Below are 65,020 nucleotides of genomic sequence, written 5' to 3'. Positions count from 1 at the left end.
TTCCTTGGAAAGGCAATGTAAGGCTAAGCAACCGATATCCGTGTAGTTACTATCCGCCAACTGAGGCATCCTCTGTACGCTAGACGAGATTGTTAGTGTCGTATAGGAAAACCAATGTGGCTATTTGGGTTAATTCTTCTTTTCGATATTTACTTTGGAATCCCGACCAATCTATATTTGTCCATTAAAGGGGAAAGTGCTCCTGCGATTTTTTTTTTTCCATATTTAAGATTTAAATCTGAAACTTCTGATTAAGGATAGAGAGAACTTACCCATTCAACCATAACCTTTCGTGATGATAAATGATAATTTTCTTCCCTCATTAATTAGTATATTTGACAAGAGTGGGTTGCTCTAGTGGTGAACACCCTCCACTTCCAATCAAGAGGTTGTGAGTTCGAATCACCCCAAAAACAAGGTGGGGAATTCTTGGAGGTAGGGAGCCGAGGATCTATTATTGTGTTGTTGGGTGATGATAGATTATATATGAAATTAATTCAGAATCTGCCCATTACTTAAATTACAGGACATATTCTTACTTAATAAAATTTAAGAACACATTATTTCTGCCTGATCCCACTTGTGAAATTAGTGTAAGGATCTATTATTGTGTTGTTGGGTGATGATAGATTATATATGAAATTAATTCGGAATCTGCCCATTACTTAAATTACAGGACATATTCTTACTTAATAAAATTTAAGAACACATTATTTCTGCCTGATCCCACTTGTGAAATTAGTGTATGTTGATGAATTGTTCCTCCGTAGCAACAATTAAAAAAAAAAAAGGAATAACTCATCTCATTGTTTCCCCTTATTATTCCTTTTCCTTATACCCAGACCTTTCCAACACTCAACAAAATTTAATAAACGAAAACAAAAGTACATTTTTCTCATTTGTTTCTTTTTTGTGTTTTCCTTTTTATTTGACCTCGTTTCTAACAATTATTTTGGAACTACCGAAACCTGCCCGTTGCACCAAGCAAATAAACATCCTCAACGTCTAGACTCTGGAGCATTTCTAGTTGTTAAATGACATATAAGCACTCGAATAGTGGGAGCAAAAGCAAGGGTTCTTGAAGTTGAAGTTGCTAAAACATTAAGGAGAGTTTGAAGTTAATCAGCTTCTTTTTTGCTTGAACATTTATATGGGTGGTCAGGGGCGGATGCACCATACAACTATCGGGTTCAATTGAATCAAATATTTTCGATACAAAACATGTATTTATGTATAAAAAATCTTTAAAATTATAATAAATAGTAAATATAAACTCATAAGTTTAAATGCTGAACCCAACGAACTAAAATTCTAGATCTGCCTTAACAGTTTGAAATTAGACCGCTGCACCTAGCAAAACAAACATCCTCAGCGTGTAACATTCTAATTGATAAATGACTAATAAGCACACGAATTATGGGAGTAAAAAAGTGAAGGGGTATAGACGATACATTTTGCGCAAGCAGAAATTATGGGAAAGGAAAGGGGTCCATCTGTTAATGAGAGAAAATGGGGAGAGTGGACAACAATAAAAATTTACACTCAATTGATATTTACTCCCTCAATTCACTTTTACTTGCACGATTTGACTTTTCACGCCCCTTAAGAAATAATAAATAAAGTGCATAATTTATCATGATACTCATATTAATTGATGCATATTTTATTGGATTTGAGAAAATGATTTGAAATAAATAATAAATATTGTGGGTATAACAAGAAAAAAAATTTGTCTTCTCTTAATATGCGTAAAGCGACAAGTAAAAATAAAAATTTATTTTTAATACACATGTCAAGTAAAAGTGAATGGAGGGAGTACATCATATCAATAAATACATAATATATATTTCCACATATATTTTATTATTAGTATCTTGATAACGTATATTCCATATCAATCAGTATAAAATAGTATATAGAATAATATTAAAATATGTTTTTAATGAGTATTAATACCAATTTTGAAGGAAAAAAATACAAGTTCAAATTGATTAACGATGATCCTATCCGATCGATTTGATGAACGCAAAAAGATTAGATATCTTCTAAACCTGCAATATTCAACAAATAAATTTACAACTTTTCTTGTCACCAATTTAATAAGGGAAGAAGACGACAACCTATGTATGGGAATAAGAAGATTAGGCAGCTGTTTATTTAAAGGTTTCACACCCATAATATAGTATGATGATGATTACCGGATTGTAGTTAATTATTACATAATCTCTCATTAATTTATAATTTAATTAACCAAGGCAAGTTTGTACTCCCTCCTGTCCATAATAAGCGACTTTTTAGCCTCTTTATCTTGGGCCAAAATAAGTATTCTTTTACATAATCAAGAAAGAATTAAATTTATTTTTTCAAAATTTGCCCTTATTTACATATCCCAATGTATCAAGTTAATAATATGTAAATTTTAATTAAGGGTTATTTAATCAAAATACTTCTTTTCTCTAGGAGTTAGTATTTTCTTAAGGGGTATGTCAACGGTCAAAAAATCACTTGTTATGGACCGGAGGAAATTTTTACCTTGGACAACTAGGGGTACCGCCATATGTGATTCTTGAAGAGCGGAAAAAAAATACTCCATCTGTTCAATTTTACTTATGAATTTTTCCCTTTGCATAATTCTTAAAAAAATATTAATTAAAAGAATAAATTCTTTTATTTTAAATTAATCTTATTCCTTGCTTTTACCACATTAACCTCTCTCGATATTTATTGGAGAAAGAGTAAAAAACGAAAGTTATTTCTCTCTTTTTTTTCATCTAAAACAACAAGTATTTTGAAACAATTACTTTTAATAAACGTGACAAGTAAAATGAAACGAACAGAGTATGGAAGTTGGTAAGACAGTTTATTTATTTATTTTCACTAAAACAATTCATATCTCACTTTTTAAATACCAGTCAACATCCTTAAAAATTTAAAATGATCCTATCATTTATTGGTTCTTCTTGTGCATCTCCGGTATATATGTGTCAACTCCTTTTCTTAGCTCAATTCCACTTCTCTTTTTTTTTTTTTTTTTTTAAAAAAGAAAAGAATCTCCATTCCTTTATGAGATTAAGTGGTTAAAACAAATTCAGGGAATAACTTTACCTGCATAATTATGGCGAAATCACAACAATCACATTTACGTGAAAACAATAACAAATAAATATCATGGAGTATTATAATATTTACCTGTTGTATTGTATCGTATTATTACTTCAAATATAATATTTATTTTGATTGTTATTTAAATTTTATTGTTTCGTATCGTTTAAATCTGTCGTTACGTAACGACGAAAAATGACACTTTATAGAACGACCGATTTGATGTGGTCACGTCGTTTTCTTCTTCTTTTTTTTCCTCTTATCTTGCCCTTTTTTATTATTAAATAATCTTATTTTATCATTTACATTACTTTTTTATATAATAATATTACATCGTACCTTACTTTTTCTTTATCATAATTCAAGTTTATTTTTCGTATTGTTGGTACATGATATCATAAAATGACAACAAACATTACAATCCATCCAAATATTGTATATATCAAAACGATAGAAGATAATACAGTACAATACTAATAGGATACATTATAAAAAGAAATATAACAACCATCCAAACAAGTTGTTACTGTGTAAAAAGAAAAACGCGCACAGAGAGAACACTGCAAAGAAATAATTGTGGTGATGAGAAAATATAAAAAAGAAACAAAAATGCAGACATAATTAAGAAGAGAACAGAAGTACCTTAACATGTGGCGCTTAAGAGACAAATAATCCTCAGCATTATTACAAGATTTTTGACCTGTTTTAGTGATTTGAAAACTCAGAGTCAGACAACCCGACAAACAACACTCCCCTCCATTTAATCTTCTAATCTGGCACCGCTATTTTTAATATCACCACCGACAGCACGAAGGGGTGCGGCGAGAGAATGGGTAAATAATCTTTTCCTCGTTAACAGCAGGTCAAAATTAGAGTTAAATTCAGAATTTAAAATTTATAAATTTTTAGAACGATCTCAAATAAATACTATAATAGTATAATTATAATTAAATTTAATGAAGAAATTAAAATTAATATGATCTATTTTAGTGTTTATTAATACTAAAAGATAAATTACTTAATATGTGTGAAAAAAATTATTTAACGGACAGGAAGGAGTAATTAAAGAGCTCGAAAGATGGGGTCAAAAAAGGGGGTCCAACACAGTTTGTTTTAATTTTATAATAATCTTTTTGTTCGACTCGTGCCAACCGCAATTAACGGCTTACTGCAGAAATGGCACAGCGACATCTTAATTTTTCTTTTAAACTCTTGTTTTGCATATTTTAAAAGCATGATGAAAGACACGTTATAAATAAGTCCAAAAGACAAGGCTCCGGGTTCACCGGATGACGCCGGTTTTGTGACGGTCACGGCGTTTATGCTACCTAATTTCGGTGGTCGCCTACCATAATTGTCGACCACCGTTACTGAAATAACCTTATTCTTGTGTTCCTTATTTTAGGTCGATATTTTTGGGTCGTTTTATTTATTTGGTTATTGTTCCTATTTCGTTTGCCTTAGTTTTTTGTCATAACTGTTGTGTATATTGTTTTGAGGTGAAAGTCTTTCTAGAACAGCCTTTTTACTTTCACAAAATAGAAATAATGGTACGTTGTTGTATCCCTTGCCAGCTTCCCCTATTTTTTCTTTTTCATTTTTCTTATTTTTTTCTAAAACTTTTAACAGTATTTCTCACTTTAAATTTAATATTGGCTTAATGCACCTTAAGGTAGGTGGGAAATTCATTCTACCAAATATTTCATATTTTAGAACACTGTATTTCAAGGGTTTTATAATGTCGGTCCGTAACTGTATGAATTTTTAACTAAATATCTCGAGTTAATCAAAAGTCAAAACACATGTTAAACATCTCTAACCTCGTTTATTCTTCAATTGCACTAATGTAAATGGACTTGCTATAATGAATACATGTTTTCGTCACAATATTTGGAGTAAATTTTATTGTTTGTTATTCAATTTTGTGTTTGTTACGTAAAAGTCATTTTTCTTCTTTTTGTTATGTAAAAATTATTCAACTTTGTGTTCATTACCCAAAAGTCACTTTTCTTTTTTTTATTACACAAAAATTATTTTACTTTTCTCTATTTATCACAAAAGTCTCCTTGGCCAAATTTTATAATACTTTTACTTAAAAAGTCTATTATGTCTTTGATATTATAAATCCTCTCATTTATGTAATACCTCCTATATTATATACTATATATTTGTACCTAGGTATTTTACTTATAATTAAAATAACTTTAAATTATTTTATTTATTATTTTTACAATATATCCATACATTTAATTTTTTTCATGGCACTCAATTTGTTTAACCATATTCAAACATGACATATTTTAAATATAAAAATTATAACAAAAATATTTTATTTTTAAATATTTATTTAAAATAATAAAAATATATTTGTTTAACAAATGATAGTTTTTTATAGTCAATAAAAATTTTAATAAAAGTTTATAAGATATTTTTATTTAATATTAAATTTTTTAAAGCTTTATCTATTAATATTATTTATTTAAAAGTATTAATCTGATGTATCATAATGCTAAATGTAGTATGTATTTTATTTATTAAATTAATGGGTATGGCTTGGCTGATAAATCAATGAGTTTTGATTTTTTAATTTTTATTAAACATATTTCATTAAGCATGATTAAGAATGTGGACTTGAGATTTGTTCACGGCAATGTTACTGACAAATTTAATAATGCTAATTATATATCTTGAAAATTAATATTAAGAAAAAAATTAAATGTACGAATATATTATAAAAATAATAAATAAATAAATATTAAGTTATTTTAATTATAAGCAAAATATCTGGATAAAATTATATTATATAGCATATAATATAAAAGGTATTACATAAATATGAGGATTTATAATGTAAAAGGCATAATAGACTTTTCAGGTAAAAAGTTTGTAAAATCTGGTCAAAGTGATTATTGTGATAACTAGAGCATAGTAAAATAATTTTTGTGTAACAAAAGAAAAAAAGTAATTTTTGGGTAATGAACACAAAATTGAATGACTTTTACGTAACAAAAGAAAAAAAAAAATAGCTTTTAGATAATGAACACAAAGTTAGATGACCGCTCATGAAATTTACTCCAATATTTAGAACTTTGCTCGGTAAGAAACTATCATTGTTTTCAACTTCTCATCGTCAATCTCAATATCATTATCATAATCGTTTTTCACCACTTCACATATTGAATTGAGGAAAAGAGGAATATAGATAACGAGAAACGAATTAATATAACGTACACAAAAATTCCCCATTACATTACGACTAAAGAAAGAAGAAAAAAAACTCAATATACACCACCATTTTGAGTTCATAATCTTTCATCTTGTCGTTTGTTTATATATATATATAGACCTTGTACAATATAACAAATGAACCCCTTCCGTCACTCTACCCTATAACATACATCAGCCAAATATCAAGCATTAAAATAGAGGGGGAAAAAGTACTTATGTCTATCAGCAATTGATATTTGCCTAGAAAGTACTCTCAAAGCAAAAAATAAATGACCATCTCTTCTATGTTTCTTTTGTACCAACTTTTTGATTGTTGAGCACTCACACTGAAATAATTAATGGTTTCATATTGGCATTGGGGAGGTACGTACTAGAAATTTTATATTCAAACGAAGGAGAAAATAATGGAAAACATAAGGCAGCGGAAACTTAGCGATTTGCCTTTGTTAAATTTGCAATTTTAATTTGCTAGTCATTAACCATGCGGGTGTCATGTTTTCCACACTTGACTAGGTGTCCCATTATTGAATTTCAATTCCTTCAGTCAATAATCCAACAATACTTAATAGAAAGCGGCATATCTTCCGGAAAGTTACTGAGAGTTTTTCTATTCCTTTTATTTCAGTAACGGAGAAGGGTCAAAATTGCTCCTATACTATCAAATATTGTGTAAAACGGAGGATACATTGAACAAAATTATAACGGTAGGGACGCAATTGATCAAATAGTATAACAAAAGATATTTTTAAACAATATTTGATAGTACATGCGGATTTTGATCCTTTTCCGTTTCATTAATTTACGTTAGTGCTGTGAGAAGTGAAAAGAATAGTTGCCTGAAAAGTCGTCCATAAAAGATCGAATTCATTTAACTTTATTGGAATATGCACGGGCATACCTTCATTTCCAATTTAAATTTCTTAGGAAAATACTCATATTTATGCTATGATTTACTTTGGAAATGTCATGATAATATAATAGGAGTATTGTTTATATTATATTTTTTCCTAGTTGATAGTCCCTCTTCCCCGGTATTCCATTTATTTTCCCCCATACTCTTGATTTATTGAATCCATAACATTGGTTCAACACATTTTTCTATTAGGTTAGAAATCTTAAGCTCTATTAATCTCGAACTTCTTCAAGAAATTGTACTTTGTCCAAACACTAAATATGAAACAAAAAAGAAATATTTCGTTTTATGTGATTTGAGGTGCTAGAATGTGAAAATAAATATTAAATGTAAACAAGAAAAGCAGCCTAATATTTCTCAAAATAATGTTTTCACAGAATATAATGACATAAACGCAGTAAGAGTGGCGGAGCCACCTTATCCAAAGGGGTGTCCCTTAGTCCGGAAAATTACACCGTGCAGTTCGGTAATTTTTATTTTATATGTATATATTACTATATGTTGACTTCCCTTGACTTCTTCGTGTGTTTACTTCTTTATATTTTGACACCCTTTAGTGAAAATTCTGGTTCCGCCACTGAGTAAGAGTGTCTGCCAATGGAACATTTTTATTTCCTATATAATTCCATAATTGAAGGAGGTGAAGTGGAAGTAGCACGTGAAGTTTGTTTAGTCTTACGCAGAATGGTCATAACGAGTTGTCTTGAAATTTAAATGGTAATGAAGAACCCCAGAGAGGCAACCACATGAGATTTTTATGAATGAATCCATTGCAAACGTTAATAATAATGTGGGAAATTTCGTAGTTGTAGTTGTACACTTGTAGTTTTTGTGTTTTTTTGCAAGGGCCCCTCGAGTCTCTGACGTACCACTAAGTTTGTAACATGGCCTTTATGATCAATGTTGTCGTACCCATTTTAAAATTTAGCCTCTATTTTCTCTATTTAATTATAATACAGGATGAAAGTTATTTGGTTGGATCATAACATGATAAAATCCTTGTCTGATTTAATTGGAGTTGGATCCAGGATTTATGTTCCATGACTTCAACTTTTAAGGTTCTTAACATTGAACTTAGGGCCAAGTGCAAATATAGTCATTCTCAAGGATGCTATTTAGATATTAGCCAGTATTTATTTTGTTCTGAAATTCTAAACCAAAAATCTTAACTTCAGAATATTTTTGTCCTAAAATTTTGATTTGAAAAACTAAAATTCAGGACGCACTAGCTAATTTTTGAATAACAACCTTTTAGAGTGGCTACCTGGTGTCATTTCTACTTGAACTTATTGTATTTTTACAATTATAGGTCAGACTTAGTAGTTGTTGCAATTTTAGTAAATTTATAAATATAAATTTATGTTCTACATCAAATATACTTAGTTAAGATGAACTCGGCATCGCAACGCTGCATCCGCCTCTGAATTTGATATGAGAACTTGATTACTATGTGAAGTTGGTTAAGTGCCATGTATCTGATTTCCTTGTATATCTGGTTGAGCCACCCAGATCCATTCATAACGGAGACCCAGTTTGACTGCTATGCATTTGGCCCATCACGCAAATGTGATTCTAAAGGTCCATACCCAATTTTAGAGTCTACACTTACGGCTTGTTTGGATGGTTGTTATATATTGTTTCATAATATATCGTATCGTATCGTATTGTATTGTATCGTATCATTTGATGTATATAATGTTTGGATATATTATATTGTTTGTCGTCGTTTTATGATGTCATGCATAGAATTATTATATAAAAAAGTATAATACAAAGTAAAATATGATTATTTAATAATATGAGAAGGCAAGATGAGGAAAAAAAAAGGTAACGATGCGACCACACCAAATCGGTCGTTACATAAAGTGACACTTTTCGTCGTTACGTAACGATGGATTTAACGATACGATACAATAAAATTTAAGTAACAATCAAAACAAATATTGTATTTAAAGTAACGATACGATATAATACAATAGGTAACAACCATCCAAACAAGCTGTAAATTAAAAAATATTACACCACTTACCCAAATCCTACAAACAAGAAAAATTTTGAGGATATATATATATATATATATATATATATATATATATATATATAAAACTGTGGCATAATTAATATATAATCTATATCTACTTGTTAGAAAAAGTAAACATTGAATCTAACCGACTAATTGTGTAATAATCCCTTGATAATTTAAGAGGCTAAAAGGTTGTACTACTCCTTTCGTCCTATTTTGTGTAACAATGTTACTATTTGGAGAACTAAACAATTCGTCCTTTGATACAACTTCCTCAAAGTCTTTTTAAAAATTTGGGGTATAAACTTTTGCAGTGACTGAAGAAGTAGATTGACTAAGAGCCAAGGCAACTTGGTTGTAAATAAAGAAGTGGCTTGGGATTATATAGTTTTTCCTGGTTGTAATTTTTAGATAGGGTAGGCGAATAGTGCTTGATTAAGATGGCAGAGGATTCATTGAACCTAGAGAGTGGCAGCTAAAAAATCTAGTGAAGATCAAGGGTTGATATTTTCTTCATTGTTGAATTCTTTAATTTGTTGGTATGGCAGTAAATTTTGTGAATTATGCTCTATAGTGACCTCTATTTTGAGTATTTCAAGTGCGACAATCCATTTTTAGCATCTATAGTAACCTCTATCTCTATACATACTTTCAATTAAGTGATTTTAGAAAATTAAGTGAAAGTTTAGTGATTTTGTGGTTAGAAAAATAAGTTTGATGATTTCATTGCAAATATACAATAAGTTGAGTGACCTGTGTAACTAACCTTGTTTACCTGAAAAGTCGGATATAGTTAAATTTATAAGTAGTTCTAAGGTTATGTGATATAACTTGACATAAGTCGTACGTAGAAGTGGAAATGTTTTAGATTCTTGGCTATAAAAACGGGATATAAATTATTTAACAAGAGGAGTGAGTATGCTGAGTAAAACAAGCTCAAGAGATTTATTCTTCAATAAGAGAAGTAGTCTTTTCTTACAATGTGTGAACCTGCCCCGTGCTTACAAGGATTCCCCCTTATAGTAGAGAGATCTTACTTTATTTATAATAAAAAATATATTGTGGAGAACCCGTGATGAATTGTCTCTTCTTCGATTCCCGCCAAGATTCTCTCCCCTAGTGCGGTTGCAACGGCTCTTGTCTGCGAGCTCGATACTGGCTCGAGCTCGGTATTGGGTCGAGCCCTCAGCCTTGGTTCGAGTTCGACATTCGGGGTGAGTGTCAATCGATCTGTGCATCTCCGACAACCTTCACGTTGCCTTGCGGTTCGATTTGGTCATGGGCTCGATAATGATACCGAACCGATTCCTCGATCGGTCTTGGAGCTCGAAGCTTGTTTGTACTATCTTCGGAACTCGTCTCGAAGTCTCACTTCGGTCGCTTACCATTTGAACTCGATCAAACGTACGAAAGCCGAAATCTATTTCGACCATATACAGATAGTCCCCTTGTTTCTCAAGAAGAATGTGGTGAGAAGCGATATGATTTTCAACGGCTCGATCGGATTATAAGTTGACATTTTCACTGGGCTCGATCATGACGTACGTGATAGCTGTCCCGTCGATTTAGTCTTTCAAGGTATTTAATGCATGTCAGACGGTGGTCGGCCACCGCTGATACTGAACCGCCACGGTATAAACCTATAAATAACCCTTCCATTTATTATTTACCACTTTTACATCTTCAATCTCCCAAATTTCTTACTCTTTCTGCCTCTATTTCGCCGCTTGTAGAGCCACTTTCATCAGCGTTTAGCACCATCAACCTTTCATCTTCCTTTGCTTTTCTTTTTCTAATATCAATGGCAAAAACTTCAAAAACCGTACCTCAGAAGGAGAAAGCTTCCTCTTCACAGCCGTCCGGCGACAAGGCGCCGGTAGAGGCGCCTCCCCACGAGTATGTTCCTGGCCCGTGTATTCTAAAGATCGATTTTAAGGTTGAAAATCCTTCGTCGGTTCTGGGTCGATGTGAGCATGTGTCGATGTACATATGCTCGATAACAGAGGGCCATCTCGAGGCTGTGAGGAAAGACTATAACTGGGGTTTCGAGGTTGTGTTGTAAATTCCCTCTCCCGAAGAGAGCATCATCACTCATGTGGAGGGGTTTTTAAGTGTTTATACTTACCCCTTCACGTTGGGTCCCGTCGACCCAATGATCATTGATTTTTGCAAAAGATATCAGGTCACCCTCGGTCAAATTCATCCTTCTCTATGGCGCATAGTAACCTTACTTCGCTTCTTCTCCAACAAGGCCGGGGGGCTGGATTTTACCCTAAATCACCTCATACGATTGTATCAGCCTCAAATCTTTTGAGGACTAATCATACTCCATCGCCGGGAAATGAAAGCTTTAATGTCGAGCATCGATGAAGACAAGGATCAGGGTTGGATGGGCCGTTATATTCGGGTGAGGACCCGTGACCTTATCTCGGAAGAGAAGATGTCGTTCCCCGAGGAAGGGAATTTCGACCGTAGGTGATTTTCATAAGGCATTGCTTTTCGTATCTTTCTCTGATTTTATTTGATATCTCCCTCTGATATACGTCTTCCCCTTGGATGCCACAAGCGGTACCCGACCTCGAGGACTGGGTTCGGAAGTTAGCCTCGACTTCCTCTTATGCCGAATGCGCTTGGCGTGATTTGGCGAAAGGTAGGTGGGAGGCCAAGAATCACGGTAAGGGTCATTTCTCAAGTTTTTCGAAACGTTTTTTATACTCCATTCGTTATTGACTTCCTTTCATGCAGGCGTAACCAAGGATGTCGTTTTGAGGCCTTCGAGTGGTGAGGAATGAACCAAGTCCCTGATCCTGAAACCGAAGAAAGATAAAAAGCAAAAAGTTGTCTCTTGGTTAGAGGACCTCAAGCCCAAAACTAGAAGGGTGAGGAGGAAGGCAATCGCTCTTCCGATGGACTCGGTCCAATGACTGAGAGAAGAAGAAGAAGAAGAAGAGGATGCTTTGACTTTGGTGGTCCGATCCGCGAAAGCTATCGAGGTCGCCAGACCTTCTGAGCCGATGACGGCTACACCGGTCGGGGCTGGTTTCGATACCCCGAGTCTCGATCAGAGCGTCCCTAGCGATTCGCCCGTGACCATGATAGTGGGTCATTTGCCTTCTCTTCCGACCTTTTCTGAGTAGGCGTTAAAGGAAGCTCGAGAATTAAAGACCCCCGATATGGGCGGAGGCTCTAGTGTAGGGGATCCTTTTCGGGATCGCTTTACTGGAGTCGGTGATGCCTCAGATATTAGTGACGCTTCTCTTCTCTTAGAAGAGGCCCAACATTTTATTTCTCGGGTAATGATTTTACTGTGCTTGGTTTCTTCGTTCTTTTCTAAACCTGGCTTGTGTTTTTTTCCTTCTGTGTAGGCCATTAGCAAGTTTCGAGCCGACCTCAGCTAATGTGAGGTCGAGCTTCAAAAGGTCTCGGGGGAGAGAGATGCTCTGCGGCTTCTTTGCGGCCAAAAGGACGAGGTTATAAGGGACCTCCAAGGAGATTTGGCTAAGGCTCGTGAAGAAGAGGCCGAACTAGATAAACAGGTGAGCCTCGTTCTGTTAGAGTATGGGTTTGACCCAACTGTGGAAGCTAACCCTTCGTTATCTCAGCTGTAGCAAAAGGTTGAAAAGATCGGGTTGCTTCGGGAAGAAGTCGATCACATCAAGGCCGAATGTGATCAGTGGAAGGAGACTATCGACCGCCTGGCTGCAGAAAAAGAAACTATCTTGGCCAAATTATCATCGGCCGATGTTCAGCTTCGAAGCGTCAAGAAAAAAGGTTCGGCTCAGGCTAAGAGGATCGAGGAGCTTGAAACAAGGCTTGCTGAGGCCAAGGCGGAGATGGAGCAACTGGTGGTACTATAGGTGCAGGTCCAACTATGGTACGAGCTACACCTCGACCTCTACCTCGACCTCTACCTTGACCCCGGCCTCTACCATTGCCCCGGCCTCTCGCGGCCCTAACTGGTGGCACTGGTAGCTGACCGTGTGATCCGGTAGTACGTGTCCTCACTATCTGTGAGAGAATAGATTAACAGAATTTAAGTTTTCGGAATCAACAAATTCGCACGACAGAATACAAGAAAGTAAAATTTTCCTAAGGGTTCTGCAGCCTCTCGAAGATAAGTACAGGCGTCTCCGTACCGATCCGCAAGACTCTACTAAACCTGCTCATGACTCGTGAGACCTATGTAACCTAGGCTCTGATACCAACTTGTCACGAATACTGATACGAACACTCCTCAAAACCTAGTGTCACTGAGTACATGAGCATTTATTATGAATACAAGTCTGAAAAATACAGTCTGTAATAGTCTAAGACCAAATACAGTAAACAAGGAGATAGGGAAGGAGAGGCAAGGTCTGCGAAACACGGCAGCTACCTCTGAATCTCCAAAAAATAAACTGTGCGAAAGAATCAACATCCACTATGTCCGTGAATACCTGGATATGTACACGAAATGCAGGGTGTAGTTTGAGTACAACCAACTCAGCAAGTAACAATAATAAATAAGGAACTGAAAATAGTGACGAGCTATACATTTATAATTCATTTTCAGTAATTCCAGCAAAGAATAGACATGCTTTCAAATCCAACAGTTTAAGTAAAATCAATTTTATACAATTCAAGTTCATGTAATCCGGATGTAGAATCCTTCAAAAATTTCACCACAACAACAGATATCAACTAAGGGCATCAACCAATGAAAAACAAGTACAACCTCTCAGGACAACAATCACTCACTGGGCTCCCAGCCCTCAGCACTCACCCTCAATGGGTACCCGCGCTCACTGGGGGTGTACAGACTAAGGAGGGGCTCCTACCTACAACCCAAGCGCTATAATCTGCATGGACAACTCACGTGCTGCACGGACAACTCGCGTGCCATAATATAAATATCTGGATCCGCACAGCCAACTCATGTGTTGCACGGCCAACTCACATGCTATAGTATAATATAAGGATCTGCACGGCCAACTCACGTGCTGCACGGCCATCTCACGTGCTATAGTATAATATAAGAATCCGCACGGACAACTCACGTGTTGCACGGCCAACTCACGTGCTATAGTATAATAACTCACAATCAGGCCCTCGGCCTCACTCAGTCATAAAGCTCTCCAGTCTCCCGGGCTCCCCACAATCATAAGATCAGCCCAAATAACAATGCTATGATACATCAATAATGAACAATAGAGACTGAGATAAAATAATCAAGTAAGCTGTGACGGAGTACAAAATAACAATTTAAGCAGATAATTCACATGTACACGACCTCTATGGGTCCCAACAATACCAACATATAGCCTAAACATGGTTTCTAGCATGACTTATAATCAAGTTTCCACAACATATATAGAGCACATAACTATCAACAAGTTATTCAGCTTTACAGTTTCCACGGGACGGACCAAGTCACAATCCCCTCGGTGCACGCCCACACGCCCGTCACCTAGCATGTGCGTAACCTCCAATATAATCACATGACACAAAATTCCTGGGTTTCATACCCCCAAGACAAAATTTAATACTGTTACTTACCTCAAGCCGTGAAATTCTTTACTCTGCTATGACTTTTCCTCATGAATTGGCCTCCAAACGCCTCGAATCTAGCCATAAATAATTCGTTTTAGTCAATAAAATTTATTGGAATTAATTCCATAAGAAAATGCTAATTTTTCATTAAAATCCAAAATTTAGCTCAAAACTCGCCTGTGGGGCCCGCATCTCGGAACCCGACAAAAGTTATAAAATCCAAAAGCTCATTCAACCACGAGTCTACCCATACCAATTTTACCAAAATCCGACCTCAACTTGACCCTCAAATCTACAAATCTTATTTCCAACTTTCTAAGTTCAAATATCCGATTTATACCTCAAAATCATGTAATCTAGTCGGATTATTCGATGATAATTCAATATTATGGAGTAGAAATGCTCACAAGGGACTTACCTCAAGTTTTCCTTGAAAAATCTATCAAAAATCGCCTCTCCTCAAGCTCCAATTTGTCAAAAATGGCGAATGGAACGAAGTCCCTGCTTTATAATTCTGCCCAGACAGCCTCGGTCCTGCCTCGATCTTGGCCTTCGATCGGGGTCCTCGATCCTCGGTCTCGATCCTAGTCTTCGATTCTGGCCCTCGATCATGGCCCTCGACCTTGGCCTTTGATCATGGCCCTCGACCCTGGGCTCGATCGTGGCTTGATTCTGGTCCTCGACCATGCCTTCGATCGTGGCCCTCGACCCTAGGCTCAATCGTGGCTTCGATCCTGGTCCTCGACCCTGCCTTCGATCGTGGCTTGATTCTGGGCTCGATTTTTGGGCTTGATTCTGGGCTCAAGTCTGGGCTAGATTTTTGGCAGAAAGAAATTTCCAGCAGAAGGAAATTGCAGCAGTTGTTGTAGTTCAATTTTTGATTCGTTAACCATCCAAAACTCACCCGAGGCCCTCAGAACCTCAACTAAATATACCAACAAGTCCTAAAAGATCATACGAACTTAGTCAAATCCTCAAATCACCTCAAACAACGCTAAAACCATGAATTACACCCCAATTCAAGCCTAATGAACCTTGAAATTTCTAATTTCTACAAATGAATCCGGGACCTAACAAATCACGTCCGATTGACCTCAAATTTTGCACACAAGTCATAAATAACATAACGGAGGTATTTCAATTTTTAGAATCAGATTTCGACCCCGATATCAAAAATTTAACCGCCTAGTCAAACTTCCCAAAAATTCAACTTTCGGATTCAAGCCTAATTCTACCACGGACCTCCAAAGGATTTCCGGACATGATCCTAAGTCCAAAATTACCATATGGAGCTATTGAAATCATCAAAATTCAAATTCAAGGTCGTTTACACATATGCCCATATTTGGTTCACTTTTCTAACTTAAATTATCAATTATGAGACCAAGTGTCTCATTTCACTCCGAATTCCTTCCGGACCCAAACCAAATAACCTGGTAAGTCATAAAACAACTATAATGCATAAATTGAGCAGTAAATGAGGGGAACGGGGTTATAATACTCAAAACGACCGGCCGGATCGTTACAGTTATAATTTATGATAACATGGAGCTTAAACTCATTACCAAGAGTTGACAGATTCTATCTTGATCAATCACTAATTCTACAAGTATTTAATCATACCCAATATCCTTTCAACTATCGCCCTAGGGCCATAGGTGTCTAGTATCAAAGCACAATAAATAATTTGTCAATTACTATGATGATATCACGTCAAAGAAAACTCTTACATCACATTCTTCAAGAGAATATCCTATTGACAGTTTATGGTAATTCTAACCATTAGGAATTATCCAATAAATAGGTTCAGTGATCATATCTCTATATGCATCATCTATTTATGTTATTTAGTCAATGAGATCAACTAATCTTTATCCCATAAAGACGATTACATAAATATTGATCTAACTGGATTACTAATGTCTAAATTAATAATCCTATGATCAAGAACAAAATTTAGATTAAATTGTAAGAGACTTTACTCTCATTATCATGATCTTCATCATGATGACAAGTCTCAAAATTTAATCAAGGACCTTATTAAATTAATCAAGCAATTAATAATAACTATGATAAACGAATATCAAATGCCATATATTTTATATCAAATAACATTCACAAAAATTTGTTCAAATCATCAAATATGAGATTGGATCTAGGGTATATCTAATATATCCCTAACAATCTCCCACTTGCACTAGAGCCAATCACTCTTGTACTTCATTCCCAATTTCCACTTGTGCTTGTCAAACTCCTTTGCTCCAAGTGCTTTATTGAATGGGTCTGCAGCATTTTCCTTTCCATCAACCTTTTGAATCTCCACATTCAATGATCTCTCCTATCAACTGATACCTTCGCAGAACGTGTTTGGATTTTTAGTGTGATCTTGGTTCTTTTGCTTGAGCAATGGCTCCAGTATTGTCACACAATAATGGAACTGCACCTTCTATTGAAGGAACCACACCAAGTTCATTTAAGAAATTTTTCATCCATACAGCTTCCTTAGCAGCTTCACTAGCTGCTATATATTCTGCTTCAATCACTGAATCAGCTACTGTAGCTTGTTTGGAACTTTTCCAACTCACTGACCCACCATTTAAGGTGAATACATAACCAAAAATAGATTTGCTATCATCTCTATCTGAAGAGAAACTTGCATCAGTATAACCTTCAAGTTTCAACTCAGAATCTCCATAAATGAGGAATTGGTCTTTAGTCCTTCTTAAGTACTTAAGAATGGTCTTCACCACCTTCCAATGTTCCTCACCAGGATTTGCCTGATATCGGCTAGTCACTCCAAGTGCATAAGCCACATCAGGACGTGTACATGTCATGGTATACATGATAGCTCCCACTGCACTAGCGTATGGGATCCTACTCATGCGTTCTCTCTCTTCAGGTGTTTTAGGACAATCCTCCCCGTTGAGAGTAATTCTAGTGCCTATTGGTAGATAGCCTTTTTTGAAATTATCCATGTTATACCTCTTTAAGATGCTATCAATGTATAAGGACTGGGAAAGCCCAAGTAACTTCCTAGATCTATCTCTATAGATCTTTATTCCCAATATATAAGTTGCTTCTCCAAAGTCTTTCATGGAGAACTGTTTAGATAGCCAAATCTTGATACTTTGCAATGCCGGTATATCATTTCCTATGAGAAATATATCATCAACATAAAGAATTAAGAATATAATTGTGCTCCCACTAACCTTTTTGTACACATAAGTTTCTTCTTCGCATTTAACAAAATTAAAATCTCCAATTGTCTTGTTAAAGCGAATATTCCAACTTCGAGAAGCTTGCTTTAGTCCATAAATGGATCTTTGTAGCTTGCAAATTTTATTATGATCAGACGGAGATGTGAAACCTTCAGGTTGTATCATGTACACATCCTCTTCTAGCTCACCATTAAGGAAAGTTGTTTTCACATCCATTTGCCATATTTCATAATCATAGTAGGCTGCTATAGCAAGCAAAATTCGAATTGATTTGAGCATTGCCACGGGAGAGAAAGTCTCGTCATAGTCGACTCCTTCTTTCTGACGATATCCCTTGGCAACAAGACGGGCTTTGTAGGTCTCCACCTTTTTGTCTGCTCCAATCTTTTTCTTAAAAACTCATTTACAACCTATAGGTTTTATATCCTTTGAAGGTTCAACTAAAGTCCATACTTTATTTTTCTTCATGGATTCCATTTCGGATTCCATGTTCTTTTGCCATTTCTCATAATCAGAACTTTGTATAGCCTCTTCATAGGTCTTAGGGTCATCATCATTATGATCAACCTCATTTTATACATCATCTTATACCATTAGATTTAATCTAGTTGGTACATGATGTTCTCGTGTAGACCTTCTAAGAGATGCTTGTACAACTTGTTCACCTTGTGCTGGATTTGGTTGTTGTTCAATTTGGTTTGAAACTGGTTCATTAACCTGTTCTTGAACTATATTTAGTTCTTGAACTTCAACCGTTGAAGATGGCAACTTCCTTATCAACTTTAAAACATCCAATAAAGGTTCTTCAACTTGTGTCTCATGATCTTGATTTCGTGTTGATTCATTAGTTTCTTGAACTTCATCAAGTTCTATTTCTTCACTATAATTTCCTTCCAAAAGAAATTTCCTTTCCAAAAAGGTTGCTCCTCAAGCCACAAACACTTTATAGTTAGAATGGTGATAAAAATAATATCACATTGTTTCTTTGGGATACCAAATGAACCTACACTTATCAGATCTTGAGTTAAGTTTATCATATTAAAATCTCTTAACATAAGATGGACAACCCCAAACTTTAATATGCTTAAGATTAGGCTTACGTCCTTTCCATATCTCATATGGTGTTGTAGAGACCGACTTAGTGGGACTTTATTAAGTAAGTATATTGTTGCTTCCAAAGCATATCCCCATAAATTTATTGAAAGATCAGTGAACCCCATCATAGATCTCACCATATCTAATAAGGTTCGATTTCTCCTTTCAGACATACCATTGTGTTGTGGTATTCCTAGAGGTGTCCACTGTGAGAGAATCCCATTCTCTTTGAGATACCTAGTAAAATTTTTACTAAGATATTCTCCACCTCTATTAGACCTTAGTACTTTAATAATTTTACCAGTCTGTTTCTCAACTTCACAACGGAACCTTTTGAATATTGCAAAAGATTTAGATTTGTGTTTCATAAGATACACAAATCCATATCTTGACATATCATTAGTGAAGGTGATGAAGTAAGAATATCCACCTCTAGCTTGAATTTTCATGGGCCCACAAACATCTGTATGAATTAGTCCCAATAATTCAGTAGCTCTTTCTCCACTTCCTCTAAATGGAGATTTGGTCATTTTTCCTTTGAGACAAGATTCACAAGTTGGATATGCTTCAAAATCATACTTGTCAAGGTACCCTTCCTTGTACAACTTGTTAATTCTTTTCTCTCCAATATAACCAAGTCTACAATGCCAAAGGTATGTATGATTTACTTGATCATCTCTTTTCCTCTTAAGACTTGAAACATGCATAATCGAATTAGCATTCACATTTGGTAAGACATAAACATCATGTTGGAGATAGCCATTCACATATAAATTATCACCATAATAAATAGAGCAAATACCATTGCAAGAAAATTCTCAGACATTTCAACCTTGAGAGTCTTAATTGAGCTGCTAAGTCTCGCATTTTCATGATGTGCTCACACACATCTCTCGCATTGGTGAGCTTTGTTGATGAGAATTTTATAATTAAGGTATTGGTAAGTGCCTTATCTAAAGTCTCAAACTGTTCATCAATAGTCTTCAGTAACGCCTTGACACCGATTATACAGTTTGATAGAACCACAAACACCAGCAACAATTTTAGTCTTGATGAACGTTGGTACTCAAGCGGTTAGATCACTTCTATTGTTCATGAAGAGTAATTTCAGCTGAAGTGATGATTTCAGCAATATGTGGTTCGTCTTTCCTAATAGCATAATCAATGCACATGCATCCTAAATGAAGGAGAATTCATGCCTTCCAAATCTTATAATTCTCACCAGTAAGTTCGGAAATATCACATATATCAAAAAAATTTGCAGGTTACATAACTGCAAAAACGATACATACTTAACATAGATTTGAAGCAAATAAACATATATGTCATCATTCACTAATTGAAACCATGTAAAAACTGAATCTAGTGACATAAAAATTGCATGTAGGCTAAATTTTTATTCAATTAGATTCATTCTTTATGATTGAATTGTCAATTTTATTACTACAATGATATTCTATCTTTATAATAAAATTATCAAATTTTAATTCGCAATTCCTGTAAATAACTATGAAATATCATTTAATATTTTATCCTAATCAATTACGCAAAAATATAATAAAGTTCTTAAATTATATTTTGCATAATTAATTATAATATTAATATATTTTTCTTATGTGGTCCTTAACTTTAAATTTTATTCAACCAAAGATGTTGTGGATACTGATTAAATAAAATAACTTAGATCACTTAGACATTAATCTCAAAACTTTAAAAATAATTTAATGTCTATAATTTCATTATGTAATTTTAAACGTAATATATATTTTTATTTGATCAAGGTTGTTGTGGCTAAATCTTAATTAAATAAAACTATACGATCACAAGATATTAAATTAAACCACGAAAGGAATAAGTATTTCTTGCCGGAAATATTATGGGCTCACAAATTTACAACTTTAGAGTATCCGCAAGCTTTCATCTTAATCTTTTCCTTTAGTATATGGTAAACTTTAAAAATAATATTAAATCTCATACCATTAGTAGGCCTTTCGGTAACCTAAAGTCCCAACTTTTTTTTATACAAAAAATTTTAATAAATAAATAACTTAAGATGACTCACACGGTCTGAAAGATAAGTCTTTGTCTAACCTAAAATAAAATATATTTCTTATGAATCAAAGATAAGTCGTCTTCAACCTTCAGTCGGGTTTCTTCGACCCGATCACAAAACCGTTTGCAGACTTATCAAATTTTCATCATTCAAGAAATAAAATTATATTTAAAATTACATATTATTTTAGAAAATCAGTTTCCTTATGATTTCTAACATTAGTTTGCATCAAAAGTTGTAAGATTACATATACGAAAATCATAATGCCATTTTGAATATCTATGCAAACTCCGAAAATCACAAGGTAGTGATTAAAGATGCTCTGATACCATATGTAAGATATTTCACACAATCTAAGGAATGTCTAAGCAATTACAAAGAGCAAATTCACAGCGGAAATAAGAGGATTGGCATAACTCCGGCTATTATTGCGGAGTCGGTATCAGAATTGGAGTCGATTTTTCTACTCCGGCGGGCCTTTTCATGTAAGTCTTCTAAGCACGCAAAACCTCACTCTTGGATGGTATGAAGATTAAAGATTTTTATACTTAGGGACCCATATCCATGCCTTCACTTTTATACTGTTCTTCCATCAAGAACAGTTACTTTATCAGATGAATAAATGGGCAATAGCTAATCTATGACAGCTGTTTTTTTATGAAATGTTTCAAATAATTAAGTTGAAATGGAGTTTCAACTTGTCCAAATTAAACGGACCAAAATTGTGAAATGTTCAATAAAGAACGTTACCAACATAGGACCCACACTCACCCTATCCTTACCTCCTACCCCCACTTTGCTCAACCCCTCCCCACCCCACACTAAGGCTGGTATGTGGGCCGGTCCAAACGGTCCCGGTCCCAAATTAAATGGGTCAAACGGTCCCGGTCTAAATGGTCTTTTTGTAGAAATCGGGCCCACAAACTCATGGTCCCGGGATAAACGGTCCCGGCACGCGGGCTAAATGGGCCCAACGGATAATTTTGTTTTTTAAAATTAAATAGAAATTAGAGACAAAAGATGTTAAAAAAAATATCTAAGGCAATACCTTGTAAATTTTATTATAGAATTGTAACCTAAATTTTTTATTTCAAATTTAAAGTCTAAAAATAAAAATATTGTAAAGAGATATTCAAAGCAATGCTTTGTAATTTTATTATAGCATTAAAACAATATGGCAATATCTTTCTTAATCTTCCTCCCCCCTATTGAGTGAGCACAACAAGGTACTAATACCACCATTGAGAAGAAAAAGAAACTAATCAAGATGTGCCAAAATACAAGTTACATAATATATACTAATTTTTGTTCATACAAATTACATGGTATCTCTTACAAACTTCATAAATCCATCAAGGTCCGGAGAAATTTCCGTTGGTGGTGGCGGAAAAGTAGCTTAGTCATCGCCGCTTTCGGGCGAAGCAGCATCCTCCGCAAGTTCAGCTAGCATTTCTTCGTAAGCTTCGTCTTCCTCTGGTTGTGATTCAGCAAGTCCAAAATTTTTTCTTTCCGAAAGGATCCAATCTCTGAAAAGTACTGATTTTTTCAAGCTCTCCCTCATAGACACTCTATAATCACCGAGTTGAAGTTTTGCTTAACTGAAAGCGCTCTTCGATGCCACTGTTGAAGCTTGAATAATTAAAATATCTCAGGCCATCCTTAAAAGAACCGAAAAGTATTTTTCTTTGTCCTTCCACCATTCCAAAAGATTAAAGGAGCCGTCGGGATTCACTTCCTCAATTCTCTGCGATAAATAAACTTCAAACTCATTTAGTTGTGAAAAATCACTACTACTAGAACCTTGAGAACCCCTAAACCCCGCTCAAGCACTAAGTGCTCTTACTCCCGCAGTTATTTTAGATGATTGAGACTCAGAAGAAGAAGGAGTTGGAACATTTGGTCTAACATGATTTAATTCAACTTGATAAGCATTATAAATAGTTTGAGCATTTATTCTAATTGAAGCTATTGCTTCCGGAAGTTGAGACGGATATGAGGTTTGGTTCGGGGAGCAGGAGGCAGTGGAGGAGGAATAAATTGAGTACTAGATTCGTCACTCTTGGATTTTTCCTTATTTTTACCAAAAAGTTTTTTTAAGGAAGCCATCTTAATTAATCACGTAATAGAAAATAAATAAAATAAATAAAATTATAATATTAAAACTTAAGAGTTGGAACGAGTTTACCGAATTGACGAACAACTTATTGAAAATTGATTATCGTTGAAGACTTGAAGACTTCAATTCACCAACTTCACAATTTTTTCACAAATTGTAACAATAAAGTAAGCAATAGTAGCAATTATAGAAGAAAATTAGAGAGAGATTGTGATAGATTGATGATTTTATAAGAAAAATAAAAGAATGAGGGGGTATTTATAATTGAAAATAGGGAAAAAGTATAATTATAAAAAGTTTGGGGTTAAAACAAAGTTGGGGGTTAAATGACTATTTTGTAAATAGCCAAAGACTATTTTGTGACAGCCAACTACTAGATTTTAAATTCCCCAACGGCTATTTTTGAAATTTGACCGTTGAGACCGTTTGGCCCACCAGGGACCAGTCCGGTCCCGGTCCCAAACAGTCCTAGCGGTCTTTACGGTTGAACATGCCTAGAAGCCCGGACCAGGCCCACGAATACCGGTCCTACCGGTCTTGGCCTGTTTGGCCCGCGGTCCCGGACCGACCCACTTGTCACCCTTACCCCACCCTAAATAAAAATAACTTTATAATCAATGAAATGATGGTTAATATTTATTCAATTTAATTTAGGCATAAATTTGTAGACTTAGTGATATCTTATAAAAAAAATTGCATAATTAATTATATAAAAGAGTATGTTAAACAATGAAAAAATTCACCAAATTATATATTTTTTATATTAATGATAAATAGGTTAAAATAATTTGTCGCAAAAGAAATCAGAATAACAAAATATGCATAATATCGTAAACCAAAAAAAAAAATTATGTTCTAAAGTCAAATCTCAAGAAATGTCTCTGAAATTTAGGAGTAAAATCATAGACTTATTAGTGGCCTTTTAAAAATTGTTTGATTTAATCATCATTATTGCCATTTTATTTTCCGTTAGTAGTGGCACAGCCGACGATCTATGACTTGTGGATCCGAATATTCCATTAGATTAAAAGTAAAAACGAACAAAATGAAGGGGAAAAGCTAGAGGATACATAAATAAAATCTAGAATTATCCAATAATATGCTTTATCCTCTTCAACTAGGCTTTGATTCGCCAATATTGAAATACTCTCTCTTGTCAAAAAAGTAAGTTTCCCTTTTAGTTTAAACCAAACAAATGACCAATGATAATTTTGTTTAAACAAAAGGGACCCCCCTCAAAACCCACTTGCTATGTACAACTTGTATTTGTTTTTTAATTTAAATTAAAAATGAAGCAATTTTGGACCATTCAGCCATCGGAAGTTCCAATGGCGATGGCTTTTGGACTCTTCTAATTCACACTCTCAAATCTTCTACACTATTCTCAAAACCGTTCCATTGAATTTTCACCACGTTTACTCTGAACAATAATGGAGGAAGAGTATATTAGGAGACACCATAGGCATGTGATCAAGGACGATCAGTGTAGCTCTTCACTTGTTAAGCGCATCAGAGCTCCTGTTAATCTTGTAAGCTTGCTCTTTTTTTTTATTTTTTTTTATTTTATATATTTCCCCAATTTCTTCTCAGATCTATATGCAATCAACTTGTTACGGAGACTTTGCGAGATTGAATTGACCTAGGGCAGTGCGTAATTTTTCAAGTTTTATAGGATAACCTAAAAAATAAATTAAATATCTTATGACAAATTGCTAGATTGTATAAAAGTTTCACTGTCACTTAAGGTTCGCTTGGTTTAAAAACAAGTTAAGTAATACAGTGAACAATAGTGCATGAGTTTTTGAGGTAAATATTTCGCTGCTGTTTTGAGGTAAAGAAGAAAATATATTTTTATACATACATTATTGAATTGTTTCATAACCTAAGATGTTCTCCTAGTTTGCATTTGGAGATGGAAATGGCTTTGGTAAACCAAACTGCATTATATACTCCTACTTGATTTCATATGTTACCAATCATTGGATGTGTGACTGAATGTACCATATATATTCTTGCTGAGCTCTTACTGATGTGGTATTTTTCATAGGTATGGTCATTGGTGAGAAGGTTTGATCAACCACAAAGGTACAAACCATTCGTCAGCAGGTGCGTCGTGCAAGGGGACCTTGAAATTGGGAGTGTGAGAGAAGTAAATGTTAGATCGGGTCTTCCGGCCACCACCAGCAAGGAGAGGTTAGAGCTTCTAGATGACGAGGAGCACATCTTTGGCGTGAAGATTGTTGGTGGAGATCACAGGCTTAGGGTATGCATCTTTTATCTTCTTACAGAAAATGCATAGGAAATAATGCTTTGGATGGATGTAGACGTGAGCATGTGTGTAAGACAAGGTGTTTGTGTATTTTATGGTATTTAACTGAAGTTGAATTTATTCAGTAAAAAAGGAATATATATATTCGAGCATCTTTTGAATGGTAAGAGAAGAAATGTATATCCAAGCGTCTTTTGAATGGTAAGAAACCATGTTTCCCGCTAACAATCATGCATCTGCATATAACTGCAATAATGTTGACTATTTTATGCTCCTTCCCATGTTGTGGTTGGGTGGGATAGGCTTTGCATTGTAGAAGGTTTATATGTACTTGAATCCTTGCTATTTTTACTTGGTCGCTACAACTAGATTAGATGTTCCCACCATTCAACTTTCTGATTACTTCTCTAGTATCAAATGCTAGATGTACTTGAGAACTTCACTGAGGAGTCTTTGGCACATGAGTACTAACTTGTCCTTGTTTAGGCGGTTTACCCTTGTCCTCCTTCTCACCTCTAATTTTGTATTTCCTGACCACTTCTTCAACCAGAACAAAAACTGTTAGATATAGATCAAAACAATGTTTATTCCAGCATTCTATTTAGAAAAGCTGATAAATACTTAAGACTTCTTATTTGATTTGGCATCATTATAAGTTAACCATCCATTGTGTGGAATGAGATTCGCAAGAATTTACTAGTTATGCACTATGTTGCTCGGACTCTGCGAAAATGTAGCCGGGTGCGTGTCGGATCCTCCAAAAATAGTGTATTTTTGGAGGATCCGATAGAGGTGCGGCATCATTTTGGAGAGTCCGCGCGACATAGGTTATGCACATGTACACACAACATTTGGACTTGAAACTTGAGCATTCATCGATGTTACCATTGCTTATTCAAATGTCTTTCCTTTGTGGATGTGTTTGATACATAAGCTAAATAAATGCGAAGTACCAAAGTTGACCTTGACAGCAACAATTAAGCGGGAGATGGTAAGTTCCACACATCCCTTCATGTTCCCCTCTCTTTATAAAACATAAGCTTTTTTATCAACTGGGATCCCAATTACTCATGTCAGTAATGGTAAAATTGAAATGTCAATATTTTCGAGACTAACTAAAAAGAAAAGAGTGTCGCATATAATGGGATAGACGAACTTATAGCTGATATCAAGTTTGATCTTGCATGGTTTCTGTTGTGGAACTTTAGTGTTTCAGATGGTAAGCATGTTAAATTGTTTCATTCATAAAAAATGAAGTAACTTTGTATTGTTCATTAACTGTCTTTGGTTAGGAAATGGAGAAATAAATGCCTGGTCAATTTTCCTCCATAACGAGTCATTTTGCTGTTTCTGGAAGAAGTATTGGTACACACGTGCAATGAGAATATAGCATGGGATGTGGGACCCTTTTACCAAAACAAGATTTCTCAGCTTCTTTTTATCCTGTGAGTGTGTAATGCTAATATTTGATAAGTGGAGTGATGGAAAGCAAAATGACCTGTTAAGACAATGAATTTATAAGACTGGTTAGATAGCTTCCCTTGGGAGAAGTTATTCCAAGGTAGTTTGCCTTCAGGAAAAAGAGGTCCAGATTGAGTGGAATGAATGCTGAAGATTCGTTTAGCCCAACTAGTTTGGGATTGAGGCAGTAGCAACAGTTGTTGATTGTGCAGCTATTAGCGGTTCAGATGGTACATGTCGAATGAAGAAGTGAATGCAAGGATAACTTTTCCTTCATGAGAAAAGTGTGCCAAAATAAGATTGTGCAACTCCCCTTCCCCCTTTTCTTATGAAGTATCTGATCCAAATATTTGATTACCATAATGATGCAAAAGAAAAAGACCTGCTAAGGATATGAATTATAAGAATGGATAGACAACTTTCCTCTGTGAGAGGCTCATTTGAAGTTCAAGGAACCTATCTTGCGCTATCTCAACTCAATATGTTAATCTCTTAATATGCTCCTTTTCTTCATTCGTTTTTTCTTTGTCTTCACCAAATACACATAGCCATCATGAAAATATCGTTCTTGCATATGCGTAATCCGAGCCAGCTTTCGTTCCACCCTGTGCAGTAAAAGTTATGGCAGTGTGTATTTGCATCTTGTGGAGTGCTATGCTTTTTGTTTGAGAAATAGAGATATTACTACTTTATATCTACAATAATTCGTTGAGATGGATAGCAAGTGACTGTTTTCCTTTTTCTTTGAAAACGTGGCAGAACTACTCGTCGATTATCACTGTTCATCCTGAGGTCATTGATGGGAGACCTGGAACAATTGTAATCGAGTCATTTGTAGTAGATGTACCAGATGGGAATACTAAGGATGAAACATGCTTCTTTGTTGAGGCCCTAATCCGGTGTAACCTCAAATCACTAGCTGATGTGTCAGAGCGTTTGGCAGTGCAGGGCCATACCGAGCCTATTGATAGAATGTAGCTCCACAGTTTTTGCAAATGCAGCTGTTTGCTGCTGGAGCATACATGGGTTTTGATTAGAAGGTGAGTGTAGTGACAGGTATTGTGTATGTCCTACTCGATCTCAGAAGAGTGTATATATACACATGTATACTTATATTGATGCTTCCTTTTGAATCATCTGAAGGTCACCTCCTGTTTGTAGCTTGGAACCAGGTTATTCTTGCAATTGGCTATTTCGCATTGTGAAGAACCAGTACTGTTTCTGGCAGAAAAAAATATTGAGCATTGGTTGTAAATATCTGTACTTCGTGGATGAGCTTCTTGTTGTCATAAGAATCATATGCTACTGGGGTAACAAAGGCACGCTATTCACTTGTATCATTTAGAGGCTGGTGTGCTATAAATGATTAAAATTTTATTTGTGTAGACTGAAACTATGCTTCTTCTTTCTTTTTTTTTTTTTTTTGGGATAAAAGAGGGGGGGAAAAGTGCCTTGTTTTTTGGGTTGTATTGTTCACCCTTCTTTGCGTTTGGGGTGTGTTATAGGAGTATGTGTTTTCCCTGGAGCATTAGTTGTTCCCAAGAAAATATAGAATTCCCAAGCTATTTCTCTCCTCTTCCTCATCCCCCGTAAAAGAATAAGAATGTGAAGGGAAAATTCCTGAAAATACTCCAAATTTGGAAATACCCTTCGTACATTTTTGTTTTCGGAACATGTTTGTAATCGTCTGTGTATGTTTGCACTGAAAGTTGGTATACAACTATATTTCAATTACAAACTAGTTGAGTTTGTTTATATGAATACTTACATTCCATAGGTTTTCTACAATTTTGGTTTAACGAAGTCTGGTTTGTCAAATCATTCTTGAAATTAGGTAATCAATGTTTATCTAAAAATCATGTGATTTTCTTAGTATTTACACTAATAATCACCGGTTACTTTTTTATAGGTTTCCACCTGGGGTTGATGTTCAGTTTGGGGCCCAACTACTCCCACTTTTGGGGGCAAGACATTTTCTATCAAAGACATTCTATACTTAAGCTCGAACTAAAGACCTACGGTTAAAGATGAAAGATTACTTATAGCTCCATGACAACCTATGATGGTAGAAAATTATGGCACGTAAGTAGAGACAAGTCACCCTAATATTAAGGTAGGTTTAAGTTAAAAGAATGAAGACTCACAGGCTATGAGGCATTCTAAAAAAATAAAACTACTATGATCAACACGCTGGTTTTGACATTCTCGCATATACTCTTGCTATATTTCGTTTCGTTTTCCTTACTAATTTCCTTACTACTCGAGTTGTTTGCTCAAGAAAATATACTCTGCACCCAAGGGTGTGGCCTTATGACCAATAAAGTGGGTAGAGAACCATGAGGTTCACGGTTCAAATTTTAGCGGAGGCAAAAATATTAGGTGATTTCTTCCATCTATCCAAGCCTTGGTGGAGTGGGAGATAGCAGGTACCCCGTGAAATTAATCAAGGTGCGAGCAAGCTGGCTTGGACACCACGATTATAAAAAAAATTTACATATAATTGGAGAAGTAAGGATGTCATTTATGAAAATTCTTTCCCGTAGCTTAAGGGGAAAAAATGCTGTGATCATTATTCTTCTTTCTATTCCGTGTCACATTAATGGCCAAAAGAGAAGTAAATTGTGATTTGCAAATATGACAGCATAGTGGTCGAGTACTCCATTTCTATATTGGCTAATTACTGTGCCGTGGGCCAATGAATGAACTTCATTAGTGCCTATATTCCAAGATTTAGGGAAAGAAAACATATCAGAAAGTTACAAATGAAAGGTTTATTAGGATTATATCATTTGAGGACATCAGGACAACGTGTACGGAGTCTATCTTCATTGTCACAAATCATACATAAATGTTAACAGACATCATCTTGAGCACTATAAATTCCTTGCTTCCTCTAAACATTTCATCTACATTCAAACACAAAATATTACTAGTATTATCACTAGAAAGATTTAGGTAGCGAAAAATGGCTTTGACATTCAATTGGAAGCTTGCTTTTGCAGCTCTACTAGTATTGGGAATGCACGCTTCTCGAGCCTCATCTCGCGGCTTGTATGAAGCCTCAATGGTCCAGAAACACGCGCAGTGGATGGCTCGTTTTGGGCGTGCTTACAAAGATGACGCAGAGAAGGCAAAAAGACTCAAAATATTCAAGGAAAATGCCGAGTACATTGATTCCGTCAACCAGGCAGGGATCCGGCCTTACAAACTGGGCATTAATGATTTTGCTGATTTGACAAATGAGGAATTCCGAGCCACTCACAACGGGTATAGAATGCCTTCTCACCAGAAATCGTCTGAAACCACATCATTCAAGTACGAAAATGTGACTGCGCTAGCAGCTAGCATGGATTGGAGAAAGAAGGGTGCTGTTACTGGAGTTAAGAATCAAGGGCAATGTGGTAAGTCAAACTGACTCATCATCATATTGTTAAATTATGTAACCATTTTATCTAAAAAGTCAAGTGTCAGAGAGAGAACACTTTCAATTATTATGTTTCAACACTCCCCTCGCGGGTGGATATGATTCTTTTATGTTTTTTTTACTTTTCCGGTGGCAGTGAGATTCTGAGGAACTCTTGTCTCGTATTGATATCATATTAAATTGTAAGACCATCTTGTCTAAAAGTTTAAGTTGATAGATGTAACAACTAAAATTTCGTTCCTAAAAATAATAATCAAGACAAGAAATATAGCGACAAATAAAAGTATTTGTATTTCAATAATTTATGCGGGTTACAATCTTTTAACAATCTTAAGTTTAAAATATGTAATCCCCTGATTCTTCTCCTCACGGCCGTCAATTCGAGAGTTTCGCTTGTTCTTGAATTGATGGACTACTTGTTGTTGTGATTTGACCACAAATGCGGAGCTAGGCTTTGATCACAAACGTGGAGGATGGAAAACTTGCGGCTCACCCCTTGGAGACGACGACTTCTTTCTATGCGGAAGACTTTCGAATCACCATTGTATAGGAGAGCTTCAATATGTATCTTTTTCTTCTTCTTTTTGGCCTTATGGAGACCCCTATTTATAGTTGTAGGGGAGGAAAACTTGTGATAAACACATATCTTTTTCCTCCAATTTGATTGGCCAACTTGAGTCATCAAACCTATCATTAAAGCTATGTGATAAGCTTGCATATAATTGGTTGAACCATGTCATCTGAATATTTGACGACATTTGATTGGCCCTTACATTTGACTTGGCATACTACATCACTTATGCGCATGACATGATTTTAGTGGTCCTTGATTTGACTTGGCGCGCCATGTCATTTGACATGTGGCATGTACCTTGACTTATCATTTGAAGTCCGATAAGATGAACTAGCCCAATTAACTCGGGCTCTTAATTAAATCCATATACATATATTGGATTTAAATAATAAATTCAATTATACTAGCATGTAATCCTTGTTTGGGCTAACACGTGTTTGAATTTAACGTATGGTCCAAATAATTCTAATGGACTTAAACTCAAATAAAATTCAATCGTCTACAATAGAAATATTACAATTTTAATTACTTAATTATTTTATGTCTCCAACTCTTATATCCTCCTTTCCATGAATAAAAAAACCTAAGTTGCTTGGACTCTTCACTTTCCATGCCGCAACCGCATCGATACGACGTGGATGTGGGTGTGGGTCTGGTTCCGTACCGGATCTGATCAATCGATTTTGGGTACTTTGACCAAAATTAACAGAGAAATACATGACAAATATATTGATTTCTGAAGTCAAAACAAAGGCTAGAGCACAACCGAAGAAAATGGAGTACTTTGTATGTAGAAATTTTTATGTCAGTCTTTTTCTTTTATCTCTTCTCGGATTCTCCTGTTAATCGATATTTTCTCCTTCTCGGAATACCTTGTAAGTTTTTCACATAATGTCTTATAATTTAGACATATTTTACAACTCTATTTTTAGATATTTGTATCATTTTTAGCCGAATACCCATCCGTATTCCTACGTGGATTCGTATCCCCGAATCTTAAAATTTAGATCATGAAGGACCGGACCTCTAGATCCACACCCGTTTCAGACACCCTCACCCGAGTCCGAACAACTTAGCTAAAAACTAATCAACCTAATAATGCAGGATGTTGCTGGGCATTTTCTGCTGTTGCTGCCACAGAAGGAATCAACAAGATCAAGAATGGTAAGTTGATTTCCTTATCTGAGCAAGAACTTGTGGATTGCGACACGAGTTGGGATATGGGTTGTCAAGGTGGTCTCATGGATTATGCATTCAAGTATATCATCAAGAACCATGGGCTTACTACTGAATCCAATTACCCATACGAGGGAATCGATGGCACCTGCAAAACTGGAAAGAAATCCAAGCATGCTGCTAAGATTACTGGTTACAAAGATGTCCCAGCTAATAGCGAGTCTTCTCTACAGAAAGCTGTAGCTCACCAACCTGTATCTGTCGCAATTGATGCTAGTGGACCAGATTTTCAATTCTATTCTAGCGGTGTTTTCACCGGAGAATGTGGAACTGAGTTAGATCACGGTGTTACAGCAATTGGATATGGTAAAACTAGTGATGGTACGGATTATTGGTTAGTGAAGAACTCGTGGGGAACTAGTTGGGGCGAGAAAGGTTACATTAGAATGCAAAGAAACATTGATGCTGAGGAAGGACTTTGTGGAATTGCTATGGAAGCTTCTTATCCAACTGCTTAAATTAATAGAAATCTGGTGCAAGTTTGCTATTGATTTTTCACTAAAGACCATTGTTGGTCACAATGTTCATAATGTATGTGGTCTGCCTAGAGTTCACTGTATGTTATAAGCTCGTGTGTAAATGGTGATGTTGATCAAAAGTGTATCCTATAATTGTCTTTGAATCTTTGTGCGTGTATCCACCACTTCTGAATTGTCTTTTGCTGGTCGCATACAAGTTACATTGACCCGATTCCATGCATCCCACTAACCCAACTTACCAAATTTTGTGTACTCACTTAACCTATCTACTTTGCTTCTCCTTTTTAGAGTCTTTTACTAATAAGCTTTACACCCGAGTAGTTAGTAGTAAGGAAAGTCAAAAGTCTTATAGACACATGCATATTCATAATAGTCAATTGATAATATCACACATGGGATGATGTAAGGGTGTGTTTGGTATAAAGGAAAATGTTTTCTTGGAAAATGAGTGGTTTTATCACTTACTTTTCTTGTTTGGTTGGTGAATGAAATTTTATTTCCGCAAAATATTTTTTAGTGTTTGGTTAGAGAGTAGAATATTTTTTTTTTAAATAATTTTTTATGCTACTCTCTTCACCCCCTCCTTCCCCCGAATCCCCGTGTTTCCTGTGCCCTCCCCCTCCCCAAAAACAAAATACCCAACATTAAATTTCAAGACTCTATTTTCTTCAATAATTTAATTATTCTTTTAAACATTCATACAAACCCAAAGAAACTAATGTGCTGCTTTACTTTTTCACGCAAAAAAATTATTGAAATCTGCTCCTTAACTAAAAAGAAAATACTCTTCCCACGATATGAAAAGAAAGTAGTCATTTTGTTGAAATAAAAGAAAATATTTTTTTTACATCATAAAAAGAAAATACTTATTTTGTTGAAATGAAAAAAAATACTTTTTCTACCATCATGAAAATTAAGTACTTTTTTGGTTGAAATGAAGGAAAATATTTTTTTACAGCATGAAAAGAAAATACTCAATTTACTGAAATGAAAAAAAGAAAGTAATCTATCTACAACATGAAAAGAAAATATTCTTAATAGTGGGGTGGGGGCGGGGATAGGGTGGGGTGAGGGGCAACGGGGTTGGGTGGGGTGAGGGGGGTTGGGTGTGGAGTTGGGTTGGTGGGGATGGGAAATAAGGTGGGAAAGTAAGAGTTTTGGAAAATATTTTTCATTCTTTTGTTAGGAAAAATATTTTCCTCTAATTAGACGAAAATGAGTTCATGAGAAAAGCTACAAAACATGAGAAAATTAAAAAATATTTTTTAAAAAATATTTACCTTCATACCAAACACAACCTAAGTATTCTATATATTTCCAATCAACTTATAGACTTACAGTTAGCTTAAATTTTTTTCAATCATCTAGATAAAGAGTTTCCAGATTACTCAAACTTCAAACTGCAATTGCATATTCACTACTTTTTAAAATCAATTCAATTTCAAGGTTGGCCTTTCCATGCATAATACTCCTCTCACAAAAATGTTTGTCAATCTTCAAAATCAAATAATCTCCTAAAACAACGAGTACAAGATACATAGTGAAATACCTATGCCTATGAAAAAAACAATAAATTGCCCGCAGAAAAATTTCTCAATTTGCCACGAAAAAATACCTATTTCTAGCTAAGTGCTTAACTATCTCCAATCTTCGTGCCCATAAATCACATCCTCTGTTGGAACTCCTTGTATTTCCAAATATCTCCAACTATTTTTTCTTACATCATAAAAGTTACACTCTAAAATATTAGCCTTAATCGCGATAAATACAATCTCGTCATTATAAGAAGTGCAAAATCTTTTACAATCACTAAATGTTGGTCGCAATTTATCCTCCATACCTTTCCATTGGGAAGGAATCTGAATGCTATGACTCTCCCATTCTTCTTTTTCGAAATTTTCCAAAATCCACAAATCCTTTTGGCCAGAGAAACATTTATAATAGTCCAGCAACGCTAATTTTCCCTTCACTTCTAGCAGCTTGTAATGACTTCTGCGATCATATAAAACATTCTCCAATCTAATAATTCTGAAATTTTCAGCTTTAATATTAAATGCAATTATGAATTTTTTCCAGTAATCCAGCATATAAATAATTCCTCTAATGCACACTTTAATGTCAAACCATAGATCAAGATCAACCAAGCTTTCAATCTCTCTCCATGATTCGTCTATGGTTAAAGGAATTTTGTTCCACCATCGCGAATCACAGAGCGACGGTGATGGATATCTACGAAATCTGATTCCGACACAAGAGAATTAAAAGATTTAGAAACGCACCTAAATTGCAACAAGGACTTGACAGGAAGCTATGATAATATTTCAATAATTATATCTTGGGGAATTTTAGGATTTCTTGTAGCAGGTTTCATCTTTTTCTGTGTAGCGGCTGGAGGCATGAACTAATAAGTGTTAGTCCCGCCAATATTGCTGTATTTGTAAATAATAATTCTGCAAAATATAAGTTATCGTAATGAAACAGTAATTAATTCGAGCCCACTGAATTCACAGTGTTTCCTTAAGGAATTTAATCCCCTCCTAGTACCCAAGGTAATGGATTATTTCCTCCCATGATAGAACGAATCACACACTGGTGTAGCGGTACTTCAAACCCCAGTGTTTAAGCGAACACAGAGTTCGGTAGCAAATCACACTTACAGTTGCTTTATTTGAAGTTAAAAAACAATGCAGAACAAGGGAGTAAAAACTCAGAAAATCGTATGGAAATGCTGAGAGGAAGGAGTGCAATGTATAGCCAAATCTGTTGAGCGATTTCAGTGTCTTGTGTGTTGTGTGTCTTTCTTCAACAGCTGCTGCACATATATATAGCAGCCAGTGTTGAAGAAGAACAATCGTCCACCCTCCATGGTGGAGCAAGCATTAGCTTATTTGTGGAGCAAGCACAATCATGGTGGGAAGAGCATTAGGCGGCTGCCTTGTGGTCAATACACGGATTGAAAAATATCCGTTACAAATGCGAATAATCTTACGTTAATATTTACTATTAACAAATAAATTTGGTCCAAAAAATTAATCAATCAATCGATCATTTGACCAAATCCAAATCCAAATCCAAATCCGAAGTCGTAGCCGAGCCGAGCGAGCGACGACGACGACGACGACGACGACGACGCGAGGCTTGCTTTCTTCTTAACTCTTTAAGAGCTACAAGAAGAGCAATTATATATATATCCACCAAAAATCTCTTCCTCTTCCAATATGGGACAATGTCTCATTGTCAAGAGGGAAAAACTTAAAATTTTACTCAAAAATTTTATTTTCCCTCCATTTCCCATTCACCCTCATTTTAAGACTATTTCATCTTAAAAATAAAAACCTCAACAATCCCCCACATGAATGGGGAATGGCTATATCACGGAAGTATGCATGGAAAAACTGTGTGATTTACAAGCAAGGATTAATCGCATCTGGATAAGTAGGTTTCCCTTTGAACTTTCCGTAGTAAACTTATGTTGGATATACTCGATCAATCGGTAGATTTGATATCTTTGAACCGTCGATCTTTGGTGTATACCTAGACAACCATAAGTCACACAATCAACTCTTAACCGTCTTTGGTTCTCATTGTTGTGTTCGTTTCAGCCATGAACACCGCCTGGTTTCATAAGTGCGTAGAGAACTGGCCTTACAAAGTTCTCCTTGAAGCGGCTAACACTTCACACTTACATAGGTGATTCCTAAATGTGTCATCCTGTAGATACACTATTTGATATACCCCGTATCAAATTTAGAAATCATTAAAAAGCCTTAATGCTTTATTCTTGGTACTGAACATTGTCTCATCACGAGAACGGACTAAAATTTTATTTGACAATGTTGAACCGTCATTAATGACTTTGTTTGATCTCCTTTGAACCTAGATCTTGGGATCTCCAGTCTTCTAGGTAGAGTTACCGCCACAATGACTTGTTCTCGGCCATAGCCTCATTCCCCTTGATGATTTCTCAACTACCTCTCTAGTTAGGCCTTTTGTAAGTGGATCCGACACATTATCACTTGACTTTACATAGTCAATTGTGATAATTCCTCTAGAGAGTAATTGCCTAACGGTTTTATGTCTTCGTCGTATATGACGAGATTTACCGTTATACATAACGCTCCCAGCCCTTCCAATTGCCGCTTGACTATCACAATGTATGCATATTGATGCCAACGGTTTGGGCCAAAATGTAATGTCTTCCAAGAAATTCCGGAGCCATTCAGCTTCTTCACCGGCTTTATCTAAGGCTATGAATTCAGCCTCAATTGGAGTCTTTGCAACTTTAAAGCCCAAGTGCTTGAATTTTTCAAGTACTGTCTTAATATAATGAGATTGTGACAATGCCAGACCTTGAGGAGTCTTATGGATCTTAATTCCCAGAATTAAATCAGCAACTCCCAAGTCTTTCATATCAAACTTGCTATTGAGCATACGCTTAGTAGCATTTATGTTGGCAATGTCATTACTCATTATCAACATATCATCCACATATAGGCAAACAATGACTATGTGATTTGGAACATTTTTAATGTACACATATTTATCACATTCATTTATCTTAAAACCATTTGACAACATTGTTTGGTCAAATTTCGCATGCCATTGTTTGGGTGCTTGTTTTAGTCCGTAAAGAGACTTAACAAGTCTACATACCTTCTTTTCTTTACCTGAAATCACAAACCCTTCAGGTTGTTCCATGTAAATTTCTTCCTCCAACTCTCCATTTAAGAAGGTCGTCTTAACATCCATTTGATGAATTTCAAGACCATACACTGCAGCTAATGCTACTAACATTCGTATGGACGTAATTCTTGTAACTGGAGAGTATGTATCAAACTAGTCTAGACCTTCTCGTTGTCTATACCCTTTGACTACGAGTCTTGCCTTGAATTTATCAATAGTGCCATCAATCTTTGATTTTTCTCTTAAAAATCCATTTAGAACCCAAAGGTTTATTTCCAGGAGGAAGATCAACCAATTCCCATGTATGGTTGTTCAATATGGATTCTATTTCATTATTGACTGCCTCTTTCCAAAATAATGATTCCGAAGAAATCATAGCTTCTTTAAATGTTTGAGGCTCATTCTCCAATAAGAAAGTCACAAAATCTGGTCCAAATGAAGTAGACGTTCTTTGACGTTTACTACGTCTTGGATCCTCCTGATTATATGTACTTTCTTTTGTTTCTTCCCGAGGTTGTTTAGATCCTTCACCAAACGACTCACATTCCTTTTTATACGGATATATATTTTCAAAAAACTCAGCATTATCTGATTCTATAACCGTATTATTATGAATGTCGGGATTTTCTGATTTATGAACCAGAAATCGATATGCTTTACTATTTGTCGCATATCCTATGAAAACACAATCAACGGTTTTCGGTCCTATCTTTACCCTTTTGGGTTTAGGAACTTACACTTTTGCCAAACACCCCCACACTTTAAAATAATTCAAGTTGGGCTTCCTTCCTTTCCATTTTTCATATGGAATGGATTGTGTTTTGCTATGGGTCACTCGATTTAATATTCGATTAGCCGTAAGAATGGCTTCCCCCCATAAGTTCTGTGGCAAACTAGAACTTATCAACAACGCATTCATCATCTCCTTTAATGTGCGATTCTTTCTTTCCGCAATCCCATTAGATTGGGGCATGTAAGGGGCTGTTGTTTGATGAATAATTCCATATTCTAAACATATTTCTTCAAAAGGAGATTCATATTCACCACCCCTATCACTTCTTATCATTTTTACTTTCTTGTTAAGTTGCGTTTCAACTTCATTTTTGTATTGCCTGAATGCGTCTATTGCTTCATCTTTACTATTCAGTAAGTAAACATAGCAATATCGAGTACCATCGTCAATAAAAGTTATGAAATACTTCTTTCCACCGCGAGATGGTATTGACTTCATATCACAAATATCTGTGTGAATTAAGTCTAAAGGATTTGAATTCCTTTCAACTGACTTATAAGGATGTTTAACATACTTAGATTCCATACATGTTTGACATTTTGATTTTTCGCATTCAAACTTAGGCAGTACTTCCAAGTTACTCATTTTCCGCAAGGTTTTATAATTGACATGACCCAAACGTACATGCCATAAATCATTTGACTCAAGTAAGTAAGAAGAAGCTGAAATATTATTATTGTTTTCCACAACCATTACATTCAGATTGAAAAGGCCCTCGGTGAGGTAGCCTTTTCCTACAAATATTTCATTCTTACTAATGACAACCTTGTTGGACACAAAAATGCACTTAAAACCGTGCTTAACAAGAAGTCCAGTAGAGACTAAATTCTTTCTTATTTCGGGAACATGAAGGACATTGTTCAAAGTCATGACCTTGCCAGGAGTCATTTTCAGAAATATCTTCCCATATCCTTCAACTTTTGCTGTTGAAGCATTTTCCATATAAACTGTCTCTCCGGGTCCAGCAGGAGCATAAGTAGCAAAAGCTTCTCTAACTGCACAAACATGGCGAGTGGCTCCTGAATCAAACCATCACAGTTTAGGATTTCCCACCAAGTTACATTCAGAAAGCATGGCACACAAGTTATCAACATCATCATGCTTTACTACCATGTTTGCTTGACCCCTTTTCTTGTCTTTTTTTGGAGCACGACACTCCGTAGATTTATGTCCGGTTTTTCCACAGTTGTAGCAGTTTCCACTGAACCGCTTCTTGCTTGGGTTGTATTTCGGACCAGAAGCCTTCTTCCTCTTTTTGTTATCTTCAACAATATTTGCTCCCTTTATTGTTGAATTTCCACGGCCTCTCCTTTCAGCAGCTTTATTGTCCTCTTCGATTCTCAACCGAACAATGAGATCTTCAAGGGGCATTTCCTTTCGTTTATGTTTCAAATAATTTTTGAAGTCCTTCTACAACGGAGGCAACTTCTCAATCATTGCTGCTACTTGGAATGCTTCGTTGATGACAAGACCTTCAGCAAGTAGATCATGAATAATCACTTACAATTCCTGGACTTGGGTAATAACAGACTTGCTATCTACCATTTTGAAGTCCAAAAATTTTGCGGCAACGAATTTCTTCATCCCGACATCTTCAGTTTTATATTTCTTTTCAAGCGCATTCCACAATTCTTTTGACATCTCCACGCTACTGTATACATTATACAGATTATCATCCAGTCCGCTAAGAATATAATTCTTGCATAAAAAATCAGAATGCTTCCACGCTTCAATCACGATAAAGCGTTCATTCTCTGGAGTTTTATCTGGCAGATCAGGAACATCTTCCTTGATGAACTTCTGTAGACATAACGTAGTTAAGTAGAAGAACATCTTCTGCTGCCAGCGCTTGAAATCAATCCCGGAAAATTTTTTGGGTTTTTCTGCCGGTGCCAATGCCGGTGTTCGGCTTGTCGATGCGTTGGCAGTCACCATCGGAATAGCTTGGTTTTCTCTTTCAGACGTCATTTTTTTCTGTAAAAGAATGACACAAAGAAACGTTTAATACACGTTTTCAAACTGGACTAAAAATCACGTAGATTTTAATCTCCAACAAAACGCCACGAAGGCTTTACTCTCCAAAACGGGAGTACACAAAACCACAAAAGGTTTTAGTTTGCAGAATAATAAGAATAACACAAATACAGAAATAAATATTAAATTCCTTAAGATTGTTAGTCCCGCCAATATTGCTGTATTTGTAAATAATAATTCTGCAAAATATAAGTTATCGTAATGAAATAGTAATTAATTCGAGCCCACTGAATTCACAGTGTTTCCTTAAGTAATTTAATCCCCTCCTAGTACCCAAGGTAATGGATTATTTCCTCCCAGGATAGAACGAATCATACACTGGTGTAGTAGTACTTCAAACCCCAGTGTTTAAGCGAACACAAAGTTCGGTAGCAAATCACACTTACAGTTGCTTTGTTTGAAGTTAAAAAACAATGCAGAACGAGGGAGTAGAAACTCAAAAAATCGTATGGAAATGCTGAGAGGAAGGAGTGCAATGTATAGCCAAATCTGTTGAGTGATTTCATTGTCTTGTGTGTTGTGTGTCTTTCTTCAACAGCTGCTGCACATATATATAGCAGCCAGTATTGAAGAAGAACAATCGTCCATCTTCCATGGTGGAGCAAGCATTAGCTTGTTTGTGGAGAAAGCACAATCATGGTGGGAAGAGCATTAGGCGGCTGCCTTGTGGTCAATACACGGATTGGAAAATATCCGTTACAAATGCGGATAATCTTACGTTAATATTTACTATTAACAAATAAATTTGGTCCAATAAATTAATCAATCAATCGATCATTTGACCAAATCCAAATCCAAATCCAAATCCAAATCCGAAGCCGCAGCCGAAGCCGTAGCCGAGCCGAGCGAGCAACGACGACTGTCACACCCCTTTTCTACCCCCAAAATGATAAAATGTGTGTTATAGATTGAGGATGGTGGGTTAAAGAGTTTCTCCAATTAAAGTGACAAACTTGAATAGAGATTATTTTATTTACAGAGTCGCCACTTGGAATTAATTTTTTGGGTGTTCCAAGTCACCTTTTGTTTGAATCCATATTCAATGGAAGGTTTGACTCTATTATTATTGATCTGCAAAAACAAAGTCCGGGTAAGGAATTCTGTTGACCGGGGAGAAGGTGTAAGGCATTCCCCGAATCCTGTGGTTCTAGCACGATCGCTTTATTGACTATAACTTGGCTTGAATTAATTTTTGGATAAACTATGATTTATTAGTTTCCATGTTTTATCTATCCACTTTTAATTATTAAAAAATAGAATTATCTTTGAAACGAATCACATGTATGAATTTATTTTTTATTGTGCCAAAATCATGTCACGCGTACGTGTACACAATTAATAGCATTTTATTATATTAAGATTATTTTGGACAAAGTTGCGCGAACACATACTTCAGTTTTAATTTTGAAAATCGCAATTATGTCATGCGAACGTATACATAATCACGATGATTTGATTAATTAGGAGCGCACCTAAAGCATTCTAACGCATTCATGATTTGTTTCTTTTCCCTAAGTTTGAAATTACCGTGAGGCCGAGAATGAGCAATATAATCTACTTCAAACTAAATTAAAACACATTTCATAAAGACCTTGTATACTTTCCCAAATTTAAAATTAACATTTTTATTTTTCTACTATTCACGAGATTCCCTTTTCCACAAAAGGTTAAACATCCAGCAAACATGGAAAGCAAATGCAATCTACTGCTCCAACATTTACAATTATTATAACATTAATATAAAAGACAGAAGCATCTTCCACAACGAAATCTAATGAACCGGAAAAAGATTAAACAACATCCATACATGCTTAACATTTATTCAAGCCCAAAACGATAATAACCAATATTAATTAAAAGAAAGGTTAGAGATTGACCTTTATATTGATGAGCAAAGCTGAAAATTTATAATTTAATTTGAACAAACAGAGCAACAAACGTAGGACTAGAACGCTGAAGCTACGAACCGGAACCTCGACATAGAAGCCTCGCCGGATCTTCGACGGAGTTTGGTTGCTCGACTGGTTTTCGCCGGAATGGATGGTTGTTTACGGTGAAGACAAGGACGGTTTCAGGTGGTTTGAAGGGTTATTTTGCAACAACTTTGAGGCGAGTTTGGCTATTTTTCAGCTCGGTTTTCAGGTGATTTAAGGGAGATTTATGGACTGTCTTTAAAGCTTTTTGGTTGCTCATTTTTAGAGCTGAAAGTGACAGCTTTTCATGGCTGAAACGGGCTGGAGGTGGTGGAGATTTTCATGGCTATTTTCAGTTCCGTTTTTGGGTTGAGGAGGTCGAGATTTGTAGCTGGTTTTTGGGCATTTTTTGGAGCTGGATTATTGTTTTTTTGGCCGCCCTTTGGTCACTTCGTGGAGCTATTTTTATGGGAATTTCAGCTGCGTTTTTTGTGCAAAATGCTGCGTTTTTTCCAGATCTGTCCTCCTTTTTTTGTGTGTTATGTGTGTCTTTTAATAGCTGAAAATGGGTATGGGGTTTATGATAGGGGACAAGCATGGGGGACAAGGAGTGGGGAACAATAGAGAGTGAAATGAGGAGCAAAGTGTGGGGAGACAAGCATGGGGGACAAGCATGGGGGGCAAGCGTGGGGGACAAGGAAAAATGGAGTGGGGACACGCGTGAGAAGCGGGAAATATTCAAGCACGGTCAAAAATTAGGTGCTCACAGCATGCCCCTCTTTACTTGGAAACATTAAAAGTTTTCAGGCAAAGATAAAGTGAGCCGTGTGACTAAGGTTTGACCATATCGTTATTCAAAAGAGAAAGAAAATAAAAGAAAAAGGTGCAACCGAGTCCTGATTTTGGACAACCTACATATCCCGGGTTATAAGGGAATCAGGTCGCGTGTAGTTCAAGAAGAATGATGGAGTGATGAGTTCGAAAGTCGAGTTAGGTTCCGTCGAGGCTCCGGTACGTGGCCCTGTTATTACATCAAAATGTAAAGGAACTAAACAAGCCTATCAACTATAAGTTACAAGATTCCTATCTATAAGTCTTTTGAAGCTTGATCTTGAGTCTTGAATTGTTCTTCGTGCAGACTTTTGATTGGAGCCTTGATGCTTGCTAGCTACAGGTGCTAGTTCATTCTTCTTCAGCTTTTCGAATCAAGAGGGGACATGCAGAGCTTGTGACTTCAACCACGTCTTGAGCAGTTCACATCTTTCATCTGCATTTTAGATTCACTTCTTTTTTCAGCAGTTCACATCTTTCATCTGCATTTTGGATTCACTTCTTTTTTCTTTTCTTTTCTTTATTCTGGATTCAGACTTCTTCTTTTGTTCATCTCGAACCTTGTGCCTCGAGGTAAAACCTGCTCAGACATCACAACAAACAAACGAACGAAATTTTTCTGCCCCAGTTTTCACTAGAAAAATTTCGTGAGTTATTGTAACAAAATTCTAAACTACTTCTTTATTGAAAGCAAATAAAAAAACCCAGTAATGGTGTACCCTGAAAAGGTCATGATGATTTTGTTTTTTTTAATTGTCCCAAAAGTATGTCTCAACTAAGGATTTGTGTACCTTATGTTGGGAAAATATGGTCAGAGAATGGGATACCCTATATTGGCAATGATACCAGGGAGTGGTGTATCCTGCATTTAAAATCAAATCAACTAGGGAGTGGTGTACCCTATGTTGGAGAACACAGCTAGGGATTAGTGTACCCTATACTGGTAAGGAGATCAGGGATTGGTGTACCCTATGCTGGTAAGGAAATATAATCAGGGGATTGGTGTACCCTGTATTACTGAGAAGAAAATGTAAACAGAGGTTGGCACCCTGTATTACTGAAAAGGAAATGTAACCAGGGGTTCGTGCCCTATATTACTGAAATGGAAATGTAACCAGGGGTTGGCGCCTTGTATTACTGAAAAGGAAATGTAACCAGGGGAAATGTAACCAGGGGTTGGCGCCCTGTATTACTGAAAAGGAAATGTAACCAGGGATTGGCGCCTTGTATTACTGAAAAACAAATGTAACTAGGGGTTGGCGCCCGGTATTACTGAAAAGGAAAATGTAACCAGAAGTTGGCGCCCTGTATTACTGAAAAGAAAATGTAACCAGAGGTTGGCGCCCTATATTACTGAAAAGGAAATGTAACCAGAGGTTGGCGCCCTGTATTACTGAAAAGGAAATGTAACCAAGGTTGGCGCCCTGTATTACTGAGAAAGAAATGTAACCAGGAGTTGGTGCCCTGTACTACTGAAAAGGAAATGTAACCAGATGCTGAATCCCCGGGGCGAAAATGGTCTACCTGGGTTAAACTACGAAAAGTAAACCTGGGCGAAGAGTACTTCTACTCGGAATATGAGCTGTATCCCCCTAGGCGAAAAGTTTCTACCCGGGTTAAACTACATAAAACAACATGAGCGAAGAGTACTTCTACCCGAAACTATGAGCTGGATCCCTCTAGGCGAAAAAGTTATACCTGGGCTAAGCTACGAAAAAACAATCCTGGGCGAATAGTACTTCTACTCGGAAACTATGAGCTGGATCCCCCTAGGCGAAATGGTTCTACTTGAGTTAAGCTACGTAAAACATCCTGAGCGAAGAGTACTTCTACCCGAAACTATGAACTGGATCCCCCTAGGCGAAAAGGTTCTACCTGGGTTAAGCTACGAAAAGTAACCTGAGCGAAGAGTACTTCTACCCGGAACTATGAGCTGGATCCCCCTAGGCGAAATGGTTCTACCTGAGTTAAGCTACGTAAAACATCCTGAGCGAAGAGTACTTCTACCCGAAACTATGAACTGGATCCCCCTAGGCGAAATGGTTCTACCTGAGTTAAGCTACGTAAAACATCCTGAGCGAAGAGTACTTCTACCCGGAACTATGAACTAGATCCCCCTAGGCGAAAAGGTTCTACCTAGGTTAAGCTACGAAAAGTAACCTGAGCGAAGAGTACTTCTACTCGGAACTATGAGCTAGATCCCCCTAGGTGAAAATGTTCTACCCGGGTTAAGCTACGTAGAACATCCTGAGCGAAGAGTGCTTCTACCCGGAAACTATGAGCTGGATCCCCCTAGGCAAAAAAGTTCTACCTGGGTTAAGCTACGAAAAACAGCCAGGGCGAAGAGTACTTCTACCAGAAACTATGAGCTGGATCCCCCTAGGCGAAAATGTTCTGCCTGGGTTAAGCTACGTAAAACATCCTGAGCAAAGAGTACTTCTACCTGAACTATGAGCTGGATCCCCCTAGGTGAAAAGGTTCTACATGGGTTAAGCTACAAAAACCAATCCTGGGCGAATGGTATTTCTACCCGGAAACTATGAGCTGGATCTCCTTAGGTGAAAAGGTTCTACCTGGGTTAAGCTACAAAAATCAATCTTGGGTGAATAGTATTTCCACCCGGAAACTATGAGCTGGATCCCCCTAGGCGAAAAGGTTCTACCTGGGTTAAGCTACGAAAAACAATCCTGGGCGAATATTACTTCTACCCGGAAACTACGAGCTGAATCCCCCTAGACGAAAAGGTTCTACCTGGGTTAAGCTACATAAAACAGCCTGGGCGAAAAGTACTTCTACCCGGAACTATGAGCTGGATCCCCCTAGGCAAAATGGTTCTACCTGGGTTAAGCTACAAAAAATAGCCTAGGCGAAGAGTGCTTCTACCCGGAACTACGAACTGAATCCCCCTAGGCGAAAAGGTTCTACCTGGGTTAAGCTATGAAAATGAGAGGTATGAATAATAGTTATGCATGCTAAAGATAAAGAAAAATGGAGATTTTGAGGAAACTTACCTTTGGCGACATTCGTCCTTTAGAAATCACCATTCTTCACTGTTTTGTTCATGCTGCAAACAAAGAAAAATTGTGAGTTTTGAAAATAGTGGTCAGTTTGTGGCCCTGATGTCTTTGGAAGCTTGGCTTTGTGCCCATCTTCTTTTGATGATGATTTCAACCTGCCACTAGATGTTTCCTGAATACCACTAGCATGTCTGGACCCAGAGAGCCTTTGACTTTTCAAACTTTTACATGACGGTTGGTCGCGTGGGACTTAACCTTTTCAACTTTGTTTTGCCTTTGTGGAATTTCACTTTCGACTTCTTTCCTCCGAAACTTTCAATTTCTGAGAATTGGGGAACCTTTAGCTTTTCAAACTTTGCTAAAAACGGTTAGCCACTTGGGACTTAACCTATTCAACTTCATTTTGCCGTGTAGGCACTTTCAAATTGATTTCCTCTTTACAAGAGTTTTTGATTTCTAAGCATCAGCCGCCATGGCTAGTCTGGGTCGACTTGATGTCGCTGCCGAGTCTTGGTGCCTTTTTACATATTAGCTTGTATCAAACGAAAGCCCTGTAAATCAGTCTTGCTATCCCTTCTTTGCCTTAGTTTTGGAACAGAGTTAGACCAAAATGGATTCGAAGAAAAACAAACAATGGAATGGACAATGAATTTAGACAAGAGGTATCCCTTTCGGGGAAGGAAAGAATGACTTATCTGGAGTATATGCGGACTTCAATGAATATGACATGCCTTTTGGACTTGATGTCTGATCTGTGTAAATCGTCCGACTCTTAGAAATTCATTACAACTTTTGCCTCGAAACCTAGAAACCTTGCCCAGGATTATCAATACCAATGGCTGTGAAGATCCTCTTTTCGATCAGTAGTGCACTTTGCGAGTTTTCACCAGCTAAACTCTCTCAATTCTCTTCTCACCATCGCCTTATAGTGCCCTTTGCGGGTTTTCACTAACAAGACTCTCTCATTTTCATTTTCTTTGCTCGTCATCGCCCTATGGTGCCCGTGAGGGTTTTCACCAATAAGACTCTCTCATTTTATTTCTCTCATTTTGGTGGCATCAGATCCAAGTGATTGTATCCTCCAATTCTTGAACATTCTCATTGATTGATCGGAAGGACTTGAAAAGAATTTGGGTAAAAAGGATTTGGACTGAATTACAACTTTGGAACCTCTCAGGCGAAACCATCGCCGAACCATTATAACACCTGCCCCAGTTTCAACTTTTGGGGGAATGTAGATTTTTATTTTGGTGTGACTGAACCCCAGAGAGAGGCTGCCTACGTATCCTTTCGGAATCAAGTCGAACGTAGTTCGATTAACATGAACTTGTTTGATTTTTTTTTTCATTTTTTTTCTTCTTTTTATTTGTTTTTTTTTAAAAAATAAAAAAATAAAAAAATAACATCTTCAGGTTCCAAAGAGGGTAATCAAAGAAAGGTAACCGGCTCAAAAGGGTTAGCAAAGGGTTGATGTTGTTTGGATAGCGAGAATGAAAGCCTTCATCATCCCAATCAGAGAACATTAATGCTATATAGAGGGTCAAACATAGTACCTTTTGACTGCATTTGCGTTGACAGTTGTTTCAGGGACACTTTCTTCGTTGCTTCCCAGGTACAACGCTCTCTTTTGCAGTACTCTCATTACAATGTATGTACCTTTCCAATTTGGAGCCAATTTTCCTTTTATCTTCTTCATGAGTTGGGAGGATACGTCTCAGAATGAGTTGTCCTATTTTAAATTTATTGGGCCGCACTTTCTTGTTGTAGACACGGACAACTGCCCGTGGCAAATTGTGGCCAATCATTTTTCATCCATCAGTGTCAATTATTTCAATCGGTTCTTAACCCAATCTTTATCCTCAATCCCGGCTTCAACAATGATCCGAAGAGAGAGAATCTCAACTTCGTTCCAATTTTCTATTTATTTTCTTACAAGCCTTGTCTTCAAAATATTTTGTTTCTTGATCTATTATTTCGGGGTCTGACAACGTTTTAGGATCTGGACATGAAGTCCGCAAGCATGCCATGTCATTAAAATCTGCATTAACAGAACTAAAAAGAGAATAAGAAAAGTGACAAGATTAAGAAAAGAAACATTCCCCGACAATGAAATATTAATTTCATTTGGTTTTTTTTTTATAAGTTTTTAAGATAGAAGGGTTTACATCAGAAAGCAAAGCAGTGAAGTAAAATTATTCGGATTAGATCCTGAAATAATTCGGACGAAGAAAAGATAGCAAGACCGGCTACCGAGACTCCCATATGACTAGGAACGTTTCAGGTTTGGCGCCCGTTTTTAGGTTTCTCTTCTGTCTCTTCAATGGCTGCAATGGCCTTTAGTGCCAGATCAAATTCCTCATCTTCACAGATCATTCCGATTACTAGCCCATTGGTGTGAGTAGGCAGAGAATTGTTCATCATATTAGGGGCCTCTTCATCCCTAAGCACTATTTCCTTGACATTGATGAGATCTTCCATTGCTCTCTTAAGAGTCTAACAGTCTTCTATACCATGTCTGACTGCTCCAGAGTGGTATTCACATCTAGCATTAGCCTGATGCGAATGAGACTCAGGGTTTGGCCGGTTCAGGGCTACTGGCCACAGTAGACCTAGCCTGACTAGCTTTTGGAACAAGATCGAGTATGATTCACCAACAGGGGTAATCCATCTCGGGAGGCTCTCTCTCTTTTTTTTTCTTTTTTTTTCATTTTTTTTCATATCTTGATTTTTTTCTCTTTTTGTTGTTTTTCGCTCTTTTTTTTTCTCTGTTATTTTTTGTCACTCTTTCTCTTTTCTTTTCTTTTTTCACTTAATATTTTTTTTCGATTTTTTTTTACTCAATTTGTTTATGGCTATGATCGAATCTGATGGGGATTGCCTACGTATCATGACGCCGCATGAATCAGATCATTACGTAGTTTAGGAATACCGGGAACAAAGTACATAAGCTAGCTCTTTTTTTTTTCTTTTGGAATGTTTGAAAAGAAGAATTCTTAAAAGAGAAAGAAAATATTATTTTTTTTTTGGAATTTGATTATTTTTGTTTTTGGATTTTTTGGGAGAAACAAAGACTTCTAAAGAAGGAAAAAACATATTTTTGGATTTTTTTTTCTTTTTTTCTTTCAAATGAAAGACTTCTAAAAAGAAAGAAAATAATTTTTTTTTATTTTTTTTCCGGTGAGAATCAGACCCGAGTAGTTCGGTGGATCAAAAATAAAATAGATAAACTAACTCTTTTTCATGTACAATTAATCTAACAAAATTTCCTAGCAAAGAAAATATTTTTAATTTTTTTTTCGATTTTTTTTTTTTTTTTTGGAATTGGTGAAAGAAAAACTTCTAAAGTAAAAAAACTATTTTTGAATTTTGATTTTTTTTTTGTTTTTTTTTCAATTTCAAAAGAAAGAATTTTTTTTTTTTTGGATTTTGGGAGAAAGACTTAAAAAAAAGGAAGAAAATATTTTTGGACTTTTGGTCTCAAAAAAAAGAAGCTTCTAAAGAAGTAATTAAAGGAAAATATCTTTTTGGATTTTTAAAAATTGGGGGCCGAAACCGATGAGGTTTGCCTACGTATCTCACATCCGGTGAGAATCAGACCCGCGTAGTTCGGTTATAAAATTTCCAATGAAACTTTTATTTTTTATTTTAAAGAAAATTAATCTTCAAAAACCATATGCGCTAGACCACATCATTTTTTCTCTGTTCGTTCAACTGATATATGCTAAAGTCGGTCGACATGCAAGCCTCCCAAATAATGCAACAAGTAGCACATAACATGACATAATGGTCTCAACCAGGTACCTGTCCTAAAACAGAACTCGGCCCATGAGTCGATTGCTGTTAAGTCAAATGCACATGATGCAAATAAAGCGTAGCCTACTAGGGGTATTCATTGCTTGTGCCTTGTTCTTCTAAGTTTGTAAATCCTAAAGGAGATGGTATCTAGACCTGGCTTACCCGGGCGGACAACCCGAGCCGAGGAGCGTCAAGCATTACCAGTAGTAGAACAGCACTGGCTAGCTAACGGCTCTTCCGCCTAAACATGTGTGACTAAATCCTTCACCAGAAGCTGGTAGGCTAACTGACTTTATCTCAAGACAGAAATTTTGTGATGCTGGTAGGCAAACACAACATAACTAATTATCAGAAGACTCAGAGGGATTGCGAGAGAAGATACAATTTATATGTACAGTTCAACAATATCAAAACGGTAAAAACACGACAAGTAACACATTAGACTCAAATAAATCACAATATATACAAAAATTAATAAAGCCAAATAAAGTCAATGTACAAGCTCGAATTCTTGAAGTCCCCAGCAGAGTCGCCAGAGCTGTCACACCCCTTTTCTACCCCCAAAATGATAAAATGTGTGTTATGGATTGTGGATGGTGGGTTAAAGAGTTTTTCCAATTAAAGTGACAAACTTGAATAGAGATTATTTTATTTACAGAGTCGCCACTTGGAATTGATTTTTTGGGTGTTCCAAGTCACCTTTTGTTTGAATCCCTATTCAATGGAAGGTTTGACTCTATTATTATTGATATGCAAAAACAAAGTCCGGGTAAGGAATTCTGTTGACCGGGGAGAAGGTGTAAGGCATTCCCCGAATCCTGTGGTTCTAGCACGATCGCTTTATTGACTATAACTTGGCTTGAATTAATTTTTGGATAAACTGTGATTTATTAGTTTCCATGTTTTATCTACCCACTTTTAATTATTAAAAAATAGAATTATCTTTGAAATGAATCACATGTATGAATTTATTTTTTATTGTGCCAAAATCATGTCACGCGTACGTGTACACAATTAATAGTATTTTATTATATTAAGATTATTTTGGACAAAGTTGCGCGAACACATACTTCAGTTTTAATTTTGAAAATCGCAATTATGTCATGCGAACGTATACATAATCACGATGATTTGATTAATTAAGAGTGCACCTAAAGCATTCTAACGCATTCATGATTTGTTTCTTTTCCCTAAGTTTGAAATTACCGTGAGGCCGAGAATGAGCAATATAATCTACTTTAAACTAAATTAAAACACATTTCATAAAGACCTTGTATACTTTCCCAAATTTAAAATTAACATTTTTATTTTTCTACTATTCACGAGATTCCCTTTTCCACAAAAGATTAAACATCCAGCAAACATGGAAAGCAAATGCAATCTACTGCTCCAACATTTATAATTATTATAACATTAATATAAAAGACAGAAGCATCTTCCACAACGAAATCTAATGAACCGGAAAAAGATTAAACAACATCCATACATGCTTAACATTTATTCAAGCCCAAAACGATAATAACCAATATTAATTAAAAGAAAGGTTAGAGATTGACCTTTATATTGATGAGCAAAGCTGAAAATTTATAATTTAATCTGAACAAACAGAGCAACAAACGTAGGACTAGAACGCTGAAGCTACGAACCGGAACCTCGACATAGAAGCCTCGCCGGATCTTCGACGGAGTTTGGTTGCTCGACTGGTTTTCGCCGGAATGGATGGTTGTTTACGGTGAAGACAAGGACGGTTTCAGGTGGTTTGAAGGGTTATTTTGCAACAACTTTGAGGCGAGTTTGGCTATTTTTCAGCTCGGTTTTCAGGTGATTTAAGGGAGATTTATGGACTGTCTTTAAAGCTTTTTGGTTGCTCATTTTTAGAGCTGAAAGTGACAGTTTTTCATGGCTGAAACGGGCTGGAGGTGGTGGAGATTTTCATGGCTATTTTCAGTTCCGTTTTTGGGTTGAGGAGGTCGAGATTTGTAGCTGGTTTTTGGGCGTTTTTTGGAGCTGGATTATTGTTTTTTTGGCCGCCCTTTGGTCACTTCGTGGAGCTGTTTTTATGGGAATTTCAGCTGCGTTTTTTGTGCAAAATGCTGCGTTTTTTCTAGATCTGTCCTTTTTTTTTTTGTGTGTTATGTGTGTCTTTTAATAGCTGAAAATGGGTATGGGGTTTATGATAGGGGACAAGCATGAGGGACAAGGAGTGGGGAACAATGGAGAGTGGAATGAGGAGTAAAGTGTGGGGAGACAAGCATGGAGGGCAAGCGTGGGGACAAGAAAAAGTAGAGTGGGGACACGCGTGGGAAGCGGGAAATATTCAAGCACGGTCAAAAATTAGGTGCTCACAACGACGACAACGCGAGGCTTGCTTTCTTCTTAACTCTTTAAGAGCTACAAGAAGAGCAATTATATATATACCCACCAAAAATCTCTTCCTCTTCCAATATGGGACAATGTCTCATTGTCAAGAGGGGAAAACTTAAAATTTTACTCAAAAATTTTATTTTCCCTCCATTTCCCATTCACCCTCATTTTAAGACTATTTCATCTTAAAAACAAAAACCTCAACAATCCCCCACATGAATGGGGAATGGCTATATCACGGAAGTATGCATGAAAAAACTATGTGATTTACAAGCAAGGATTAATCGCATCTGGATAAGTAGGTTTTCCTTTGAACTTTCCGTAGTAAACTTATGTCGGATATACTCGATCAATCAGTAGATTTGATATCTTTGAACCGTCGATCTTTGGTGTATACCTAGACAACCATAAGTCACACAATCAACCCTTAACCGTCTTTGGTTCTCATTGTTGTGTTCGTTTCAGCCATGAACACTGCCTGGTTTCATAAGTGCGTAGAGAACTGGCCTTACAAAGTTCTCCTTGAAGCGGCTAACACTTCACACTTACATAGGTGATTCCTAAACGTGTCATCCTGTAGATACACTATTTGATATACCCCGTATCAAATTTAGAAATCATTAAAAAGCCTTAATGCTTTATCCTTGGTACTGAACATTGTCTCATCACGAGAACGGACTAAAATTTTATTTGACAATGTTGAACCGTCATTAATGACTTTGTTGATCTCCTTGAACCTAGATCTTGGGATCTCCAGTCTTCTAGGTAGAGTTACCGCCACAATGACTTGTTCTCGGCCATAGCCTCATTCCCCTTGATAATTTCTCAACTACCTCTCTAGTTAGGCCTTTTGTAAGTGGATTCGACACATTATCACTTGACTTTACATAGTCAATTGTGATAATTCCTCTAGAAAGTAATTGCCTAACGATTTTATGTCTTCGTCGTATATGACGAGATTTACCGTTATACATAACGCTCCCAGCCCTTCCAATTGCCGCTTGACTATCACACTGTATGCATATTGATGCCAACGGTTTGGGCCAAAATGGAATGTCTTCCAAGAAATTTCGGAGCCATTCAGCTTCTTCACCGGCTTTATCTAAGGCTATGAATTCAGCCTCCATTGTAAAGCGGAAAATACATGTTTGTTTGGACGACTTCCAAGATACCGCTCCTCCACCAATAGTGAATACATATCCACTTGTGGACTTAGAATCAGTTGAACCGGTGATCCAATTTGCATCACAGTATCCCTCAATCACCGCAGGGAAATTACTGTAGTGCAATTCAAAGTTCTGGGTATGTTCTAAATATCCCAAAACTCGTTTCATTGCCATCCAATGAGATTGGCCTGGATTGCTCGTATATCGACTCAGTTTACTTATAGCACAAGCTATATCTGGTCGTGTACAATTCATGATATACATTAAGCATCCCAACACACGAGCATAATCCAATTGTGATATGCTTTGGCCTTTATTCTTTGCTAATGCAAGATTCACGTCAATTGGAGTCTTTGCAACTTTAAAGCCCAAGTGCTTGAATTTTTCAAGTACTGTCTTAATATAATGAGATTGTGACAATGCCAGACCTTGAGAAGTCTTATGGATCTTAATTCCCAGAATTAAATCAGCAACTCCCAAGTCTTTCATATCAAACTTGCTATTGAGCATACACGTAGTATCATTTATGTTGGCAATGTCATTACTCATTATCAACATATCATCCACATATAGGCAAACAATGATTATGTGATTTGGAATATTTTTAATGTACACACATTTATCACATTCATTTATCTTAAAACCATTTGACAACATTGTTTGGTCAAATTTTGCATGCCATTGTTTGGGTGCTTGTTTTAGTCCGTAAAGAGACTTAACAAGTCTACATACCTTCTTTTCTTTACCTGGAACCACAAACCCTTCAGGTTGTTCCATGTAAATTTCTTCCTCCAACTCTCCATTTAAGAAGGCCGTCTTAACATCCATTTGATGAATTTCAAGACCATACACTGCAGCTAATGCTACTAACATTCGTATGGACGTAATTCTTGTAACTGGAGAGTATGTATCAAAGTAGTCTAGACCTTCTCGTTGTCTATACCCTTTGACTACGAGTCTTGCCTTGAATTTATCAATAGTGCCATCATCTTTGATTTTTCTCTTAAAAATCCATTTAGAACGCAAAGGTTTATTTCCAGGAGGAAGATCAACCAATTCCCATGTATGGTTGTTCAATATGGATTCTATTTCACTATTGACTGCCTCTTTCCAAAACAATAATTCCGAAGAAATCATAGCTTCTTTAAATGTTTGAGGCTCATTCTCCAATAAGAAAGTCACAAAATCTGGTCCAAATGAAGTAGACGTTCTTTGACGTTTACTACGTCTTGGATCCTCCTGATTACATGTACTTTCTTTTGTTTCTTCCCGAGGTCGTTTAGATCCTTCACCAAACGACTCACATTCCTTTTTATACGGATATATATTTTCAAAAAACTCAGCATTATCTGATTCTATAACCGTATTATTATGAATGTCGGGATTTTCTGATTTATGAACCAGAAATCGATATGCTTTACTATTTGTCGCATATCCTATGAAAACACAATCAACGGTTTTTGGTCCTATCTTTACCCTTTTGGGTTTAGGAACTTGCACTTTTGCCAAACACCCCCACACTTTAAAATAATTCAAGTTGGGCTTCCTTCCTTTCCATTTTTCATATGGAATGGATTGTGTTTTGCTATAGGGCACTCGATTTAATATTCGATTAGCCGTAAGAATGGCTTCCCCCCACAAGTTCTGTGGCAAACTAGAACTTATCAACAACGCATTCATCATCTCCTTTAATGTGCGATTCTTTCTTTCCGCAATCCCATTAGATTGGGGCATGTAAGGGGCTGTTGTTTGATGAATAATTCCATATTCTAAACATATTTCTTCAAAAGGAGATTCATATTCACCACCCCTATCACTTCTTATCATTTTTACTTTCTTGTTAAGTTGCGTTTCAACTTCATTTTTGTATTGCCTGAATGCGTCTATTGCTTCATCTTTACTATTCAGTAAGTAAACATAGCAATATCGAGTACCATCGTCAATAAAAATTATGAAATACTTCTTTCCACCGCGAGATTGTATTGACTTTATGTCACAAATATCTGTGTGAATTAAGTCTAAAGGATTTGAATTCCTTTCAACTGACTTATAAAGATGTTTAACATACTTAGATTCCACACATGTTTGACATTTTGATTTTTCGCATTCAAACTTAGGCAGTACTTCCAAGTTAATCATTTTCCGCAAGGTTTTATAATTGACATGACCCAAACGTACATGCCATAAATCATTTGACTCAAGTAAGTAAGAAGAAGCTGAAATATTATTATTGTTTTCCACAACCATTACATTCAGATTGAAAAGGCCCTCGGCGAGGTAGCCTTTTCCTATAAATATTTCATTCTTACTAATGACAACCTTGTTGGACACAAAAATGCACTTAAAACCGTGCTTAACAAGAAGTCCAGTAGAGACTAAATTCTTTCTTATTTCGGGAACATGAAGGACATTGTTCAAAGTCATGACCTTGCCAGGAGTCATTTTCAGAAATATCTTCCCATATCCTTCAACTTTTGCTGTTGAAGCATTTCCCATATAAACTGTCTCTCCGGGTCCAGCAGGAGCATAATTAGCAAAAGCTTCTCTAACTGCACAAACATGGCGAGTGGCTCCTGAATCAAACCATCACAGTTTAGGATTTCCCACCAAGTTACATTAAGCATGGCACACAAGTTATCAACATCATCATGCTTTACTACTATGTTTGTTTGTCCCCTTTTCTTGTTTTTTTTCGGAGCACGACACTCCGTAGATTTATGTCCGGTTTTTTCACAGTTGTAGCAGTTTTCACTAAACCCCTTTCGTTTGTGTTTCAAATAATTTTTGAAGTCCTTCCACAACAGAGGATACTTCTCAATCATTGCTGCTACTTGGAATGCTTCGTTGATGACAAGACCTTCAGCAAGTAGATCATGAATAATCACTTGCAATTCCTGGACTTGGGTAATAACAGACTTGCTATCTACCATTTTGTAGTCCAAAAATTTTGCGACAACGAATTTCTTCATCCCGGCATCTTCAGTTTTATATTTCTTTTCAAGCGCATTCCACAATTCTTTTGACGTCTCCACGCTACTGTATACATTATACAGATTATCATCCAGTCCGCTAAGAATATAATTCTTGCATAAAAAATCAGAATGCTTCCACGCTTCAATCACGAGAAAGCGTTCATTCTCTGGAGTTTTATCTGGCAGATCAGGAACATCTTCCTTGATGAACTTCTATAGACATAACGTAGTTAAGTAGAAGAACATCTTCTGCTGCCAGCGCTTGAAATCAATCCCGGAAAATTTTCCGGGTTTTTCTGCCGGTGCCAACGCCGGTGTTCGGCTTGTCGATGCGTTGGCAGTCACCATCGGAATAGCTTGGTTTTCGCTTTCAGTCGTCATTTTTTTCTGTAAAAGAATGACACAAAGAAACGTTTAATACACATTTTCAAACTGGAGTAAAAATCACGTAGATTTTAATCTCCAACAAAACTCCACGAAGGCTTTACTCTCCAAAACAGGATTACACAAAACCACAAAGGTTTTAGTTTGCAGAATAATAAGAATAACACAAATACAGAAATAAATATTAAATTCCTTAAGATTGTTAGTCCCGCCAATATTGCTATATTTGTAAATAATAATTCTGCAAAATATAAGTTATCGTAATGAAACAGTAATTAATTCGAGCTCACTGAATTCACAGTGTTTCCTTAAGGAATTTAATCCCCTCCTAGTACCCAAGGTAATGGATTATTTTCTCCCAGGATAGAACGAATCACACACTGGTGTAGCGGTACTTCAAACCCCAGTGTTTAAGCGAACACAAAGTTCGGTAGCAAATCACACTTACAGTTGCTTTGTTTGAAGTTAAAAAACAATGCAGAACGAGGGAGTAGAAACTCAGAAAATCGTATAGAAATGCTGAGAGGAAGGAGTGCAATGTATAGCCAAATCTGTTGAGCGATTTCAGTGTCTTGTGTGTTGTGTGTCTTTCTTCAACAGCTGCTGCACATATATATAGCAGCCAGTGTTGAAGAAGAACAATCGTCCACCCTCCATGGTGGAGCAAGCATTAGCTTGTTTGTGGAGCAAGCACAATCATGGTGGGAAGAGCATTAGGCGGCTGCCTTGTAGTCAATACACGGATTGGAAAATATCCGTTATAAATGCGGATAATCTTACGTTAATATTTACTATTAACAAATAAATTTGGTCCAAAAAATTAATCGATCATCCGAAGCCGTAGCCGAGCCGAGCGACGACGACGACGGCGCGAGGCTTGCTTTCTTCTTAACTCTTTAAGAGCTACAAGAAGAGCAATTATATATATACCCATCAAAAATCTCTTCCTCTTCCAATATGGGACAATGTCTCATTGTCAAGAGGGGAAAACTTAAAATTTTACTCAAAAATTTTATTTTCCCTCCATTTCCCATTCACCCTCATTTTAAGACTATTTCATCTTAAAAACAAAACCTCAAAACAATAAGCAAACCTTATAAAATAATTTAATGTGTACGAGCTTTTATTGTGTCAATAAGTAGGGTAAATCTTTGACATATCTCCAATAATTTATCTCTCCCTCTCTTAAATACCATTTCCTTCTCTCGTTTTTTACATAAAATCCCAATAATGTAAAGTACGTTTTCCTCTCTTATCTCTCATCCCAAACTAAATTATGGATTGAATATTAGAATATCTGTTCTCTCTCTTCTCTCTCTTCTCTCATATGTAATTTTCTTGAAATATTCATAACTGTGATTAATTAATATACAAAAATGTTGAAATTTTTTATGGGATATTCGGGTTGAGACCCCCTCCCGTAAATTTTTGTCCAGTTTTTCTCAATAGGGCCTTAGATGGTTGCCACGTTTACAATAGAAACTTTAGTGGTGGTGAAGACCTGGGTTATTTAGATACATCCCTGTCATTATTATCATGGCCTATCCACAGCTTCTTTCGTTCATTGCATCACATATAACCTCCATTATATGAATTTGCAATACTAAAACTTAATCAACCTGATAATGTAGGATGTTGCTAGCATTTTCTGTTGTAGCTGCTACAGAAGGAATCAACAAGATTAATACTGGTACGTTGATCTCTTTATCAGAGCAGGAACTCGTGGACTGAACATTGATGCTGAGGAAGGACTCTGTGGAATTTCTATGCAACCTTCTTATCCAAATGCTTAAATTATATGAATTTGCAATACTAAAACTTAATCAACCTGATAATGTAGGATGTTGCTAGCATTTTCTGTTGTAGCTGCTACAGAAGGAATCAACAAGATTAATACTGGTACGTTGATCTCTTTATCAGAGCAGGAACTCGTGGACTGAACATTGATGCTGAGGAAGGACTCTGTGGAATTTCTATGCAACCTTCTTATCCAAATGCTTAAATTATTAGAAGTTTGGTGCAAGTTTGATTCTATCTTTAAGTCTTTTATTAAAAGCTTACACCTGAGTAATTGATTGATAATCCATATAAAAACAATATCCACGCGCTCAATGCAAGAAGTTGAATTTAGCTGTCAAATTTGGACTAAAGCCCAAATGACCCGTGCAACACATTCAAGGTTGGGCTAGTTATTTACTCGCCCATCTATTATACTCAGCATATCTTGTTCCAACTCACCTACTCAACCCATTTAAAGTTGGGCTAATTTTTAGCCAAAATTGATCAATGAGTAACTTTGCCAAAATATCTTAGAAATAATTCTTTTTGTTTGATATGTTATACTTGACCATAACAAAGAAAAAAAGTCTTATTTAATAATTATACAATTCATAAAAAAATAACACATATTAATAAAAGCTTAGTAAGAGTTGGTATACAATTCATAAGAAAACAATACATATTAACTAAAGCTTGGTAAGAGTTGCGCGGGTTAAGCTATTACCCAAATATTAGCCAATCTTGACAAAGCTCATCTCATTCTAAGTAAATTTTAGGCCGGTCATTGACCCGCCCATTTATTGACTCCGGCTATTTTGACATGCTCATACATTTGACACCCCTGTATCTAACTAAAGTCTTCTAACTATTGAATCTTCCAATTAAGTCTTCTAGCCATCGGGGAAAAATATAAATCAAGTCTCGATATACACTCAAGCATTTATAGCCCAAATTATAAATCAAATTATAGTCCAACTGTGATGGAATTAAATCATTTCATGATGCAACAAAAACAAATGCAATAGTAGAACAAATGCATTATGGGGAGGATTAATTTTTGTTTTATTATACATAGGAAAGAGTGGGGAGGGGATTATAAGGTGAAGTTTAAGGAATCGGACTCCCATTAATAAGGTGCAAGTTCAGGCGATCAATTCAACTGAACTATGGTCTCTGCCCTTTAATAAAATGGCTTTTATGTGATTAGAGGTAAGAGGGATTCGACAGGTAATCAATGGTCTCTGCCCTTTGATTCCTGGTACGACTAGGGGAGGCACGTAAACCTATGGTATTTTCGTTAAATTAGATATTTTTTTTATTTATATATATTTTTAGAAATGCTTTAATATTATCTGCTGACACCTATATTCTGAAGAGGCTAAATGGTGCACTTGAATGAATGTTGAGTTATTTACTAGAAGAGCAGGGATCAAATCCCACTTCATACTTTTTTTCCTCTCCTTTCTTTAGTGATACACTCATATTATAAAAATCCTAGATCCGCCTCTGAGTACAACTGCTACTGCATTAATTTACATGGTAAATAAACAGAACTTGCCAAGGCTCTACCTATCTCACACTAATTTTCAGCATCTGCCCACTTTTATTTGTCTTTAATTAGAGGTCTATAGAGCCGCCTTTATTAGGAATATTTTACTCTTAATACGTAGGGGCGAATTTATGGGGTGGAAGAGGATTCACCGAATCCTCTTCGTTGGAAAATTACACTATATATATAAGATAAAATCCGGTTTGAATCTCTATACATTATATTTTAAATCTCCTTAACACAGTCCAGAAGCATAACTCAGTGGTCAAGGTGGTTCAAAACTTTTGTGAAGTCACTAGTTCAATTTTCACTAGTTGCAATCTCTTTGAATTTTTCAACTTTTTTCTTTTTCTGAACCCCTTTAGCGAAAATTCTGCATCCGCCACTGCTAATATGTGGCATTCCGATGCGAATTTGGATTTAGTCGGGCCCCGATGCGAATAAGAGGAGTGTTTTACTCCCAATATGAAACTTTATGACGTGAATCTGGATTTAATCCGACTCCAATACGAATATCTAACACCGGATGAGAACAAAACAATAATGATCATTAGGTAGAAAGGATAATTATTACAAGACAGACGATTTAAGTAAAAAGATCCACCATTCACCTAGCTTCTTTTGTTTTGTTAAAAAGTAAAAATTAAAAACAGAGAACAGAGAAAGGCACTGACTCCTAAATACGCCTCTTTAAACACATAGAATTATATTTAAGAATATATCTAGAGACGATTTCATTTTATAGAAAGAACAAAAGTTACTGAAAATAGAGCCAAAATATTTGCTGTTAGAGGTGACACTACCTTCCATTATGAAGAAAGTAAACTTATGTATGCCACCAAACTAATGAAGTGAACGAATTAAAATGCAGCATGTGTATTGTGTAGACATCGTAATGTATACCTAATCACGCCTAACTATGCATTGTAAAAAGGACTAAGCGGTCGTTACAAATATAATCCGGTTAACAAGTTCGGAGTCAAATCCCACATGGAATTAACCTACTAAGCACATCTACTAGACTTTCACAAATTCACTCAATCAATCTTCAGAAATACTAAATAACAAATTGGATGTTTCCTAACTAAAGATCAAGTAATGAAAATGCAGTAATTAATAACTAACGACGAACAGGTTGTAGACAAGATTTGTAATGATCTAAGGTTATGATTTTCCCTATTGTCGGAATCCTTTCCGCCACATTTCCTATAAATTTGCCTAAGTTTTCTCTACCGATCATGAGCGCTTTGAGTGTCGTAATTCTTTTCCGAGTAACTACCACAATTTATTAGACATATTCATCTGAACTACGCTAGCTGGCACTAAGTCACGGCTCAATCAGATCGCACCAAGGTTTCGTTATTTCTAATCCCACCTTTAAACCCTCCGTATTGATCCCTCACATACGTTAGGAGTGATGTTGTTCAACAACTACCTAAATATGCATTCTCTTCCGAGCAATACACCCTAAATAGGCACAGTCGATTGAGAGATCTTCAACCAACCACAATATAAACGTAGTTGAACAAATAGAGAAAAAGCTACAACGACTCTATATTAAATGTAATAGGAAGAACTCGATGATTCTTTCCCTCAAAAGTTGTTCCACGAGCTATTCTTACCTCCAGTCGCAAAACTCTCTCAAAAGTGGTGTTTAATGACTATTTATATGTGTAGGAAAAGACCTAAATGATATAGCCCAAGTCCAAGTCCAACAAGGAGACGAAATAGGCTTTTAAAATTCGGATCAGGCTCACTACGGACCTCGCCTCACGAGGCAAAACGCGAGCTTCACCTCGCCTCAGACTGTGCGGCGCAAGCCCTGCAGCGTGCTTCAATCTCGCCACAACCCTTGCGTTGCGTGCTTCTACGCGAACTAAGAACTCGCCTCGCCTGCTCTAACGCGAACCACTGGGCTTGCTTCGCCTGCTTCTTCATTTTCCCTTTGCTCAATTCTTTCTTTCTTCTTTCCTATTGTTTTCGAGCATGATTTACACTTCAAATATTCATTTTGCTCCAATTTCATCTCCAATGTACCTACACATAAAATAGACTCAATTAAGCACAAATATAGTATAGTTTAGCATTAAAACACCTAAAATATAAGGTAAGTAATGTACTAAAAATATGGAATTATAGCCAAATATTACTACCCCACACTTAAACGTTGCTCGTCCTCAAGCAATCAAACTACAGTTTATAGACACGACCTTTTTAAGCAATTCTCTTAACTCGTCACACCAAGAATCTTTAAAATATACTAAGTACAAAGGTGTAACATCTTCACCTTAAAATTTGACTCACAAATACCATGCATTATCCACAACTCACTCATTTACTCTAACATAGAGGTCAATGACATTACCTTTTCGTCATAAATCACATGCCCTCACACAACAAAAGAGATTAGTTCCACGCACAATAAATTTTAAGAACGTGGGAACTCAAGATAGGAAGAATTTACTCGCTCTCAGAAATAACATTCATATGCCATAAAAGATGCACCATAGGCTTGCCCGTAGTGTAATACTCTACTAATCGAGCTCATTCAGTCTAGGATCAAGTAGGACTTTAATTGGTTGTAATGTAGGCTGCAGGTCGGGTAGGATACATTTGGATATAAGAGTGACTATACCTCCCTAAGCACTTTAATACATATACTTTACCACTCAAGCCCATACTTATGTCAAACCAAAACTCTACCTTCACATCAATGTATATTACCCCATACTTCTTTAAGCACAATTATATTACTAGCCACCACCATCAAGAAATATTTTTCATACAGTACAACTATGCTTTTTTTTTTCTTCAATCCAAGTGGCTTTTATTTATATATTATTTTTTTTCAAAACGGTGCACCTTTCTCCTTATTTCATTTGTTCCACTCAAAAGCCGAACCGCCACCCCACACTTTAACTTTTACATAAATTATAACAATTCAAGTGCTCATGAGAGGCGACAAGGTTCAAATAAACAGTTAATTCAAACAAAGGGGTAAGGCTTGTAATGTGGTTACTAAAGAAATAAGATTATAGGCTCAAAGGGGTTAACTGCGTTACATAACATTTAGGCGGGTAAACTATATATATCTGACTCAACAGAGAAATGCCTATATCACTTCTCAGACTGAACAAGACTACTATTTTGCTTTGCAAACACACGGGACAAATTCTAGACATCAACTGCAATGTACATAATACACACAAACCTCACCCACACATGGCACATAACTCACCCAGGATTAGTTTTATCACGACACTCTAGTCAAAACAGTTAAGCAAATTTAAGAATATACGATTTAAGGTACTTATACTAGAGTCAAAATCTAAGCCTAAACGTGACAACCAGAATACTCACTATTCTCAAGGCATAACAAAGTCAAGAGATATTGCTTCAATTCAATTCATAGCACAATGGTTTATATTCCTAAAAATTAAAACTAACTACACCCGGTTCAACCAAAACCCTTGGAAAAAGAACCGAGGTACAAAGAAAAACCAAGGGGGAATTACTACACTACCTACAAAGAAAATATTTTTTTTTTCTTTAGACTTAATTCCCTCAAGAAAACTGTCTAGGAGATCCATCGTCGGGAAGAGTCCCATTTTCTACTTTTTTTAAAAAAGGCTAAGATGACACTAACTAAAATAAAACAAGACTAATGGGTTTATGGGTTTGGGACACACAACAACAATACCATTCCTATGGGGTTTATGGGTTTGGGACACACAAACACATTGATACTATGAAGAACAACCCCAAAAGTTTTATCTAATTTCATACGTTTACCCAATTCGAAATTGTCAAAGAATGGAGGTAGAAACCATACCTTAGATATTTAGGAGGAGGGATTTCCCTTGAATTGATGTTGCAAGTGAAGGAAGGAGTAGAAGAATACTTGTCTTCAATTGGTTTGTGAGGGAGAGGGTTTTGGCAGTATGTTCTTGAGGCGTGAGTTCTTGAGGCATGAGTGTGTGAGATTGTTATGAGGCAGTATGGTTGAGGCGTTTAGTTTAGGTTTTAAGGGAAGGGGTTAAAAGAAACAAAACAAAAGAAATTAAAAGAAAACCAAAAAAAAAAAGAATACTTACCTGGCGACGCGAGGCTACTGGCTCGTTATATCCCTTGCGAAGTGAGCTCCAACGCGAGCTATGGGGCATGCGGCGCGAGGGTTTTCGCGAGATGCAGCTCGCTATACCCCTTGCGAAGCGAGCTCCAATGCGAGATACAAACCTGGCGACGCGAGACTTTCCGCCTGGACAAGTGCGTTGGGGACCTGGCACCGCGAGGTCTAGTGCACGGTCCACTGGTACTGCCTACAAACATGTTAGTGCCTACAAACAAAAATAAAAAATTCTAGTTATGCCAACAATCAACTACAAATTGGGTTGCCTCCCAACGAGCGCCTTAGTTAACATCACGGCATGATGAATACAACATTACAATGGGTTGCCTCCCATGAAGCGCCTGATTTAACGTCGTAGCATGACGCAGACAATCGAACTTAAGGCTCGCTCAAAATTTTTGGCTCTTGCAAATGAGTCACTGATACTACTTTCGTCTCATCCATGCCCAAGTAATCTTTCAACCTGTGACCATTGACTCTAAACTTGCAAGAGCCATCTTCTAATGCAATCTCTACGGCTCTGGTGGGATGAATCTCTAGCACATGAAATGGTCCTGACCATCTTGACTTCAATTTGCCCGGAAACAACCTCAATCTCGAATTGAATAATAATACCACATCTCCGGTTTAAAATTTCGCTCAAGAATGTTTTTGTCATGCACCGGTTTCATTCTTTCCTTATATAACCTTGTACTCTCAAAAGCATGGTAATAGAACTCGTCAAGTTCATGTAGCTCTGTGACTCTACTAGTTCCAGCGGCTTCCAAGTCCAGATTTAATTGTCGTAACGCCCAGAAGTCTCTATGCTCTAACTCGACCGGTAAGTGACATTCTTTTTCAAACACCAATTTGTACGATGACATGCCAATCGGAGTTTTGAATGCAGTGCGG

The 65,020-nt window shown here is 36.4% G+C and overlaps 3 protein-coding genes across 6 annotated transcripts in view; 2 read left to right on the top strand and 1 right to left on the bottom strand.

The window, feature by feature from the left end:
* Positions 1-24,530: 24,530 nt before the first annotated feature.
* Positions 24,531-28,762, top strand: LOC107807142 (abscisic acid receptor PYL3). Of its 3 annotated transcripts, none has more exons than XR_001652834.2 (4): positions 24,531-24,806; positions 25,325-25,540; positions 27,767-28,047; positions 28,151-28,762. XR_001652834.2 is itself a non-coding variant. In XM_016631471.2 (3 exons), exons 1-3 carry the CDS (start codon positions 24,708-24,710, stop codon positions 27,983-27,985), a joined length of 534 nt encoding a protein of 177 aa, XP_016486957.1. In that variant the 5' UTR covers positions 24,531-24,707; the 3' UTR covers positions 27,986-28,762. The 3 variants fall into 3 exon arrangements, 1 of the variants encoding a protein (XP_016486957.1); XR_001652835.2 differs by having other exon boundaries at positions 28,169-28,532; XM_016631471.2 differs by having other exon boundaries at positions 27,767-28,762.
* Positions 28,763-28,916: 154 nt separating this feature from the next.
* On the top strand, positions 28,917-32,892 carry LOC107807137 (senescence-specific cysteine protease SAG39-like). 2 transcript variants are annotated; one of them, XM_075231127.1, is made up of 3 exons: positions 28,917-29,120; positions 30,010-30,408; positions 32,110-32,892. In XM_075231127.1, the coding sequence occupies exons 2-3, from the start codon at positions 30,027-30,029 to the stop codon at positions 32,697-32,699; spliced, it is 972 nt and encodes a 323-aa protein (XP_075087228.1). In that variant the 5' UTR covers positions 28,917-29,120; positions 30,010-30,026; the 3' UTR covers positions 32,700-32,892. The 2 variants fall into 2 exon arrangements, with proteins under 2 accessions (XP_075087228.1, XP_016486943.1); XM_016631457.2 differs by lacking the exon at positions 28,917-29,120 and having other exon boundaries at positions 29,900-30,408.
* Positions 32,893-64,507: 31,615 nt separating this feature from the next.
* The window catches only part of LOC142169808 (uncharacterized), a 1,742-nt gene continuing 1,229 nt past the window's right edge, over positions 64,508-65,020 (bottom strand). The window contains exons 3-4 of the mRNA XM_075231727.1: positions 64,745-65,020; positions 64,508-64,592 (exon numbers count right to left, since the gene is read on the bottom strand). The exon at positions 64,745-65,020 is cut by the window's right edge and continues 328 nt beyond it. Coding sequence (XP_075087828.1) covers positions 64,508-64,592; positions 64,745-65,020 — 361 coding nt within the window. The remainder of the gene's footprint in view (positions 64,593-64,744) is intronic.

The sequence above is a fragment of the Nicotiana tabacum genome, chromosome 15, assembly GCF_000715075.1.
Source record: "Nicotiana tabacum cultivar K326 chromosome 15, ASM71507v2, whole genome shotgun sequence".
NCBI lineage: Eukaryota > Viridiplantae > Streptophyta > Magnoliopsida > Solanales > Solanaceae > Nicotiana > Nicotiana tabacum.
This window is presented reverse-complemented; position numbering and strand designations above follow the sequence as displayed.

Bases quoted from the DNA above. Each gene is read 5' to 3' on its own strand.
- LOC107807142 (XM_016631471.2), top strand. From the start codon at position 24,708: ATGGAGGAAGAGTATATTAGGAGACACCATAGGCATGTGATCAAGGAC. The intron at 24,807-25,324 runs GTAAGCTTGCTC...TATTTTTCATAG, and splicing joins TCAGAGCTCCTGTTAATCTT to GTATGGTCATTGGTGAGAAG. The intron at 25,541-27,766 runs GTATGCATCTTT...AAAACGTGGCAG, and splicing joins GTGGAGATCACAGGCTTAGG to AACTACTCGTCGATTATCAC.
- LOC107807137 (XM_016631457.2), top strand. From the start codon at position 29,973: ATGGCTTTGACATTCAATTGGAAGCTTGCTTTTGCAGCTCTACTAGTA. The intron at 30,409-32,109 runs GTAAGTCAAACT...CTAATAATGCAG, and splicing joins TAAGAATCAAGGGCAATGTG to GATGTTGCTGGGCATTTTCT.